Source organism: Sesamum indicum, linkage group LG3 (genome assembly GCF_026168435.1).
Source record: "Sesamum indicum cultivar Baizhima isolate 11 linkage group LG3, ASM2616843v1, whole genome shotgun sequence".
Taxonomy (NCBI): domain Eukaryota; kingdom Viridiplantae; phylum Streptophyta; class Magnoliopsida; order Lamiales; family Pedaliaceae; genus Sesamum; species Sesamum indicum.
The window spans coordinates 20120375-20192463 of NC_142659.1; the positions used below are offsets into that span (position 1 = coordinate 20120375).

Genomic DNA, 72089 nt, shown 5'->3' on the forward strand with positions numbered 1-72089 from the left:
ACTGAACTACCAAAATACTACTTTTCAAGATCTTGATTTACTTAATTAATTGTTACGTGTGAATTTTTATTTGATATATTTTTTTGTTGATTTTAGCAAATTTCGTGAATTTTATTATCAAGTGGATCTATTTATTGGATGTGAACCAATATCAGGAATATTAGGTGTAATTTTCAAATTATAAAGAATTTATATATACGTAATTGCACCAAATTTCAGAAGACAACGGTATAATTATCCTTAATTTATAAGATCTTGATGCATTGAAATTAATACTGAATTAGTTTTTTTAGATGTAGATGTATATATTGGGGAATCTAATTGATATCATTTATATAGAAAAAAAAAATACAAACAATGAAGTGTTGATGACACACTCAATAGTTGAGTACAGTTTAAAGCTTAATTATACTTATTTAATTGAATGGAAAAATTAAATAATTGATCAAAACTAATAAAACAAAGAGTTAAATACACTTTGTACCCCTAAATTATGTATAAAGTACATTTATACTCTAAAACTATAAAATATAACAAAATGACCCTTATGATATACACTAATTTTTTTATGATGAAATTGCCCTTATCATTTACATCCCTAAAAGTATCTCTATTACAATCATTCTCCTAAATATAATATGTATTATTATAAAAAAATTTATTTAAAATAAATACTACCCAAAATTTATAATTTTTATACTAAGTATAAAATTATTAGAATTTTTGCCTGTGTTGTTATATATATTGAATTTTTTTAAAAAATAAATTATTAATACAAATTTAAATATTACATTTAACATATATATATTGTAAAACATGCAAATCTATAATATAATTAATATATAATATTCTATATTTTTTTAAGTAATGATATGATATATTTTTATTATGTGGACATATAATTGAATAAAAATTTATAAATTATATAACATAGTTTTTTATAATATTATATACATTATGTATTGACACATATTTACATGTATTTTTTAACATAATTTATTTACTTTATAAAATATATTTGCATATCTTGAGCTTATAAATATTTTTGTGTTCCATAATTTTTAAAAAATTATAAATTATAAATATTATCTTTAAAATAAAATGTGAGTAAAATTTTAAATCACTAAAAATAGTTTGGGGGAGATATTTTAATAAAACATATTTTAGGTAGTAGAGTAGAAAAGTTAGGGCTAAGTGAAAAGAGCATTTCTGTTTTTCAATGCCAAATTATTTTGTAATGGATGTTTTTGTTATCTTTCATACTTTAGGGGTGAACGAGACCAAATTAAATTTAATGAAAAAGATGGTTATTTGTAAAAGAAAAATTAAATTTAAGGGCATTTTAGAAAAATTATAATTTGCAAACCTATAATAATTATGGTAGGAATCTCCCTAGATAAATAATTTATATGCATGAGAGTGATAGATATGAATCTACATAAAAGTTAGATTGAGATTGTCCAACAGACTAAACCAAGCAAACTTCATTAAATTTTTGTCATGTCCAAATCAATCTTTCTCTGCCTAACTAATCAAATAATAGACTCAAATCAAGTACAATTGTGGCACTTTTGATCCACTTTAATTTTAATTTTATAATTGAGGATAATAAGTTTAAAAAATAGCACATCCGATTCAATTTCTATGCAGAAATGCCAATTTCACGGCAAAATTAAGACACATGCTTGTCATGTGCATGACACCACCTTTTCCCGATAAAATTTAAAAAATTATTGTCCTTAATTGTAAAATTGAAATCAAAGTGGACCAAAAATACTATTTTTGTAAAATTATAAGACGAATAATATATTTTTCTTCTGGTATTAATTAATTCATCCCACCCACCCACTCACATCAAGTACTTATATGTTGTTGAAGTCCTCATTAATTTTGTTATACAGCATAACAAGGGAGCGATATGTTATTGAAGAAGACGAAGAAGCAAGTGGGGAAATTAGGACAAGCCATATGCCTTTCCATGCATCACATTAGGGCACAACCTTCTCAAATCAACATCACAATTCTCTTTCTCCTTCCTCTATGATATGGGACACAAATTAAGGAGACAAACCAATTCAACATGTATAGCCATGCCAAATGCCCTACCCCGGCATCCATGGGGCCCACCGCCCCATCGGCCTAGCTCTCTGCAACTCTAGGCTATGTCCTAGATTGAACCCTAATGATCAATTTTGCCCCATCTGTATATATTATACGAGAAATATTAGTTTATGTCGGTTGGATCTGTCTACACCTGAACCAAACGCATGCCGAGAGTATTGATAAATTACATGACGCGTATATTACACTTGTTGTGTAATAGGTCCAGTATAAAACTTTCTTTATAATAACAATGGTTTTTGTGTGTTTTTTCTTTTTTTTTCCCTTCAAATAATTCGTATGTTAAAGTATAATATCTGACTATATGGATAAACATAATTAAAACAAAATTATTATTATTATTTTTAAATAAGAGTAGTAGGAAGGTGTGAGTAAATTGATGTTTCCTCTTGTTGCAAAGCTTGTCTGAAAACACATGACACAGACACACACACACACACACACAGACATAACAAAATTGCTTCAGTTGTTTTAAATACATAATCCAGTACTAAGTGTGTGTGTGTGTGTGTGTGTGTGTGTGTGTGAATTGAGTGGGCAAATTAAAGAAAATCTGGTTTGAGGGGTCTGATCGAAGTTTGGTATTTGTCTTGTAGTATTTGTTATATATGCGTGATGTGTGTATATATATATATATACATACGTACACATAAAATACACACAGACATATGAGTGTGTGTGTGACTGTGTTGTGAAAATGACAAGGTGGAGAAGATGGAGTAAAGTAATTAATACAGGAAAAAGACAAGAGAATGGAGAATACGAATTTCTTCCACACACAATTAATAATATAGATCTTTCATGAAAGGAAGGATGTGGATCCATGATCACAGATCCCATCATCTCTCTGTTGTAAAACTACGTACCAATGGAATTAATAAGCATTTCGTTTTTTTTTTTTTTTATGTATATTCTCTTTTTAAAAATATAAATCACATTTTCTTTCTAAAAAAAACTTTCGAAATAATATTTGTACCTCCTTCAAAAATTCTTTGTTTACAACTGCACTCGTTTTGTGCAGGTTTCGATGGAAACTACTGTCATAAGCAAAAATTACAAAATTATGAATTTAGTAATTGAACATATCACATTTGGTTCTTTCCTGGGCAAATTTAGTCCTGTATTGATAATTTTGATTCTAATAACTTATAGTTATATGATTAAAAATGAAATTCATTACAGTGTAAAGGGAACTAAAATTATTAATACAGACTAAATTTATCAAAACAAAATCAAATGAGAGATGTTTAGAACTAAATTCATTGAAAAAGGACTAAAATAGATAAATTAAATAAGATGCAGGATCAAAAATACCAACAATACGGACCAAAATTATAATTTTGGCTAAACAGAATGTACCCCCATTGAACTAGAATAGTCTAATAACCCCAACCTCTACCAAGTGGCATCATGTGTGTGGTTCATAGACTGCAAAATGGAAGTCCCATCATGACATCAAAAGGAGGACACACATGCCTGAACCTAAGCACTCCTCAACTAATAAACACATTGGCTTATCTTCTGACATAAGTGAAAAATTGGTAGACCCCTTAATTCCTCGCAATAATTATTATGTGATTTCCAATGACTTCCATCACTATATATATTTATATGCCAGACGAAAAAATTAGTTGGCATTTTTGTTCATCAACTTTCTAGGTTAATATTTTGGTTTGTATTTTTTAATTATGTAATTTTGTTCATTGGAATCTACCTCCACCAGCGAGAAGGGTGTATTTCTGCAAAAAAATAATTGAAATTACAAAAATTAAACTGATGCAAAGTCAAAATGCTACCTTAAAAAGTTAAATGACAAAAAGTGCTGACAGAAATAGAACAATAGGAACAAAAGGGCCAATTTTAAAATTTCATATGAGAGGTACATGCATTTTCCCCGACAAGGGTGAACTCTTGACGGAAAAGGACTAAAATTACTAAAATTAAAAAGATGTAGGACCAAAATGCTACTTTATAAAATTAAATGATGAAAACACAAAGGAATGTTGGAAGACCATTTTTTCCTCTTTTTTCTCAGCCTCACATGACTTTTCCCGCTAAAATTGTGGGGTTGACGACCGTTAAGGTGCACATGGGCTCTGCTGTTAAGTTGGTACAAAAAATGTTCATTTTTTGGTTTTAATGGTACCAAAATCCGAACTTGCAAAATATGTGGTACCAAAAATAAAACTGATCTTTTTTAATGGTACCCCCGAATATTAAAGTATAGCAAAAACTGTACTTGCTATGTAAAAATCATTATTTATAAATTTATCCCAACTGTACGATTTTCTATAAATCATAGACATCATAATGATTCAATAATCACGATAAATCCATACAAGTTATGATTAGAATGCACTAAAGCCGGGCCATAATAATTAGAAAAATAGATCCAGAAATTATCTGAAAATCTTAAATAATTTATAAAAATGTCGAACTTCATAAGATATAACCCACATTATATATTATAATATATATATATATATATATATAGCTCTAGAAACTTGGCGTGGCACAAATTAAGTGCAGCGATGAAAAGTGAAGAGTATAGGACTGCACATATATACATAGGCATGTCACATCCAAATTATGATGCATATATATAATACATTATCATCACCAATTATAGTAATTACAAAAAAGTGGAGAAATTAATGATGTCTCTAGAAGCAAGCATGTCATGACTATTAATAGTATACAGGTCCAGACTTGTTATATATCTAACATATAATAATGTTCAGTCCGTGTCTAATACTTATCCTGCCCCCTAGAGGGTATATATAGAGAGAGAGAGTATTATAAATTAACATAAAATTAAAAATTAAATTATATCAATACTTTTTAAAATTAAATTTAAATATAAATATTTTATACTTTTTTATAAATTTACGGGTACACTCCATTAATGGAGGGGTGTTAGGATAAAAATTTGCCGTTAAATTTTATAAAGTAGGGGTGTAATTGTAATTTTATAAAAATTAGATAATATTTGTGTACTTAAACCTACCATCGTGAATTCTAAATTAAATTATTTGATACTCTATAGAGTTGAAATTAATTAGACTCATTTGTGTGTAATCCATTGAATATTACTGATTTAGTATTTAAAGTAAAATTGCAGGATATTTGTGTGGTTTGAGAGTGGGTATGCATGATTTCACATCAATGTGTATGAATATATGAAGAAAACATAGAGAAATTAATATTAAAATGTGGTGCTATGGGAGTTGCACTTTTGGTTGGGGCAAGTGGTGGAAAAATACATATCATCAATTAATTGTTCCAATAATACATATCATGAATTAAATAAATTGAATTTGTGGGATTGATTTGTCTGTTCTTTCTCTTTTGGCAAAGTTAAAAAATTGTTAGGAGCAGCATAGCCCACTCAAATCCAATTCAAGAATAGCTGCTAACTCAAATCAAGGATAAATATTCTATTCAATTTATTTATTTATGTATGTTTTGATCAATTAAATATTAATCATTTTATTCAAAAGCTCTTGGAATTAGGAGATAATAATTATTTAAAAATTGACTGATATTAATGAGTTAGATTGGGGTTTGGGTAGGTCTGGGTATGCATTTTCTTTGTCACCTTGTTCCCTAGGGGACATATATATTTAATTTAATTGTGAATTATAGTAGTTAGGAATTAAAATAGTTATATATATATCTCACATGTCATGTCTCCATGAGTATTGCCAAAATATTGGAGCAGTTTTTCCAATTTTGGCTTGCTCAACAGATTATTTAATTAACTTTTATTATTGGGTGTAAACGAGCCAAGTTTGAGTTGGACTCGACAAAAAATTCAGGGTCGATCTTGAGTTTTTTTTATTTTTTTATAACTAAAATAATTATTATTTTAATATTTATTTATTATGTTAGATTGACAAGCTCAAATTATTTTTAATAAAAATATGTTCTTAATTTTCTTAACTATGAGATACTTTAAAAAATCAATAATTAATTATGCTTGCTTTTAGATAGATATTGAAATACCATACTTTTGTGATGATATAAAATTAAAATATGAGATATTGCTTGAATATAATTCTAATATATCGTAAATATTTTATTTATAAACTTGATATGCAATTATATGTGTGGTTAAATATATAAAAATACTTAAAAATAAAAAATATTAAAAAACTAGAAAAAGGCTCCCGAACTTTTGAACAGAAATACATTGGATCGAGCTCGAAGATTAATCGAGCTAATTTGCCGAGCTCGACTCATCTGCCACCCATATTCAATTGTCCAAAATCTAATTTAATTGGATTAGCTTAATGTGCATATACATACATACATATATATATGTGAACTTTTTCTTTTAATTGTATTAAAATATCGATTAATAAATAATGTAATTCATTCTGAAACTTGTTCTTTTTTGGCAGTACATCACAGAAGAAATTATTTAATTGTGATTAAAAAATGAGCTATGTACAATAATTGTTGCAATTTGAGATGAAAGTTTCGATCGATTTAAACTAAACAGTCCCATTCAGCAAAAATCATCCCAATGTTCATAGTAAGAGAGTGACAAAAGTTTAGGATAATAAGTTTATCATAATATTCATCAATAAATTTTGTGAGAGTTCGACCAGAGAAAATGTTGTTGCAAAAATCATCACAAAGGTTGTTGCAAATTTGCGGCAACAATATATCTTTCGTTTTTATTTAAAAATCGGATAGTTTTGAATAAATTGGGGTGAATATTATCGAGAAAATTAGCTTCTCTTCTTTTCATCTGAGAGTGTTATTCGAGTATGTTGTTCCAACTTTCTACAATCAGTGCACGTATTAATTAATTAACATTTGCTATTATTTTTAATTATAATCAGAATATCTTTCATGATTTTGGTTAGCTTCTGAATAATTGATAGTAAAAGAGTTGATTTATATTTATTGATTTCTATAATATTTGATGTTGTAAAAGTTAATTTTGAAATAATTGATTTCGTAAAATTGTGGTCTGCCAAAACTCCAAATTTCAACTTTTATAGGATTTAAATAGGCAATATAGAATATCTTCCCTCCATCCAAAATAATTGAATTATTATAAAAATGTAATAAATAAAATAGAAATACTAAATACATATATATATATATATTACATCCAAATAAAAACGACCCAAACATGAGGACAAATACTAAAAAGATTCCCCAATGCATAAAAAGATCTATAGATACCCCACAGGAAAAACTAGGTACGTATGACCCGTCATGTAAGCTGCAAAACATCCATCACATCAAAACTAAAAATTAAATTAGATTAGGTTTATATTTTTTAAAATTAGATTTAATTATACAAATACTTTTTTATTTTTTATAAGATTATATGTAGATATAATACACAGATATTTCAAAAGCTTATTCGATGCAGTGTCGAACACACCTCGAACACGTACTAAATGTAGCATTCACGTGTTCAAAAATATAAAATAAAAAAGAAATAAGAAGAACATGGTGTCCAACAAGGATTCAAGGGGTGTGTGACATGTTTTGGGATTTTTTTTTTATTTTAAAAAGTTTTGGATTTTTTTTTTTTTTTTGAAGAAAAAAGGAAGAGTTTTGGACTTAATAAAAAAGAAAAAGAATTCATTTACTCCAGAAGACTAAAAGTCTTGGGATGAAATTATTAAAAAGTCTGAAAGATGGTCATAATGATTTAACTAATTTAAATTATAATTAGAAATCTTTCATTTAAATTGATTATGTATATCTTTGAACTCCACATTTGGTTAAGAATTTAGATGTAAGATATGTTTATTTTATGTTTTGTCATGAAAATTTTCGTATTGCATATTTTAATTTTATGAAAAATTGAGAAAGAAAAAAATATCTTACATAGTCGTGTCAGTGTCATGTCGTGTCCTATTTTTTTTAAAATTTTATGTGACACCATGTCCGTATCGTATCGTGTCCATGTCCATGTATCATCAACAGATAATGTATTGTATCTCAGAAAGGGTGTCTGTGTAAAATTTCGCAACTGAATACTTACAATTACAACCTTAAGACCGGGGTACTGTATTTGTATTTTACAAATAGCATATAATATTTTTATAATTAAACTTAACTTTAAAATGTGTCAATGTAATTTACCCTAAAAACAATAAGCAAGTGAGCTAGCAGGAAAAAATTCAATTGCAGACAAACTTAAAGTTGTCATATATTCATATCGTATCGTGTATGTGTCCATGTATCACAGACAGATAGGTATTGTATGTCAAGGAGGGAGTTTGCAAAAAATTTCATAACTGAGTATGCAACAACATACTTGTAATTACAATTACAACTTTAAAGTCGGGATACAGTATTTGTAATTTTGCAAATAACATATAATATTTATGTAATTAAATTTAGCCTCAAAAAGTATCAACGTAATTTACCAAAAATAAAAATAAAATTAAAGCAAGTAAGCAAGCAAGAAAAAATTCAATTGCAGAATTAACTGAAATAACGTATTATTGCCAAAAAAAAAATTAAAAATGATAACAATAAGACTGAAAATTCACTAATAAAAAAAATCATACAATATTAAATGGTAATAATATATATATTAGACATTTTTCGACTACCTACTGCCTAAGTCTTAAATCACTACAAGCATTTTTTTTTTCGGGTGGGGGTGGAGGAATTTGTTCTGCGACATTTGTGAGTCAAACGTGAGAGGAACAAAGGATCAAATAAAGATCTGTTTGGTCTGTAGATCTGAAGTCGCATTTCCATCACGCGATATCCACCTGAAATTTGATTCATATATGAGAGCCCTTTATTCACCATATTCACTGGGCATTATTAGTGTTCATCACATCAAATTCGGAGTTGGAATCTCGAGCAGCCTGCACTAGGAATTTATGCCCATCGCTTCCTGCAATTCCTTACACTCTGGAAATGTTGATATGGAAACAAACGTTACATCGTTGTAAGAGGATTCATTATGAATTTTATGGTAAATTACGTGCCATAATTATTAGTTACAAGAATTGGGTACACGGAATTTTACATATAGGGATAATTAGACGTAGATCTTTTTTAAAAATATAAAATCACACTTTTTATTAAAAAAAAGTATTGAAATTATATTTATACCCCTCCAAAAATTATCTGGTTACACCTGACCATCTCCTGTTAGGATTTGAACAGCAAATACTGACTTACAAAAAAAAATTACATAAAATTTTAATTTTGCCCCTTATTTAACATTCTCATGCATAATCTTATACTTATAAAGAGATAAATATAATATCTGTATATGGCGTAAAGTTAATATTATTACATTTCTTATCCTATAAGTATAAAATTATTATATGAAAAAATTAAATAATGGAAAAACATGAAAAAAAATTGTAATATTTTGCTAATGTAAGTATTTTTTACCAAATCATAATAAATGAGAATCAAATGTAAATAACGAACTTTCAAAGGGAATGTAAATATAATTTTAAATTTTTTTAAAAAAATATAATTTTATATTTTTAAAAAAATCTAAATATAATTAACGGTCGTCGACATGAAAAGACGAGATAGGGTGACAGGTGGGGACAGTCGCCCACCACTTGTCCTAAACATGTATAAACACATTAGGGTTGTACTTAACTCCAGCTGGAATTGACCCATTTCGAATAATCCACATAATTCATGATGTCAACTGGAATATTCATTTTAAAAACAAACAGTTATAGAAAATAGTTATTAACCAAAATCATACAATTACTATTGGTTGTAGTATCTGCGAGGGTGGCTAAAATATTTAGTTATAGTAAATATTTTTACCATAACTCTTAGCCATGTCAAATACCTTTTTTTTGGTAAAAAATTTATATTTTTGCATCGATTTTATTTAACTATGGTCAATAAAAATTATCTACCATAATTTTGGCCCATAACTATTAAAATTGTAGCCATAACAATCAAATACTTTAATTTTATTTGCAAATATTTCCAATTTTACTGCAACTAAACTTATAATTTTCGCTCCAACTTCAATTTTTCGCCCATAAAAATTTCAGCAGACATCACATGAAAATAAAAGATCATTAATTTTTATTTTTTTAAATGATTAATTAATTAATTATAAGAGAGTAATGTAGAATATATAATATTTATTAATTGAGAGAGTGAAAGAGTGGTAACCAGGTGATGGATGTTTGTAGGGCAGAAGCTGCAACAACGAATCTATATTAATGGAAGGAAAACAAGCTGTTGCTGAATGCTGACTGGTTCATAATTTTTTGTCTATGCTCCTCCACTTCCCACAACCTCTCATCTCTACTTCCCTGCAAATGATTTTTTTTTTTTTTATATATATTTGTCCTTGTTAGGCAGATAATAAATATGATATATACACTTCAAATTATCCTTTATTATTTATAATTATCCCAAAATAGAGTAAATTTCATCAACACCCTTAGATTATAAATTAAATTACACAAACACCTCCATATATCATTTGCAATATTACGTGCAAATATACGCCTGGCGGGAGTGGGGGTGTTGATGTAATTAGGTATACTTGTAAAACTTTGTTCCTGAGTAAGGGGTGTACGTACGTGTAATTATAATGATAATAGTAGGGAATTTGTTTATAATTTTGTAAAAGATAATAAGTGTTTATATAATTAAACCTGATTTTAGGGATATTGATGTAATTTACCCTTACCTGGGGAATTTGGGCTTCTTGGAAGAGGATAGAATTAGAAGCAGAATTTTGCAGGGGTGGATAGTTGTTGATGATTCCTGTTGTGGGGTTGCATTCTTGCATGCTTGGCAATGGTGATGCCAAGTTACCCAACTCCTGCATGCAAATTTAATATTTTTAATAAAAATAGAAATTCAAACACATTAAAATAAATAAATAAATTCGATGCTTAATATTATAATTATTAATTCCTAGTTTTATGAATATATAATATACCTGATCAGATCGGACCATAATCGACTGTAAGTCCACGCCAAAGTCGTAAAAAATGGGATTCAAAGAAGCGAGCTTCATAGAGAGAAACTGCAATATATTGAGAGAAATTTAATTTTAAAAAAAGAAAGGTATATTAATTAGGAAAAAGAATTAAATAATTACCTCAACTTGATTTTGGAGGGATTGAACATAGTTGATAATTTCATCCAACATCAGGGCCTTTCCAGTAACCTGTTTGTCGTTCAAGCCCCACATGAAGCTGTCAGCAAATTAGATTATTTTTTTCGAAAACAAAAACATACTATAAACAAACAACATTAACAAAAACAAGTCAAATGATTTTAAGACAAAATTGACCTTGTCACAACCAGGAACAAGGGCTTGTAGCAGCTTCAGTCTCTCACTTATCCTCTCCCGCCTCACCTGAAAATTAAATTTTTTCCAAAAATTAAATAATTTAGTACTCATCAATTTCTAAAAATGAAGTAAATTGTATTTGAATGAATGATTGGTAGGCGTAACAAAGACAAGGACAACGACAATGAGGGTGATGAGAAGGTAGGTACCCTCTCAGCAAGGCTGTGGCTATCTGTTGCCTGACCCCTCCTGGCCCTGACATGGATGTAGCCTGTTGGAGCTTCTCCTCTCCCTCCTCCTTTCTTTTCACCTTTGGATTTGCTCTTTTCTTCATCATCATCATCATCTTTCACTTTCTTCTGCTTCTTTTCTTTCACTTGTCTTTTATCCTGTCACATATATCAAACACTTGAGAGGAATTGTTGCCCTTTTTCTAAAAATTTAAGGGTTGCATGCCCTTTTTCTTTTTTGTCTCATAGTATTATTTTCACAAGGACTATATATAGGCCTAGAAAAAAATATAGGTATGTGTAGTGTTGAAACCTTAGATTGGGCAGAATTTGGAGAGGAGGGGTGCTTGCATTTCCTCTTCTTGGGCAAGGTGTGAGAGAGTTGGTGAGGAGTAGTGTTGTCATCATGAGTAAGGATTGAAGAGGAATCCACACTGTTCTTGTTTGTGATGGCAGAAGCCTCATTGGTGTGTAGGAACTGAGGGGCTGGAATGTTGGTTGGGTCCTCAAGGAGTTGAGGCATCTTAGTGATGTTGGGGGAGGGGGTGGGGAGGAAGAGTGATGAGTCTAGAAGGAAAGGCTGAAATGATGATGATGAAAAGGCTGCCATGTTTGGAGTTTGATGTCTTTGGGGATTTGGGGGAAGAGTTGATGATGATGATCAGAAGAAGAATTGTGATTGTGGGTCTGGTACAATGAGTGGAGGTGAGGTTTATATAAGCAGTGGGAGTGAGAAGAGGACATCTAAAACTTTTGCTAATGTCTATTTCTATCCTCTTTTAACTACTCTTTCATGCAGTTTAAGTTACTCCACAGTATTTGACTGCCCTATCATCTCTCACTCTCTCTCTCTCTCTCTCTCTCACACACACACACACACACTAATATCAATTTCAAATAAGGTCCAATAATTTTGTATTTTAGGTCCTTCAACTCAATTTTAGATCCATTTTTCATCCTTGAGTATATGCTTTCACAAAGGGCGATGGGAATACACTAGAAGAAAATATTATTATTTGCTGTAATAAAATCATGGTAAACAACTATTTTTAATTACGATTAAGTAAAAAACATGCAAAAGGTTAATTTTTTCATCATAAAAAAATTAGTTTGCCGTCGCTAAGAGCCATGATAAACATTTACTTAGTTTTTAGTCACTTTAACAAAAACCACAGTCAACATCGTTGCATGGTCGTAGTCTCTAACTATTTATTATTAACAATGACAATCAACTATGATTAAATGTTATATTCTTGTAGTGATACAATTATATATGCACAGCTTTCTCTCTCATACACACTGACATGAAATTTGAGTCAGTTTTAATTACTTTATGTTTAGATCCTTTCAACTCAATTTCAGATCGATTATTTTGTCCTTGTGTACCTGTATTCACAAAGAGAGCAATGAGAACTGTACCGAGTAGGGATAATTTGAAAATCTCTTATGCAAAACTTAGTGAAGTTGGCATGAGAATAGTTCGAGAATACTAGTAAATGTGATATCATTATTCAGACTACATATTTATCGTAGAACCAAATTGCACGACTCAACGTATACAACTTGTTGACCTAAGAATGACCAAATGGTACGGTATATTGGGTTTGTGTGGTACTCGTCAAGTAAAGAGTGTGTGAATTTTTCAAAATATTTAGTTATTTTAATCATTACTTGATGTTTTAATCATTTTGTGGAGTTTGAACGTGCTCTTTACATTACACAGTCCCTCGTTTAATGTATAGCCATTTAATATGAGGTTATCTTTTTCTGTTTTTCTAGAAAGAGTTGTCACTTCATTTTGTTTTTTAATACATTCAATTCAAAGTGTACTAAAACATAAATATTATTACAACATAGACTAGGTTGACTATGAAGACACGATTTTATAACATATGCAACAACGATAGTGTAAATTCTATCTTTGTTATCATTCTTAGCCGTAACTAATAGTTTGAGCTCGTCTATTGAAATAATGATTAATAATTATTATGAAATTATAATTAATTATTATTTATATATATTATATATTAAGGGAGAGCATCTTTTTAGTATTTTTCTAATTTTTTTTATTCTATTTTTTTCCCACCCACTAATTTTCACTTTTTCCCTGCTATCTACGAGTAGCAAAATTTATTTTTTTAAATAGTTATTTACTCCTAGTTCATTTTTTTTTTCCGCTCCAAATATTTTCTTTTAAAATTATTTATTTATTTAATTGTAATTATTTTTATATTATCATTTTCTATAACAAAAAAATTACTAAATAATATTTTAATTTTTTTATGCACATGCATCGAATGTGCTACGTACAACTAGTTGAATATGTTACTTGATCACAAAAAGGTCACATAGGTTGACTAGGTCTCATATGAGTAATTTTCTTTTCATAAATGAGGTGATCCATACAAGTAATTCGTGCATAGTGAAGTTATTATAGAAATTAGGGTAAATTACATTGATATTTTTTTTTTAGTTTTTTTTTCGTCCCACACCGATCACCTTTTTTTTAGATATTTAATGAAAAAAACAACATGATTGTTGAGTGTGTGGGACTGAAAGTGCTATTTTTTTAAAATTATGGAATAAAAAATAATAGTCGTGTAATCAATGGGATCAAAAGTGTAAATGTATTAATGACCACATGCTAAGCACATGGTATTTTCCTTTATAATATCTAAAGAAAAATTTATGGGACCAAAAGTACTACTTTTTAAAAATTACGAAATCAAAAGTGATATTCCCGTAACCAATAGGATAAAAAATGAAAAGACCCTATATTACGGGATGGAAAGTGTTATTCCCCCCAATTATAACTACAACCTAAACGGGTATAATTCCAATTGTGAAAATGACATGGAATGTTTGTGTATTTAGATTTAACCTGAAGCGATGTGAATATAATTTATTTGTGAAATTACCAAAGTCCTTAACCTCGATCTCTATCTCTCTCTCATAGACATTATATGTAATTTGAGAGAGAGAAAGATGTGGGAGGTGGGGGCTATTAAAGATTGTGAAGGTTAGATGTTTGAGACAAGTGCATGCCATAATTTATAGTGAACAGTTAATCCACAGTTGAATTGTCAGTTTGCTTTTTTCCTTCCCCTTTAATTCAGTGAATCAGTCCGCATACGCTTCTGCACAATTTTTCCTTCCCCTTTAATTCAGTGAATCAGTTTGCTTTTTTCCTTCCCGACAATTTTTCCTTCTTCTAACACTTAAATATTTTTATTTTTTCATTTAAAAAGAAAAACACACTAAGTTTCTTCATTTTATCACTTTTTTTTTTTTGGCCTATTTTGAACGAATGTCAGTCAAAATTAAATCACTCAATTCCTGTTTATTTTTGTTGGAAATAAGTTTTGCAATTTTTTTTAATTATTTATAGCATTAATCATTTCATGATTTCTATTGATGGTCATTTTTAATTACAATATTTTATGATATGATTTATTAGTACCATTATTTTTATATAACGGATTATATTTATAGAACTATATTAAGAGGGCATTTGATGTGTTTATTTGAGCAAGTATTTCTATAATATTTTTCATTCCCATAAATTTCTAGAGTTCTGGCACCTGGATTAAGTGTTAGTTCGTGATCTCCTCAAGGGTTGTGTACGTGGTAGGTAAACTTGTAATTTTAGTTCTATAAGTATAAGAAACGACTACTTTATCTTATATGAATTTATTTTGATAATTTGTTCTCTAATTTAAAATATTTCGCACGTTGAGGAATCAAAATTTGATAAAATTGTCAAATAAGTTCTCCCAGTTAAATGTGCACATTTTTTGTCTTTTTAGCAAATTTCAACTATTTTTGGCCTTAATTGAGAAATTTTTTAAATTATAAAACAATATATCTGAATACATTCGTACAGAATTTACAATCTATACTATTGTAAAAGAATTCTTTTTATTGTATTAATTTTTTTTAATACCCAAATTTACCCCTAAATTAATTTCTTTCCTTAAAATCAAATTTGGTCAGAATAGTAACTTTAAAATTTTTTAATAGTCTCGTCAAGTTTATAATTTTTTTCTCTCACCCACTACCCCATATTTCTCTCTCTGCAAACTTCTTTATGTTTATTTTTGTTACAACTTTTATATTTTTACTAAACTTACAATTATAATATATATATATTTTTTGGATCATACCACTCCACGTTTCTTTTCTATGACGGAATTTTTTTTTTCTTATCATAAGTTTCTTTTTTCTTCAATATTTAAATACAAATTACATTGACACTTCTCAAGGTTAAGTCTAATTGTAAAAATATCTTCCTAAAATAAAATTACAAATACATTCCTAAATAAGACGTGTATTTGTAATTGCAATTGTAACCTCATTGGACGAACTTGTAATTTTGCAAAATACAAAGGTTATTTGCATAATTAAACCTACCTCAAGCAGTGTAGATATAATTTGCCCTTTTTTCTCTCTAAATAAATCGATTATAACACTAGAAGAAATATACATTTTTCACTACAGTTAATTACTATAGTTAAAAATAAAAAATAAATAAACGTGGCAGATGCTACTTAACGACAGCACAGGATGACTATTAATCGTTGTTTCTACAAGTGACCAAAATATTTGCTACAACAAACAACTATTGAAAATATTTTGACCACAGGCAAAATCATAAGGAATATTGATTAGTTGTGGTTAAAATTTAAATTTTCGCATTGGTTTCTCTAACTATGATAAATAGTATTAAATAGAAATTCATATTTAATCTCGATTGATTTATTACTAATATATTCCAGGACAAATGATTTTTTTCAAACCAAATTACTCATACAAGGATGAAAATATACATCCTCACATACATTAACTAATGAAAATAAAATTATTTGACTTACAATAAATTAGTATAAATTAATCAACGATAAAAATGAATATTCATTTCATTCTTTTTGTTAATATTAATAAATTTAATGTATTTTAATTAATAAAAAAATTATTTATTAAATAAAATTAAATATTAAAAATATTAATATAATTTCTTAAATCATATAAAATTTACCTATAATTATAATAAACAATCATCCCACAAATATATTTAAGTTGAAAATGACATTGTTGAGGATCAAGCGGGCACCAATGGTATGGTAACGTACTCTCCAAATAAATCATTCTAAATTTGAATGGTATTTTTCAGATTATTATTATTATATTTACTATAATAAAATATACTATTAATAACAAAATATTGAATAATAATTTTACTATTATCACTTAAAATATGTAGTAAGTGACAACACTTTTGATCTTATCGTTATAATTACTAATAACAAAATTTGTAAATAAAATTGTTCCTATAAATAATGACTGATACGTCTATAATAACAACAAAATACAATAAAAATTATCCTTTATTCTCGATAGGTTGTCACTGATTGCTTTTAACAGCTTTATACGTAAATTTTTATCACTAATTTTTATAAATAACAACTTTTATAAAATAATAGTCAATATTACAATTCTGAAATTCATTATCATTGTAAATAAAAATTCTTATCACTAATTATAATTAGGAATAATATAAAATTTACCACTTTTTTTATCACCTATTTTTACTTTTTTTTTTTTAATTGTGGCTTTTATCTCATAATGTGTGAATTACATACTAATTAAAAGTCCCGTTTCAACCAAACTCATTTTATCTTCTTTTTTTTTCTCGAAATGAGATGAAATGACATGACATTACAATGCACCCTCATCTAATAATTGGACTCCTCATAATTACCATATTAGATTATTCATCAGTTCTATCCCAAATTTATTATTATTTTTTAGGTACATGTTAGTCAAAAATATCAAAATTACAAAAAAATACATAAAAATAAAAATAAATATAAGAAAAATAACCTCTCTTATTAAAACCCTTTTGCCAGTTAAAACTAAATAATGAAATTATTAATTGAAATGGGAAAATAAAAAATAGGATCATATTGAACAGTGCATTAAGATTTGTGCCGGTTGTCATGGAGACACCATCAGATAGAAAGAGACCAGTGAAAGAGAAAAGATGCCAATGCTTATGTCAAATCAATATATACACAACAATATATATATATATATATATATATATAATGAGAGAGAGAGAGAGGGTTTTCATTCGGAGCCCAGAAGAGGCTGGTGAAATGGTGGTAAAGGGAAGACATAATTCTGAGAAAAAGGGGTTGCTTGTGGCTCTCATCATGCCATTTTTACAACCACCACCAAATTCATTTATGTTGTCTTTGGTCCAAATCATGTTAAATAGCTTTATATATAAAAAAAAAAATTTATTAGTATTTTATAAATCATAGTTCATTGATAATAATGATGGACTCAAAAAATTTCAAACAAATTCAGAGGATTTGTTTCTTGTTGAGATCTTCGTATTAACACAATCAGATTAAGTCCTCAAGATCTAGCCTTGAATGACAGTTTCCTTAATAGAGACATTGTATGTTGCTATCAAAACTAATATCTACATACAACTATACTCGATACATCATCTTATAAATCAAAAGTGAACGTGAAATTAGATAATTAAATTAGCAGCAATTATTATAAGTATTGGCTCTCCCTCATTCAGGTACAACATTTACTACCCATATTATTCTATTCTCTTTTTGAGAACCTATCCTGGTCGCTAACTTGAGAGTCGGAGAGCCTTTATCGAGAACCTTCCCTACTTGGCCTTAACTCTTTGTCTCTTTTGCAGGCATTATATTGCTTTTGGGAGAATCTTTGGTTGCGGAACATTCGTGTGACCCCTCACTAAAATTTTCATAAATATACACTATTGTTTTTTGGACGAACAAACTATATTTGGATTTGAACGAAAAATTTCAAATGATTTCATATATAATATCTATTACTACTCACGAAATTTAGAATTAAAAAACTTAAAATTATTTGTCATTTAGAATTATCCAGTAAATTCAAAGTTCTGTTTGGATATATAGAATGATTCGGATTTGTAGAATGAATTTCGAGGAAGGATTTCAAAAGACTTAATATTAAATGATTTGATATCCATTACGCATTACGAAATATAATTTAAAATGGGAATTCAAGAATTGAAATTCTTTGAGCATCGGAGTATTTGAACGAGTCAAATAAATTTATTATTATAGATTTAAATCTTTAACTTTAAATTCATCGATTCAAAATAAATTTTAATAATTTGTTATTAGGGATTTAAAATTCATAACTTCAAATCTATCTATTCAAATATAGCATTGAAGTTTTAATTTTGAATTAAAAGTTTGAGCACATATTATTAATTTTGACCTAGTATAGTGCAATGTGTTATTATTATTATAGATATTTGATATATAGAAACAGGATCTCATGGCTTAGATGAATCCACTTAAGATGGGATAATTGCAAGAAAATTGTTGGAGTAGATAAGGTTGCAAGAATGCAACTTTTGTGGAAGGATCTTGAATGTGTTTCTTAATATGCTTTCTTACCATAATATTGGTGTTTTCTTCTTCTTCTTGGTTTAAGTAAATCGATTATCTTCGCCTCATGATTTCAATTCTTGATGATTATAATTAATTAATAACTATTATTATAGTTAATATATAACTATTTTAAAAATAAAACAGTAATTTTTATATTGGTGAAATTTAAATTCTTAATATTATAAATTATAATCATGCACGGAAATCAACGTCATTAAGTTATAGACGAAGCACTAAAAAAAAAGCATTTTATTGTGACGGTTAAAAATCTGTCGCAATTAGCGATTGAATTTAAGACGGCCCTGTGACGGATGACGTCATTGTGTATATAGAGAACCCAAATTTGCGATGGTCATATCTTCGCAAGAAAATGTCACAAAGTAAGTCTTGTTGATGACAGTCAGAAAAAAATGTCGCAATTGTTATGTTGTCCGCAAATTCCAACAGTGTTTTGGCGATGGAGGAGAGACGTTGCAAGTTGCAACACCTTGTGATTGGTGGAAAACTTTTCCAACAGCTTTGCGAACATTTCCTTCTTGCCGTCTCTACCCATTGGAAATCATGTCGGAAATGACAGACGCAATTTTGGGACACAAATTTGCGATTGGATCAATAAAAATATTAATGGTAGAATATCGTATATAATCATTTTTTGGTGAAAAATTCTATCGAAAAGTAGTTTGAGGTGTAACATGTAAAATTTGTGTCCTTAGTATGGCAAATTGAAACAACAACAAAAAGAAAAGAAAAAAAGATGGCAAAGTACAAAAACGACTATAATTTAAAGAGGAAAAATCTTTTTAATCCTAAAATTAATTGGATCATGCTCCAACTATACCTCTGATGTTTAAAATGTGGACGTGTTTTTTAATTAATATTTGATGTTAATTAATTCGTAGCTACTTTAAAATGAAGAATTTTTATTTGAGCATGAATTGAAATTAAATTTTGTAGAAATAAATTAGAAAATTTATCCCATTATAATAACCAAAAATAAGTACTTATAACGTTATCAATGGTGGGACGGGAAGAATTATGACACATTACCATCTCATCCCTTAATCATAATTTTGATAAAATAACAAGCCCAAAAGATAACTAAAAATTGAAAATTAACTAAAATCGACTGAAAAATAGAAAATTCAAAGAAATGCCCGAACGGTGGTCGAAACAATGGAATTTCACGACGAACAGTTTCCCCTCGCGAAATTGTTGTGTTCTCCTCGAGAACACAATCAAAATGATAGTTAGATCGTTCCATAACTCCTCCCCAATAAAAAGTTATGATCGTTTGAAATTCCACCGCCAAACCATACAATTTAAACATTTTACCTGCGATTCTACCTATCCAAAACTTTACAAAATATCTCTGCCTTGTTCTGTATCAACAAAGTATACTTTTAATATTTCATATACGATATATAATTCTCCAAGGATTAATTTATTATATCGCTTATAAAAATATTAAATTACAAAAATTCAAAACAAATACAAAAAAAAAAAAATCTTTGAACCCCATAAACTTTTAAAAAAATAAATTCAGTACCTTTCTCGTCAGACGGTTGTGTTGCCTTTTTTTAAAAAAAATAAAGAATAAAAAATAAAAATAGGTTGTAATTATTATTTTTTTCTAAAGAGATATTTTATTTATTAATATTTTAACAAGGGCCCCACTGCATTTAACCTTATTCTCTACTAGGCGACAATCTTGTAGAAGTTGACTAGTTGCAGCCTACGACAAATCACCACAGCAAATTGTAAGGTCAAGAGACTTTAAATTCATAATAATTAATTAGATTAACTAGAAACTACTTATTGATATAATTATAAATATTTTTTTATTATTTTAAAAAATATCAATATTCTTGATTTTAATAGTCTTCCGACAACTAGTCAATATATTAGAATCTGTTACATTTTCATATATTTTTGTGATAAACTGATCAAAATATCCTTATGGACTCTAAATCATGATTTTATATATTTTTTAAAAAAATGTGAAACTTTTCTATGGACTAGGTCGATATTTTTTTACAATTTTTAAAATTTTCCATCCACCTGTCTATTTTTGTCTAAAAAAATACTGTAAAAGAAAATTTAACTTGGCCTTAAAAAATTACATAATCTTATTAAATATCAGGGATAATGATAATTTTTAATAATGGAAGATATTTTATATTATATAAATTTCAATAGAGCTTATTGTAATTTATCCTAATTAATTTGTTCTGATTTTGTTTAAATAATTATAAATTATTGCACATTACAAATCATATGACAACACCCCCAATTTGAGGCTTTTATTTAATCGTTACAATTAATTTATAATCTTGAATTTCTGTGGTAGGGAAAACTGTCTGTAACCCTCTTCTCTGTCTAGAGTGGTGGATTGGATTTTTTATTTCAAATTATATTATATTGTTTATTCTTTTTAATATATGCACATTATATATATACAAATGATACTATGTATTTTGTTTAAATAAAAAAAAATTATAATATATCGTGTATATGTTTAATAAAAAAAACAATGCAATCAGATTTGAAATAAAAAATCCAATACGGATAGAGTGGTATATCATATAATCAAGAGATTATTACATTTACATTTCATAGACTATGGTCTATTTATACAAATTATCCCTACTTTTAAAAAAATTGTATATACATCCACAAAAAAACGTCAACATTATTTATACAAACCAACATTACTTTTTGAAAATATACACATATACTCCCAAAAACGTCATTAATATTACACAACTTACCCTTGTTTTTTGGCTGATGTCTTGATTTTTATAATTATATAAAAAATAAAAAATAATTTATGTAAATAGGTATATATAAAAAAATGTAAGTATATTATTCCTATAACTAATGCAAATTGAGCAATGGTGTGGCTCAAAATTAAAGAGGAGGGAATTACTAATTCGGAGGAATGGATGTAATAATCGACGTAGCAATTTTTTGTTGCTACCCAAACGACATTTCCATGATAATGAAATCTCCATGCAGGCCCGTAATCTATGGGCCCCACGCATGAAAATTTTGACATTTTTATTAATTTTTTGAAAAAAAAAATTGAACATTTTTTTTTAAGTAGCAACATGAAAATTGTAAAATATATGTATTTAAGATTCAAATTTTTTTCTTTTTGTCATTTAATCGTGATAACGATTTTCTTTCTCAAATTATTAATTTTATTTTCCAACAACTTTCATCTGCTTTTGCAATTTCTTGATTCAACTTTCAAGCTTTCATCGTATAAAATCATCATAATTAGTTCTGTCGGAAAAAAGCGAGAAAGCTCCCACATGTCATATTTTGTGAGGTGAAGAAAGCAAGAGCCCTTCACGTTAGCTCCCTCGCCCGCTCCTACCCTTCGTGTTAGCTCCCCCGCCCGCTCCTGCCCTCTGACTAGAAGGTCAGTTGCTCTCTCGTTTAAAACCAAAAATTGAATAATTCATATGTATTATTACCAACACAAAATAAGGATGCAAGAAGATTGAGACTTACCCGTGTAATTAATCATGTCCGAAGTCGTCTTCTCGTATTCATTTTGGTCCAATGAGTCTTTAAAGGAAGTTCGATTCTGCACTCACAGTATAACTTTTTCCATGTAAAAACATTCTCACTAGACGAATTGGTACTCTAATTTGAGAAAAATGGAACTTGATTTCTCCTCATTTATCTCAATTTTGGCTATTTTTCCTTCAATTCAGCTTCCTCAATCCTCTCTCCTACATGCATGTACAAGGATGCAAATTTGATCTTTTATTCTTACCTTCCGGCCACCTGTTTTTCACTCTAAAACAATTCATCTCTATTAATTTAGATGGACAACTAACAACAATGATCGATTTTGATGATATCAAGAAACGATTTGATCGGCACCAAAATTAATAAGGTCAGAGCATAGAATATCAAAATTGAGTTAATGCTTAAATTGGGATAAAAAATTGAAATTGTCTCTCAATTTTTTTGTAGTGCAGATTCTACTTGATTGAGACTCCAAATATCATAATCAAAATTATTGATTTTTCTCAATCGTTTCTCAATTTATTGATACTCTATGTAACAAGTATTTTGATTTTAAAGAAAACTCTAGATAATTATCTGAATTAATATTACAAATTAGGCTCTTCAGCTCCAAATCCTTCCAATTAATGAAGGGGTTAAGTGCATTTTATCCCACAAAATATCCTTAAACAACACAACCCTTGAACATTTAGACAAGAAGTTTACTACTTTTTCAAATCAACTCTGGTCCTTCTTCCAAACCAAAAAATGCTCTCTGCTTTCGTGTGAAAGAGCCAAGTCACCTTTTTTTTTTTTCTAAATTAAGGGAGTTTTCTTTCTATCAATAAATAAATAAATAAATAATTTAGAAAATCACGTCACTCTTGTATTTTTTTCATATGAATTATTTATCAACTAATATTTTCATTAAAAAAAAAAAAAAGGGGGTCTATTGTACTAAACCCCTTGATGAAGTAAAGCCACGCTCACACTGTTCAATATCACTTGTACTTGACACATATACATCAGTCACATCACAATTTGATTGTCATTTCCTTAGTTAATTACCTCTCAAATAAAAATTCCATTTTGCTTTCTATTTTATCGTCTACTTCGCTTATGACATTCATCTTGTCAACTTTTTTGGCTTTGCCCAAATGCGTGTTGGAGTGCTGTTCAGGAAACAGCTCTGAACTTTCTTACAACTTTCAGACAAAAACTGCCCTATCAACAAATTATATACACTAAGATTTTTGTTAGTTTCACCAGAAATCCGGGTTCATACGAACCTCCAAAAAAGACATAATAAACCAACTTTATCTTATGTTTGGACCTTAAATTCCGCGAATATAGAAATAGCAATTCTGAATTTTTAAATAAGAAGCTCACTATTTGCTGTATCAAAGAGTCATATTGTAATTCTTTCAAAAATTCAGGGATCGCCCTGTTTTTCCCCATTTTAGGAGTTTTTTAGTGTGGGAAAAATGAAAGCAACTCCCTTGTGATATAACAAGTAAGCAAATTACACCATTATAAAGAAAAAATAGCAATTTACCTCCCTTTGTTTTTAAAGATGCAGCAATTTATCCCCTATGTGTTCTTAAAAAGTCATTTTAAAAAATATAAAAAAGTTAAATTGCTATTATTTTTTCATAGGAGGTAATTTGTTCATTTACAATATCACAAGAAGGTAAATTGCGTTAGACCCTTTTTAGTGTATTACTATTTTCCAATGATCAGAACTCTGTTGCACGTACCCCTCGAATATCTAAAAGTATATATACCACGTTTCCTCATGTCCCGATTTTTGTATTAGTACTTTCTAAACATAATCGAGTATAATAAAATATTAAAAATGAATGAAATAGTATATAAATTATATTAGGAACATCTCCTTCACTTTTTTTCCCCCCTTTTATGTTTTATCCTTTTCGAAAATAAAAACTATGTAGGTACGTACATGCATGATACAGCGACTAATGTTTCTTCTTGGAAGTTGCATGAAAACGTACAATTCATACACAAATCTCATGCACCTACTTATCTTCTTACGCGTAAATCTAATCACATCACTGCGTCCGGACAATGGAGAGAGATTTGGGAAAGAAGATGAAGATGTTTCCTTTTAGGAAAGGGACAAAGGTGTCCGTGCTTCAAGTACTAAATTACGTACCTTTTCTCAAATTAATTACCAAAATACCTCTTAATTGTGCTCTCTCTCCACTCACTTTCGCCCTTCTTGTAATTACTTCTTCCCAAATATCTACAACATGTGTATGTAGGGAAATAAGTGTTCCAAGCTTGCGCACCATCAAACTTACAGGCTACTATATATGGTCCGATGGTTTTATTATTGATTATTAGGTAATTATAATGGGCTATTATGAAATTTATTATAATTATAAATATATTTGATGTAGGTCGCTTAAAATTAGGATTTATGGATCGGGGTCGCAAGGTCGGATCGCCTGGTCGTGATCGCTAAATCCTTTTCTTTAGCTACCTGGAGTGGATCCTGAGAGCACAGCAAACGTTAGACTAGTCGAGAGGCCCTCGGCGATGGCCCTCCGATGCTTAAGTTAGAAAAAGTGGGGTCGAAAATGAGATTGAATTAGAGCTTTAAATATGGCGGTAAAAAGAAGTGCTGAAAACGTATTTGAAATATCATAAATGAGGGTATTTATACTTGTACGGTACACTCTGTATGTGCGACACGTGGCCCCAATGAAAGCAGGCCACGTCACCCGCTATCAGACCTGCTACCACCGCTGCTGCACCTGTGCCATGGGGCCCACCTGCACAGTCTTAGGGTGCAGTCATAGGATGTCAGTAATTTGCCAAAAATGGGGGGTATTTATGTAATTATGTAATTTTCCTCATCAATATTTTATCGTTTGAGAATTATAAATATATTTTATCATTTGAGAATTATAAATATCCTTTTTGAGATTAACAGTAGTATATCTCCATATCTTCACACGATTCATTACCACATTTTAATTTTAGAGGATAAAATCGCCAAATCAATTACCAAATTAAGTCCGTACAACCCAAAAGAATTCAGCACAATTTTAGCAAGAAATTAAGAAAAGCCCATTGTTCTGGCCCAATAATACATTGGGCCTATTGGGCCAGTCAAAGTTTCAGAACCCAAGAAGATCGTCGGATCCAACTCTGGAATTCACAGTCTGACAGGTTGGGTCCGACCCGTGATCCAAATATCAGCCAAAAGTGTTGGAAGATAAGCGCGACATCTGAAACCCGTTTATTATCGTTGTGATATTCTTGGTGAAGCATTTGTGTGGGGTTTAAGGGAGTGAAAGACCTCTGTTTCTGTTGATAAACCCTACATCCGGATGTGAATTCCCATGGCCATTTCAAGTGGCCTCGGATACTCTCGACTTCCATGTTTGCATCTCCGCCCTCCCCTCCGCCGCTACTTTCTCCAGGTCAATCTTTGTCTTTACTTTTTCTTCTTTTTTTCTTGTAGAAGAAATTAAGTTCATTGTGTTTGTGTAAATGAATTTGTGTTTTTCCTGCTTCAGGTAAGGCTGGGATATGCTGCTGCAGTTGAAGCATTTGATGGTACCGAGAGTGAGAAGGGCAAGTGAAAATCAACCCCCCTTTTTTCCTTTTTTTTTTTTTGGGGGGGGGGGGGGGGGGAGGGTTTGTTTTCATGTTTTTTTAGTTAAGCGGAGACAAAGCAAGTGCAAAGATTTACTTTTTCTTTGTCCTTCTGATCTGTTTTTTGTTAATTCTTTTTTCTTTTAACGTGCAGTGGTTGATAGTGTGAGTGGTGCTGATGTATATGGAAGGGTGCCGGAGTGGAAGAAGTTGAACTCCAAGGACCTTGGAATTAGTACTTCAAAAATTTCAAGACCTACAAGAGTGGTTCTTAATTGTCTTAAAAGAAGAGGTATGTAAGACACATGCGCGCATGATGTGTTGTTTTTAACGTTGCTTCCAGTTTATTTATCTTCCTTATGTTGGATGCAAAATTACTACTTGAATAGCTAAAAGTGTAGTTTCTGATACTGGAGTACTAATGAAGGAGAATTAATTGACATTTTCCTTTAGTGTGTGTGTCTGAGACATTTTTTTCATTTGCATTGCTTTTTGCTGCAGCATTGTGCTATTTGTTACCTTAGCAATACTGTGTCTAAATCATTTCGTATTATTCTTTTATGATGCTTGGTAAATTTTGGCATCATAAATTTTGTAGAAAGGAGGATTGGTGTAGTGAAATGGTACTTGCTTTTGGCACTCTGAAGTTTAAGTCAATGAAATTAGAGAAAATAATAACTTTCTATAATTTTGTGTGTCTCAAGTTGCGTAGGTGGAGAAACTTCTGTTTGTATTTGAGTTATTCCTGTTGCTTTCAGGTTTTCTTTTGATCATCAAAATTCTGTAGTAGTCTAGTTTAAAGAATCTGTCATCTCTAGAGTTTAACTTATTAATGAATCCAAGCATATTTCCAGTTCTTTTCAGTTAATGGTCCAATTGGCCCATACGAATTTTGCTCATCAATTGTTTTGTAGGCTTTGAAGTTTACCTTGTTGGGGGATGTGTAAGGGATCTCATCTTGAAGCGAATACCTAAGGATTTTGATATAATAACCTCTGCGGAACTAAAAGAGGTAATTCTACATTGTTGCTGCCCTATCATTTTGACATAGATACGATCATTTCTTTAAATATATTGAAGCCCACAATATTACAGAATACTTTTTGATGTAACTGATGGCAAATCTGCCTGTCAGAAAAATTTCAACAAAGGCGTAGCATGTGTTTTTAATCTTGAAGTTATTCGAATCTAGTTTTGCACAGTGTAACATATGTCCTCACTCCTCAGCTTGTTTAAAATGTTCTCATAATGCAAAATGATGCATTGTACTACCTCATATTTCTTTCCAATTTTTTCTTGATTGATAATTGAATCTGTTGGGAAGTTGAGATGTCAGCCACTGCAGAGACTGAACCTTGTCAGAAGAAAGTCATAGCTCCAATATTGAAGTATTTTTAATTATATTTCAGCCCTGTTCCCCCCAAAACAACCGCACCCACCCACCCCAAGAAAAAGTAGGGGGAAAATGCAAAAACAAAAGCGACAGAAATGAAAAGAGAAACCAAAAACAACACATTCTGACTATCTTAACTTGCAGGTGATGAGGACGTTTTCTCGATGTGAGATGATCGGCAAACGTTTCCCAATCTGTCATGTGCACATTGATGATACTATTGTGGAGGTTTGTCCTCCTAACAGAAATTTTTTAAGTCTATAGCTTTCTTGTTTTCTAATCTTGGACTTTAGCCCATTTTGGCCTCTCTCGCTAAAGTTAGTTTTAGTTCATCTATATGCTACATTTCTCTTCTGCACTCTTCTTCATTTCTTCTATCCCTTTCTCCAAGCGATGAATTATTGACTAGTTCTTAGTTTACTAATGTTGAGACAATAACTATTCCTCAATTTTTTCCCACCTTGATCTCCTTTGTCAAATCCACCCATGCTTCATATTTGTCATTGCAGCATCAGGTTAGTTCGCATCATTTGCCAAAATCCAGTTGGACTGCTAGATTTACAAACTTATAGTGACCTTCACAAATGTAACAGGTCTCAAGCTTTAGCACTCGTGCAACAAGGTTTGGCAGGGATTTGACTTTGGATCCTGAGAAGCCTGCTGACTGTGACGAGAAGGATTATGTTCGCTGGAGAAACTGCTTACAGCGGGACTTTACAATAAATGGGTCACTAGTTTATCCTTATTAATTTGATAACTGTTCATTTTAAAACTTGTTCTAGATTTTTCTTTTATCTTGTTTTCATTTTTACTTCTTTTATTTTGTCATCTTTACTATTTAGTCGTTCAACGATTAAATTCATCTTCTCATGGGTTGATGGACGAGAAATTTGCTTGGAAGCATAAAGGGATGCTTTTAACTTCAAATTCATTGTATTATACTACTGAATCTCATTTCTTTTTCTTGTTAATGCAGTTTGATGTTTGACCCTTATGCAAAGTTGGTGTACGACTATACGGGTGGTGTTAAAGATATTAGGAAAGCTAAAGTGTGCATGTATCTCTAAGCTATTGTAAACTTTGAATTTTCTTGAATCTTTCTATTCTGTATGACTTATTTACAGGTCTACTTTTTTATATGAAGGTGCGGACCATAAAACCTGCGAATCTTTCCTTGACTGAGGATTGTGGTAAGTCCTATCTCTTCGTTCTTTGAAAAAACTACTTCAGAATGAATAGATTTTTTGGTCACACTCCGGTGCTTGTATGTATGTCATGTTTCATTAGAAGTGTCAATTATTTATGGCTAAGCTTACTCATGCTGCCCTACTGGTTAATTAATCACCTTGCTTTCTAATTGTGATTCAATTGCGCATTAACTTTGCAGCTCGTATTCTTCGTGCTGTGCGAATTGCTGCTCGTTTGGGCTTTCGTTTTTCAAGAGAGACAGCCCTTGCAGTAAAAAGGTTATCTGCTTCAGTACTACGGCTTGATAGGGTACACCTGGAAGGCATTTCTCCCTCTTTTATGGTCTTTTCAACTGATCAGTATGATATACTGATACTTGTAATTATGGCTTGGTTGATCATGCTTGCAGGGGAGGCTTCTCATGGAAGTCAATTACATGATGGCATATGGTTCTGCAGAGGCCTCCTTGAGATTATTATGGAAGCTTGGTCTTCTGGAAATACTTCTGCCTATTCAGGTAGATTTAGATATTAATATCCCAAGGTTTGACTTGCTAGTCAAAGAATATAATTGGACTAGCTTCATTTTACCATGTTTACATGCTTCAGATTTCCGTCGGTCAAATTATGGAAATTGAGTAGAATAACATTGCTTGCAGGCATCATACTTTGTCCGTCATGGTTTTAGGAGACGTGACAAGCGGTATAACATGCTTTTGGTAAGAGTTTCGGTGCCTGCACAAAATAGAAATAATTTACTAGTTGGATCTTGTTTTCTTTTCCAAGATTCCTTACAAATCTGAGGTGCATATATAATGAAGCTTGTATCTATCAGAGTTAGTTATTTCCATGTGTGTGCTTGTTATGGTTTTGTTACACGGGGAGGTTAAATGTGTCCAGAATGAAAATGTGTTGCTTTGTCTTGCAGTCTTTATTCTTCAACCTTGATAAACTCCTGGCACCTGATAGGCCGTGTCACAATAGCTTATGGTAATATTCTCAGTACTTGTCTAGTTCATCTGGAAATTCAAGTTCCATCAACTTGCTTAAATCTTAAGGTGATCGAGAAGTATGTGATTTTCAGGTTTGCAATCTTAGCATTTCATGAAGCTCTGTCAGAACAGCCAAGGGATCCCCTAGTGATCGCTGCATTTAGCCTTGCTGTCCACAATGGCGGAGATTTACCTGAAGCTTTAAGTATCGCAAGACGCATCAATAAGCAACATGACATAAGTTTTCATGAATTGTTGGAACCTAGGAATCTGGATTCTGATGCCCTATTGGAAGAGGTCATGAGTTTGGCAGCTTCCGTTCGAGCTGCACTTACTCATATGACAGATGAGTATTTTGTCTCCCAGGCAATGGCTAAATATCCCAAGGCACCATACTCGGATCTTGTAAGCACTCACCTGCCTTTTACTCCTCCACAGGTTTTGAACCTTCTTTTTTCCTCCCCCCCCCCCCCCCCCCCGAATGCTTAGAGCAACTGAAGACTCTAAAATCTAAATGTTCTGCAACTTTCTACAAATCTCTGATTTGGTGTCAAGCGAATAATGGAAATTATATTGGGTTTACCTAAGGTAAAGCCAAGCCAAATTTATTTTTTGTTAATCTATAGGAATAAAAGACGTGCATATTGATCTTGTCACTCATTTAATGCGTGTTTTCTTCATTTTGGTCCATTGCGTCAAGTGTCTGGAAAATGGTGAAAATTGTTATACTCTATTTTCATGTCTTGCAGGTATTTTTTCCACTGGCACTTTACTTGAGGGTTTGCAAGATATTTGAATGTGTTGGAGGCGGGAAGGAAAAAGGATTTGTACCAAAGCATGGTAGTAAGATTGATTATGAGTTGTTAGCTATGGGACGTTTAAAGGAAGTCCGCCATGTATTTGCAAGAGTTGTTTTTGACACAATATACCCAATTGACAACAGACTTCAAAAGTGATAGTAAATTCATATTAGGAGAGGAGAAACCCGATAGTAACACATCAAGCTCAGCTGGAAACTATACGCAACACGCCAACACCAAAGGCAGATTGAGGGCTTGGCTTCAAAGGATAGACTATCGGAATGTATACTGTATCATTATCTAAGGCATTATCCTTAGATGTATTACGGCTACTTGTTTTTCTTTTTATTAAGAAAATAAAAAAAAAATAGGATCTCTAATGTTTATAATTGCAATTGGAAGGTTATTTTCATAGGCATCATAGTCATTTAATTCAATTTTACGTCAAGGATAGGATTTCTTTTTGGCTTTCCACTCAACTAGTCCTTGCAAGTAACAGGAAGCTAAACAAAACTGAACCTTGAATAATCATCAAAGTACTGCTTTACAAAAATGTGCATTGCTTAATGAACAAGGCAAACTTATTGGACCTGTATGTACTAAGCTCTCATCTATCAACAACTGCAAAACTGCAGTATACAAACTATCATCTGTCATCAACTGCAAAACTGCAAAAATGTGCTTATGAGAATCACAATGCTACTATTCTGTGTGATTTTGGGTATTAACCCCCATCATCCTAGAAGGCAGTCCACCTTTATTGCTTAAAATTTGAGAGGAGGGACAAAGAAAATTTGTTCTCGTCTACCATCTCTCTCTTCTCACTTTTTTGCAGGAGCAGGACTTCCACCAGTGGTAGGCCTGAAAGAACAAAGGGTTTATCATAATGTCATGGGAAAAACACTTTGATTTCTACAGATTTCTTGTATGCGACAGATTAGGATTATCAAACATGAAAGCTTTGAGTATGTATCAAAATGGAAACTTACAGCCCAACAAAAACTTTGAATGAGTCGTAGATGCCCCATTGTGCTCCGGTAAGAGTACCAATCATGAAAATACGAAGAGGGAGGCCCCGTGTGCACAGACCCAACAAGCCTAGCTTTTTTACAGCCTGGAATGCACACGTACAATCAACAGAAATTTGAAGAAAATTAGCAGTCGTCAACAGATAATGTCATATATTAAGTAACCATTGATACTCACATCACCGGCTGTTGCTCCTTTGGAATTGTTGAGGAAAGATACCAAGTTATCAGCAGGATGCGATACGATAGCACAGAACACCCCAGCCACATAGCCACCAGCAAAACTAACTCCAAGCTGCAAGCCTTTGCTGCACTTGTCTTTTGGGGTTGGAATGGCGTATTTGTAAATGGCCTCAACAATATTCTCAAATGTAGCAAACTTCATCATCGTATCTGCAGTTAATCCATTTGATCATAATTTGTTCTTTAATGTAAGTTCCACTGGTAATGAAGTGTCTCCAAAAATCTAAGTAGCTTGCATATGATTACAGAAATCAGGATAAGTGAAACCACTTTACTTGCAATAAGTTGACACATCAAAACCTAGAAGTTATCAAGCTTTGTTTAGCAAAACTTTGGTGAAGGAAAGCTCATCATTCCAGCTCTAGACAGTATTACATGCATCAATTAAGTATGATTCTCCACTGCAATCCTCAATAGTATGAAGATGACAAGAAAACAAATATGACAGACGTGATGGCAACTTCTCTACAGATAAACATGCACTAAATGCACAGACCAACAATTCACATCAGTTAAGGTTGGGAGAAATCTGAAAATGTAACTATCAGAAGGCTTACATGGAATCTGTCGTCCCCAAAGTGGAACAATCCCCTTGTAAAGCCTGTTGAAAAATATACGTCAACAGAGACTCTATTAAGCAGGACTTTTAGATGGCAAACGACAAACAAATAGTATAACTTAATAAATGCATACGCTGCAGCTCCTTCAGCCTTGACAAACTTAGGAAATCCATCAGCCAAACCTCTGGCAAAGCCAGGTTGAGTTTGGACTCGAACCTTAACGGCTTCAAATGGGCAGAGGCAAATATCAGCAATAACTTCAGCAGATGCAGATCCTGCAAGGTATATTATTGTCTTGTATTTGGCTGCATTCTCAGGACCAGCAATGTCGGAGTAGTACTTCTTGAAGAACTCATAGAATCCAAACTTGCATGCTCCTTGTGCACTGTATCCAAGCAGGGTTGGCACCCAACCTCTGAAGAAACCCTTGACTCCCTGCTCCTTAAGCAGAACACCGAAACCAGAGCTAATGTTCTTGTACTTTGCAGGATTAATCTGAAAAAACAGAGGAGATATAATTTGATGTACGAGCAATAGGTATGCACCGACTCTTGGAAAAACTCCTTTTATGCCTTTTTATGACAAAAGATATGACATTTTGGTTGTTATTTTGCACAACTTCAGCTAATGGTAAGCCGTGCAACATTCAACAACATTAAACTTATTAACATCATTGTACCTAGACCTTATTATTCATCTTGCATATCATCATTCTATAATTGTATGGTCAATCTTGATGTCAAATAGTGCAACTTGTTATCATGTATTGGTTCTTCAATTACCATTGTATGACAAGGCACACATATGTACAAGTAGAACTACTTATATGTTGAGAAATTTCCACATATTTGCTGTTTGTTTCTGAACATCTCTTGCAATTGCTTTGGCTTCCGGGTTGATGGTCACGAATTTCTTCCATAAACTCAGCACATTCTCAATAGAAACAAGATACAGGCCAATGGAAACAAGACAATCTCTAATATACTTTCATTCAAGATACAATGCTTAGAAAATGGACATCTAGGTAAACTAACATTCGTATAAATCTATGTGAATTTGATATACATATATATCATACTGTCAAAATATATCTACCACTTATATTTTAAAGAATCAATAAGATCGTAATAAAGAACGACCATATATTGTCATAGATGCTGAAAAATGATGAAGCTTGTGCACTTGACACAGTTAGTCGTTAGTATATAATCTCTTCAAATCAATCTAAATCATATATCATTGAATGTTAACCAAACAGATGAGCAGAAAAAAACACATGTTTTTACATTTCAATTACCAACAATGGTACAGGATTGTCGTTTTTCACAGAAAATACAACACATCTTATTCCTGACGATCCAAACAAATTACCAAAGCATCATGAATTTCCAATACAACACATCACTAACAAGAAAAGTGTCTTCTTTAGCTTTACATGATGAGTTTCATTTCTCCTTTTATTTGATGAAAAATGAAAAACAGAACAGTGCAAATAGTCACCCTGTCAAAAGTTTCAACTATAACAATCCCAAATACAACATCTTTCGTAAAGATCATACAATCAGTACTATCCCAAACTGTAAAGATGAAACACATACAATTGCCAGTACTAAAAATGCTAAAACTATATAAACTAACAAATTGAAATTTCACTTAACCTGCATGTTGCACTTGACAAGATCAAGTGGAGTGACGGCCATGTGAGTGAGCCCACAGCTCAATATTCCCCCGGCTGTACACGCCGCGTAGAACGCCGGCGAGAACATCTTTATCCCGCTCTCGTTCGGCGCCGGAATCATGAAATTCCGCCCGATCCCCTCCGCCGAGTGCTGCGGCGCTGCAGTTGAATCCGACCACCCGGATGGATTATTCACTCTCGGCATCAAATTCTGCTCCAAATTCACCATCCTTACAGAGGAAGAGTAAAGAAAAGTTGGGATCAAAGATTGTCGTGATGGGGTCTCCGGGATTGCCATTTTCTTGAATTTTTGTTTCTTCTTTTTCGCCGAAAGTGCTTCACAGCAATAATGTGTGTGATGAAGAAGAAGGATCGAAGTTCCTTCAATTTATGTGACAAAAAAGAAAGATGAGAGAGAGAGTAAAAGAGAAAAGACGGGAGTCCGAGGAAATGGGAATGGTCGGAAATGGGTGCGGTTTCAAAGGGCAGCAACAGTGTGTCAGCATCTCCTTCCTTTTCGCGCTCTTTTCGAACGTTACCCTGTCTGTTTATTTAGTCTTGTTTGGCTAATACTTTCATTTCCGTTTCCTATTTTTGCCATTTATTTCTTCTTTTTTTTTTTTGTATAAATTACATTTGACATTCGAACTATATTATTTTCACACTTTATCAACTAAATTTTTTTTAAGTTAACTTACCATTTTAACTTTACAAAATTTGCACTTTGTCATTCTGACTATTTCTTGATTGATTCTGTTGAAAAAATATTATATGCACTACATATATAATATTTAAAAACAATATATGGTTAAAATATTACATGTGCCGTGCATGTGATATTTTTTCCAGCAAAAAAGAATTGACTATAAAATGGTGATATGTGACAAAGAGCAAATTTCACAAAATTGAGATGATAAATTGAAAAAAAAATATTAAATGTCAAAATATAAAATATATGTTGAAGTGGAAATATGTAATTTATACTTTTTTTAATAGATAACCTCATTTCCTATTTTTAAACATTAAAGATCAAATTGAATTTTTATTTTTAAATATTATTGCATCTTCTATTCTATTTAGGATATACACGTTACTTGTATAAATCTTTCTCTATATAAAATAGATGTTGTGATTTTTTGTACACTTTGTGTTTATATATAATTATAGTTAGACCTCTTCTAAAAATGCTAAATTATATTTTCTTCCAAAAAACTTTTAAAAATACAGTTCCACTCCCTGCAAAAGAATCTCGATTTACACTTGACCCCCTTTCGTTTGGTTTGAATGGAAAATACTAACGTACAGAAAGAAAAATATATAGATTTTTAATTTTATCACTCATTTAACATCATATGTATATTTTTTTTGCTAATGTGGGGTTAACATCATTATATTTTTCCTTCATAAGTACAAAATTAGCACATAAAAATATTAAATGAGAGGTAAAATTAAAATTTTAGGCAATTCTTTCTGCTAACATCAACATTTTTTGTCAAAATCCAAATAAAACAGGATCAGGTGTAAATAATGAATACTTGTAGAGGTGTAAGTGTAATTTTAAAATTTTTTTGGGAAAGTGTAATTCGCATTTTTAGAGGGAGTCTAAACATATAACCTTAAATTAAATATATAGTAAATGCTATATTTGGTCCCTTAAGTTTTCGTTTAAAATTACTTAGTCCCTTAAATTTTCGTTTAAAATTACTTAGTCCCTCAAGTTCATTTCTTGACTTTAGCATCCCTAAACTTTAATTTTTGTCTCAATTTGGTCCCTCTAACCATTTCTCGACGAAAATGTTGCTAGAATTTGACTTTTTGGTGGATAAAATAGTTAGTTTGATTTTGTCACTTTAGTTCCTTAAGTTTATGAAATTATCAAATTAGTCCTTTTTTAGAAAGAATTTTTTTTTATATATTTTTATATGGTATGATGTTATTATCTTGTATGAAAAATGAAAATTTTGAACTCTTTGTGAACATAACATTAAATATTGCTTAACTTATAATAAAATAGCCTCTTTTTTTTTTCAAAAGTGACAAAAAAATATCAAAATTATAAATAAATTTATTAAACTTATCTAATCCAAAAAATATTTTTTAAAAAAAATCTAAGTTGGTTCTTTAATCTTAGGAGTTAGAGATATGTCATATAAAATTATATTTTAACAAAGTTATCAAATATTAACAGCTACGATTTTGAAAAAAAAGAAGTTGGTGGAATGCACTTTTAATTAGATTATTTAGTGGATGTTAAATATATATATAACTCACATTAAGAGGTTTTCTAAATATATAGTCTCATTTTATAGAAAACCTCCTAAAATAAATTTTATACATATGAAATTCATCAAAAAATCTATTTAAAAAGCATAATCTACCAATTTTTTATTCGAAAATCCAAATATTTAATAAATATTGTTGAGGTTTAATATTTTTAGACTTATCTTTAACTTTTGAAATAAAAAATTACTGACTTAGGTTTTTTTTATTACATTTTCATATTAGATAAATTTATAAAATTTATTCATAATTTTGTTTTTGTCTAACCACTAAAAAGAGAGACTATTTATTTTAAGTTAAGCAATATTCACAAGAGTTCGAAATTTTTATTATTTACATAAGATAATTACAATATATTAACATAAAAAAGTTATTTTTTCGTGTAAAAAAAGATTAATTTGATAATTTTATGAGCCTAAGGGACTAAAGTGATAAAATAAAACTTATTCACCATTTTATCCCTCCAAAAGATTCAAAATATGGCCACATTTTAGTCAGAAAATGGCAAGAGAAATCAAATTGAAACAAAAACTAAAGTTTAAATGCTAAAAAGCCAAGAAATAAACTTAGGGAACTAAAGTGATTCTAAACAAAAACATAAAGGACAAAATATAGTATTTACCCTTAAATAAAAAATACAACAAACTTTAGAATAAAATTTAAAATATACAGAACACATCTTGAGGGTTCAATAATCTGTTTTTTGTTGGTTATCGACTAGATAGTCACCGATTTACAACGAGTTTGTTGGAGATATTTTAGCATGATGTGTCCCAATGTATTGGCAACGTGTACGACGTGCCCACCTAGTTGTTTGATAACGTGACTAATAATGGATTTGCTTCTTGAACCTACCAGTTTATTAAATATAAAGAAAATGATTTTATGGGTTTTACATACCTGTTCATAGGTCAGCTTATTTTGGGACCAATTGGACTGACGGGCATCCCTTGGATCAATACAAGAAATGTAAAGAGGTTACCACTTTTAATTAAATTTTGGGTAAAATTATTAGTACACTATCTAATTAGTATAAATTTTATACAAACACCGCTTCAAGAGTCCTATAAGCTCTTTTTGTCTATATAAATAAAATTAGGTGTTTGTTGTTCAGAAGAAAAAACAAACATTTAAAGAGCAATCTTCTACTTTCCAAACAAAAGCACGAAAAAAAAAAAAACTCCAAAAAACTTTGCTAGTCTTTTTCGATCTTCTCCAATAAGTTTCAGATTCAAATGTAAGAGAGTATATTATTTAGTTCTGACCTCATCTCTAGCTGCATGATTATGAAACTTATTGTGTTTTGATTCCTGCAATAAAATAAGATCTTTTTATTTTATTTTTCAAGATTATAGCAACATATATATATATATATATCAATCTATTTCAAATTCATTAAGTACAAAAATTTAAAATTACCTCTACAATCAAGTCCATAACTCAAATTGGTCAATGATTAGGCTCATTGGTCTCTACACTTTGCATATTGACAAACTTTTCCAATCTAATTTATAGGCAAGTGATAGTAACTATTGGGGGGGGGGGGGGAGGGGGGTTGGGGGGCATTCTTTTAAGTCTCACCTACCCAATTAAATTTGGTTCTCCTAGCTAGATATATAGACTCTAGCCCATAATTATGATTTAAAAAAAATAGTAATATATGTCTTCAAATTATGTCTATGTGGTATAACTAATCTAAAGTTTCTTTAGTAATTGATGGGCAACATTTTGGTTGAAATCTATCAAAATTCTTTTTAATTTAAAGCAATATCATACCATTCTTATTGTACATATGAGACTAATATATTTAATTGCGCCAAAAAATATTTCATTTTGATTTGTTAAATTTTTTTAAATAGTTCTGTTTTATTTTGTGTTTCTTATTATTATTATTTTTTTCTAAAGTGAAAGCGATGGAACTAAGCGAAAAAAATATTTTATTTTGATGTTAAGTCTTTTAAGTAGTTTTGTTTTGTTTTGTGTATTTTATTTTTTTGAAAGTAAAAGCGATTGACTATTATTTCTTTTTATATAAGTCGATTATCAATATTAAGTATATATACTATTAAAGAGATGAATGACACGTACTATTAAAGTAGAATAACGTTCCACACATCAGTGGAGTTCAAACCCATGACATTAGAATCATAGTGCATCAACTTCGCCAATTGAACTAAGCCTCATCGGCTTAAGGTAATTTCATTTTGTTGTTTGGACAACATCGACGTAATATGTTTGTCTAACTAAACAATACAAGAATATTACTAATATTTTTATCAACAGTAACAATGACCAGAAAAATAGTAGTTAAAAATATATTTTTAAGGCATTTTAAATCTTACAAATACTGATAAAACATTAATTAGTCAAATGACATATTCTATTTTTCAAAAATTAAAAGTACTGACAATTATTCATTCATTTAGTGAGCATAAAATTTAACTGACATTTTAGGGAGCATAGTTTGAGTCTCCGGTCATGTAAGAATTTTACTTTGATACTAAAATTGAAAATTTCTAAAAATTTTATCACAATCGAAACAGACATAAATTATAAAAATCTCGTAACTCTCTGAACTTATAATTATATTATCACATTAAAATATAAATTATAAAAAAGTATTTATCAAGTTCATACTTATAAAATCACAAATTTTCAATTTTAATTAGAGTAAATTATATTTTGCCATTTGAACTATGCTTGTCTTTATATTTAGGTATCTATTTTTTTTTGTGTCAACTTAACATTTTAATTTTGTGAAATTTGCACTTTGCTACATATGATCATATTTTTGTTGATTTTTTCTGCTAGAAAAACATCACATTCTGTGCATATATGAAAAATATGACATCACATAACCCTTAAATATCATATGTGCGGTGCATGTGATGTTTTTCGACAAAAAACTTGGTGACAAAATAGTTATAAATGACAAAGTGTATATTTTTGTGTAGTTTAGATGGTAAGTTGATTAAAAAAAATTAGATACAAATGCGTAAAAACGATCATAGTTCAAATGATAAAACGTAATTAACACTCTTAATTATTAGTCCAAAAATTCAAAATTCTTATATATCTCAAACATCTAAGTTATAAAAAGCGATAATTACTCCTGAAGTTTGATATAATTACACATAGACCCTTTATAATTTAGAAAATTAGATCTAATACCCGTAGGTTTACTTTCGTATAATAAATAGGTCAAATCCTTAGTGAAATTTTACTGAATTTATTGATATTAATAAAAATATTGAATGAAAATTGATATTTGCACTCAATTGACTTATTATTGATTTAGTGCAGGCCAAACAATTTTTTCCAACTAAACAACTCCCATAACAATGAAAATATACCTTATGTGCATGCAATAACGTGAGAAGATATATGAGAATAATTTGATCATTAATATATTTACTTAACCTGTAATAAATCAGTAATAAGTCAACAGAGACTAAATATATATATTTTTATTAATATTAATAAATTTGATAAATTTTAACCAACGAAAAGACTTAATTATTATCCAAGCAAACTTAAGAGTGTCAAATCTCAAATTATAAAAAATTTATGTACAATTGTACCAAATGTGATGGGATTCTTGCATATAATAATAGCAGTGACAATAAATACAATTTTGACATTATTCATATTTCATGTTTGGCACCCAAAATTATATGTGTTGAGGTCACACGCATGGTTTCGACCAATGAGATGCGTACACGTCATCAATAGTTCCCTAAAGTGCTAAAAAGAGCACTATTTTTTCCAACTAATTACCCCAATTACATGAATTTTTGCTTCGGTATTTCAGAAAATTCACTTCTTTCGCCGTGACGTTTTCTTCCCTCCCCAGTCCACTGCTTCAATCCATAAATATCAATCAATTCTAAACCCCTTCAGCCAAAGGTACAATCTTTGCAGTGCGGAATTCGGGTATAACCAATTGTCTTTTCACTGTTGTTAATGTGCAAGATACCGGCGAATTCGTTTTATGTTTTTATTTTTGGTTGGATTTTTGGATCCGATTGTTCAGTGCAATCATAGTTCCTTGTTTTTGCAGATCAGTATCTGGCCGGAAAGCGGTCTGTTGTGACGGACCGGGATTTCGGCTGCCATTACAGGTTTTGTCATGTTCATGATCCGCTTTACGTTTTTCTTGTTGTGAAGTTTGTGTCATGGTGGAGGGATTGTTTCCTGATTTGTCGTCTTAGTTGGGTCGTTTTTGGTGTGCAGATTTGGTTGGATTGAACTGAGGGTGAAGTGTACAGAAAGTGTGGTATTGTTAAAGATCCGGGGTTTTGAATATTAGAGATTTCTGACTAGCTGAATTGATGGCTACTCCGGGAGGACCTAGACCGGGGAATGCTCCCCCAAATTATAACCCTAATGCACTTGCTAATAATATGCAAAATCTTCAGATTAATCAGCCTAATCAGCAGCAATCGAGTAATGTTGGTGGTACTGCCACTAGACCTCCTAATACCTCACTGCTCGGCCAACAGCCTCCGCCTTTTACTGGTAGCAGACCAGGCCCACCTCCGCCTGGTGTGTTTGCAAGAGGTCCTATGCCTCCCAGTAATCCTGCCCAAACTACATTGCCTCCAAATATGGTGCCCGCTAGACCCACTGGCCCACCACCCGGGTCTCGGCCTCCTCCCTTTGCATCTAGATCTCCGCCTCCTGGGGCATTACCATCTCCCATAACTGGAACTGCTGCTCCCCCTAATTCTGGAGCTGGCCCTCATCCAGGACCTTTTGCATCTTCTCCTCTGACATCAGGTCCTACTGCTCCACCGCAAATGAGTTCCCATGGTCCAGTTAGTAATGGACCACCTGCATTTGCCCCAGGGATGGTGCAAAGTGGGCCACGGTTCCCCCCTGCCATGGGTGGTATGCCAAGGCCGTTTGTCGGACCTCAGCAATCTCCACCAATGTTATCTTCTAGGCCATCTTCTCAGCCTCTACAAGTGCGTCCTAGCTTTGGTAGTCCACCTGCTGGTGTATCATCTTCCATTGGGCAACCGGCTTCCCCATTTTCAGCCCCGTCCCAAGCTCCACCATTTTCAGCATCACCACAAAACATGCCACCCCCACCGGCTTCATTGCCATTCTCACCACCAGTTCCGGGTGTCCTTCAATCTTCAGGTTCTCCTTTTGTGATGCAGGCGTGGCCACCACAGCAGCAACAGCAGGTGAATTTTCGATTGGATATTTCTCATCTTGTGAATACTATTGTCTCTTGAAGGATTCTTTGTTTCTCATTGTTTAATAATTTTCAATTTGATGTTTGCTAGCCTGAAGACTCACATATGTTATTCAGAATGAGCAATGACTAATTAAGTGTGTTAAATATGCGTCTGGAGTAAGTGCCAGACTGTAGCTATTGGAAAGACTTTGGTTCCAGACGTTAATGAACCGAGTTTTTGCTATTTTCAATTATTATGAGGTGAAGCCTGAGTCTGGTTTACTTATATAACTTGGTTGGTATCTTGCTAGTATCGAACCAAATGTCGCACTCTGACTTACCAAAATTAAACTATCTACACCATATAGATACTGCAAAACATTTTTGTGTAGACACATGCTAGTGTAACTTGAAATAACTGGGTACTCAGCACAACAATCTGTAATCACAAATGATATCACATTTGTTGATCTAGAGATGGAAAATATCTTCTTAAACTCTTTCAAATGTAGTGCAATCGCCTTCTTGTGTATCTCGGTGCAAAGCTGTTATATTTTGAAATCAGTAGTAAAAAATTTGGCCTTTATCCTTTGAAAGGGCTCTGTTTAATGAGAATTGGAGATCTGTCAAGGTAGTGGTGGATGAGTGGCTGACAATATGACTTACAAGCTAAAGACCATATGTTCAGAAAGGTAAATGACCTTTACTGTTTGACATACTTCACTTTTTGAAGATTTGACCTTTCATGGACTTCGTTGATTAGAGGATCTGAGCTGAAGTTGTTTAGAGTTCCTGCAAAGACTTCCCTAGTTTTTCTGCTAGCCTAACTAGGCTTTCATTTTCATATCCAGTACAGTGATACTATTCCAAAAAATTAAACTAAGTAGTAAGTACCAACCAAAGTTTCGGTTATATTATATAATTTCTTTTATAAATGGTGCCATTTGCAAAAAAATGAATATTACAAATAATTATGCGGTCGTTTTTAAGTATTTATCTTCATTATCATTAATTGAATATTTACCATGAGTTACTCCATAAGAAAATTGAGATGGGCCTTTGGCTATGTAATATGATTCTAGTTGGAAATAATCTTCTTGGCTGCTGACCGGTCTTCTTAACTGTTTGCATCGAGTTTTACATTTAAGTTAGCAAAATATATTTATGGGTATGTCTTACTATGATTCTTGGATAAGAATTTCAGAAATTAAAGGGTTAGGAATTTGCAGGCAACATGTCCACTCATAGCCAAAAAACAAAAGTTGACAATGGATGTATCCTTTTTCTTTTCCACCTACTTTACTTGTTCTCTATTTCTAAGCAGCCCACTAATTGCCTCTGTTTCATAGTTGCAATTTCGACATTCCACACCTATAATTCCCCACTACTCCAGGACCATCTGCGTCCATTGGTGATGCACTTTCTCCCACCAGTTTCAACACTCCTACCAATACTATATCCCAAACATAAAAATTGATCTGTTATACCCAACCTACTTTTTAATCACCAATTTACGCCCACCACTCAACATCTTAAACACAAAAAATTACAGAATCACTTAAAAAGCTCTTTTAATTGTCCCAGAAGCTTATAAAGGATATAATAATTAAGAATTGTATTTACTCTAAGAAAGCATCTTATGTAGTCATTGTGGATCTAAAAGTGGTGTCTGGTAGATGATGGATGGCTAAGGGGAGGAGAAAATGACTAGTTGAAGAAAACAAGACAAAAAGAAAAAATGTACTGAGGGTTGTAGTAGAGTTTTGATGCCTGTGGGAAGAGAAAGAAGAAAAAACAAGAAGATAATCTGCAAATATGAGGGGATGCCCACTCGTTAAGTCATCCTTTGTTGGCATAGCCAAAAAGTATGTATTGGATAAAAGAAATTAGTGAGTTTCATCCAAGATAATCATATGAATCTGTAAATAAAGTTTCTTACTACAGCAGTCTCCCCTTGTACTCGTGCCTGTTGGCGCACTCAACTAGTTTGAGGCATACGAAAGAGTCCATAAGACTGGCTGTTTTCCTGAAGTTGAGATGGATGGATTGCTTTTGGCTTTTGTAACTAATTAGGCATGAATGTTATATGTGTACTTGGAGAGGATTGTAACTCAGAACCTAATGAAAGTGAAAGGACATTTCCTGTTTTGGAGGTTTTGTACCTCTTTCCAGTTTGGAAACTTGGTTGTGAGTCATTGTGAAAGAGTGAGGCGACCTGAAGGAACTAGTCAATTTAACTGTTCTATGTTTACTTATTCAATAACTAAAAGAGGGAAGGCGGACAGAAATAATTGCTTCTGTAGTTGTCTTATATTTGTTTGATCGCTTACAAGTTAAGTAAAAACATGACTGCGCCAGAATTGAATATATTTTCTGATATTAATTAATGCCAGCAAAAATCAGGATACCTCCTTTGTGACATGATTGAAGGTATCTTGAATTTTAACTATTTTCAGGCATTTACTCATTGCAAAAAGTTACAATGTCGAATGCTTTTGGTTCCAGATTTTTCATTGCTCATATATCTTCTCAAAATACTTATTGTTATTTGGGTTTTGGTAAGATTTTTAGTTTAACATCTTTCAAGAAATGTGCTTTGCTGATAAAAGGCTAATGATGCGAATTTCATCTGTAAATATCCCATCAATCTTCCATCATGATAGGAGAAAGTATAGATTTTCCTCACCATTGAAAATACTCATGAAGTAAAAGTTGTTTGAAAAGATAGTAACTGGTTTGTGTGCATTACTTGAAGGAACCTACTAATTTATTTTTATGCAAATGTTTGCTCAAGTATTTGTTCCTGAATAAAATACATGCATACCACGTGCATGCAGCTATTGTTTCATTAATAATTGGTGTTTCATTAATAATTGGCTATTGTTTTCTAGATGTACCTGTGCTTTCAGGAGGAATTTGACTTTCTCTTGGATTCCAATAGATAATCAACATTGACCTGAATAACCTTGTTTGATTTCAGGAGTATACCTAATCTGACCTAGATGGTTTCGCATTTAACGTACCATTAGTGGGATCATATGAACTTATCAAGTTCAATGTAGCATGTTTTGTCTTTGGCGTTGCACTTTAAGATTATGTTGATTGAGTTGCATTCTAAATCAAGTGTTTGGTTTAGGTGGCTCCACCTCCCCCAATCCCTGGTGCTATGCAGAAGCAGCAGATGTTTGGGATGCCACCAGGGCAACCACCACTTCCAAATCAATCTATGTCTTTGGGTCAAACAGGGCAATCAAAAATTGATCCTAACCAGATTCCCCGCCTTTCCACAAGTTCTAGTGTAATTTTGCATGAGACCCGTCATGACAATCAGGCCAACCCTCCTCCGGTATGTAGCAGTATTGTTATATCTGCATATCCATCATATTTATTTATTGAAATGTTCTGTGACTTTTTCATATTTGTTTAGTATTATGGCCCCTAGTTCACATTACCTGATCTAATTGTGAACTGAGTGATATATTTGCCTATGACATACCATGTTAACATGTTTAGGGTGTGTCTCTTTCCTGATTCTTAATTTTATCTTTTATTCTTAAGCCTGCAACAAGTGATTATATAGTCAAAGACACTGGGAATTGCAGTCCACGTTACATAAGGTGTACCATAAACCAGGTCAGATATCTAATTGCATCAATATTTATTTAAAGTTATTTTTTAGCCATTGGTGTTTATTTTCTGTTATAATTTTGATCTTTTTATCAGTTTCCTCATGACAAATTTTAGTTGGGACTTTTCCCTTGAGTTTTAGATTGCAATTAACAATAGATGCTTTTGTTTATTTTATTAGATTCCATGTACTGTAGATCTTCTGTCGACATCTGCAATGCAGTTGGCGTTATTGGTCCAGCCTTTAGCTCTTCCACATCCGTCTGAGGAGCCCATCCAAGTAATGTCAAATATCAATTTTTTTCTTAATAATTTCCACTTCATTTTTGGCTTTTCATTCTTTACCTATGTATTTTATGTTGTGGCCTGATATTTCATGAAGACATTTGCTTTCTCTAATGATGTCCATGTTAGGATCATTATATCACCAGCTAAAAAACTATTATGCACACCATGTGTTCTTTCCATTCCTAAATTCATGCTCAAGTCTGTGTTAAGGCAATATAAGATGGTCACTATATTTGATGTTTGCCCATTGTTTTATGCTTGAATTCTACTTTATCCAGTGTGTTTTTATCTCTCTCTTGAAACACATTTCTTATGGTTGAATGTTTTCCTGAGGAGGTAAGCTATGCTTTTAATAGATCCAACCGTCCAAGGAGATTGAATGTTTTGGTTTACCTTTAAGCAGTGTTTCTAGAGAAGCATTGACCAAATTGGATATGATGTTTAGGAATTAGAGATGTGCAAAGCTAATTCGGGAACATTGGTTGATAACAGGAATTACTGGAAGCTCTTCCGACAATAGTTTAACAGTTGTATGTCTGATTGATAAATCATGATGCTTCCTGTCCAATTCCTATTAATAATACAAGATGTTAGTGTCTTTTACCTAGCCCCACACATGTTTTTGATCCTTGTATTGGGGCCTCTTTGTACTTACGTCGGCCTGAAATTTGACTAGCGTGATATTCCTAATGATGAACGTCCCAAAGTGGGTTAGACTGGCTGTTTAACATGGTCATAAACCTCTTTCTGGGTCAATTGGTAGGAAATGATTGTTTTTTGGTCAGACCTGGTCAAAAGCAGTGCTAAGCGGGTAACAACTAGTAAAACGGTTGATCAGTGATCGCCGAGAACCATTTCAGCATGCTGACTCTTTGTTTGCTGCAGTACTTATGGGTTTCGTAGTTGGTCAATATCTAGCTCCGTAATGCTTATTAGAGCTCAGTATTGTTTTACAAATGGACACCTCAACTTGTTATTGCGAAAGCTGGGTGTTTGATAAATGCAAGTTTTGGTTGCAGATCTACTTAATTGAAATTAAAGGAGTTGAAATGATGGGAATTACAGAAGCAAACTAAGCAATTTCAAATGGGTTCTCTGAACAATAATGCAGAGAGATGGCAGTGAGATTTATGGGTTGTCTCAAAGCAATTTGAACTCCAATTTATTAATTTGAGGCCTTCAATTTTCATGTATCAGCTTCATGAAGTAGAGGACTTGTATAGTAAAGATTATTGCTAAAAATAGCCGGTGCCGGATAAAAAACTGGTAAAATGGTTAATTAGTGATCATCGGAAACTTTTTTTTGTCTTCTAGTATACCTCTGGGTTTCTTTTACGGCAAGTTAAAAGAGGGTTGTCTTTCGTCCTTCCTCATTCCCTTTACTCTCCCTCGTACTTTTTTGGCTATTCTTACTTAGTTAATATTTCAATAATGCTTATTAAAGCAGGGTATTGTTTTAGAAATGAATAGCTGAACTTTGTTCTTTTTCAAAGTGGGGTCTATGATAAATGCAAGTTTTGTTGCAGAGCTACTCAATATAAATTAAAGGAGTTGAAATGATTTATTACACAAGCAAATTAAGCAATTTCAAATGGGTTTTCTGAACATTAATGCAAAGAGATGGCAATGAGATTTATGGGTGGTCTTCCAAGCAATTGCAACTGCATTTTCTTAACTTGAAGCCTTCACTTACATGGTATATTAACTGAATCAGCTTTCATGAAGTGGAATGACTATATTACAAAAATTTCGCCTGAAGAGAAATTGTCATCTCAAAGGCTGGGTGGATTAGTCTTTCAAGTTTGTTGAATTGGTTAATGGATTATGGATGTTTTCGTATACTTGTTGGTTAGTTAGCGGACTAAAGTTCTTATTGCGTTATGTTTATCATTTATATTCTGATGAACACTTGGAAAAAGTGATGAGAAAATGGCCTATATTCTCTTAATTTTACTATTAGTTGCAATGTTATAGATATAAATTAATTATTTTTACATATGGTGATCTTACCAGTTTAACCAATGGTTAGATAAATTTAATCAATCGAACTAGTAAACCAGTAAGCATTCCCATTACTTAGCCATCCGATTTCAAAAGAGGTTATTCTGATTGTATAATGCAATGTGTTGACTTTGCTGAAAGTTCTTCCATTACTGCTAACTTCCACCTAATGCAGTCATTGGACCATTGCCACATCTGATACTCAGTGTCAGCCAGATCAAGTTCTTTTAAGTAAGAGTACCTTTTATACAGTAATTTGTCAGTTGAGGAAATGGAATATTGTTTGTGCTCTTCAGGAAAAGGAAATAGGAGCATTTTGATCTTGGGAAGAGAGAGCAACTAGGATTAGGTGATATTTGGTGAACTTATAGACTTTTTACAATTATCACCTAAACTAATGGTTGTTAGTTTGTTTATGATACGACTTCATGTTTAACTGTGAGATCATCCAGATTTATTTCATGGGCACTTGACTATTTATTAGGGTAATATAGTGATTGACTCTTTTGATGTGAATTGTTACTACGCCTGTTAGGTTGTCGATTTTGGGGAAAGCGGTCCTGTTCGGTGTTCTCGTTGCAAAGGTTACATTAATCCTTTCATGAAGTTTATTGATCAAGGCCGACGCTTCATTTGTAACTTTTGTGGTAAGGTTAACTTTTTCGCTGAATGTCTGTGTAATAATTAGTTAGTTATCATTGTGCTGTCTTGTTGGAATAAGGAAATAGTTGATTATGGCTGCTATTTAATATCCATTAGATGCTGTTAATGCATTTGCATAGTTAGAAACACTTGAAAAAGAGATCTGAATATCAAAACCAGTCTGTCAGTCCGAACTAAGCCTCAAATCCATGACCATCGAATTCGATGCTGTCTGTTCGTCATTATAGGATCACATGTGATCAATTACTGCATTTATTTTTGTATCATATCTTCCGTGAATTTGTTGCCCTATTTTAACTGTTGGTCTCATATAGCATATGAAGTTATCAAACTATTGGTCCACACTTCTTAAATTGTCATTCGCAGGGTTTACGGATGAAACTCCACGTGATTATCACTGCAACTTAGGTCCGGATGGTCGACGCAGAGATGCTGATGAAAGGCCTGAACTATGCAGGGGAACTGTTGAATTTATTGCTTCTAAGGAATACATGGTTAGTACCACATGGTGATGAAAGTTAATGTTACAAGGAAATGGGGGGTTTAACATTTTAGTTTGGTTTAATGTTTGGAGAATAGTTTGTATTTTAAATCAAAGTGACCTGGAAGATTCATTTGATAGAAGGCCTTTTTGGATGTAAGATTTATATTATTGGTATCCGACAGCATCTAAAGGTTCTTCATGATAGGTAATGCTACTTAATTTAACATATATTTGGATGCCTTTCTGGAAAAACAATGCCGAAAAGCTTCATCCAGTCTTGGGGCTGAGCTACTAAACAAATCCTTCTGAAATATTTGTTTTGGACTAGAGATATGAGTTGACATATTTTGTTAATAATATATGTGAATATGTGATATTATATACTCTGTATGGGTTTTAAGTTGAACGGAATTATGATGAATATGAGGTAGATCAATCAACATGATAAATTTTCATTGGTACCCATCTTTGTCTTTGCAAATCTGAATTCTGGTATTTCTCAATTACATAGCTAGTTATTTGTATGAATGTTGTAAGCGTGTGGGTACTCAGGATAGCTTGGCCTTCCTGTTGTGGTTTCATCTGGTGCTGGATATAATATATTTACTTTAGTCTCGCATTTAAACTTTGCTGAGATCCTCCAAGGCCCTTTTTTCTGTATCTGGGTGATCAAGTGTTATTAATCATTCTTAAGGTGTTTGTCATTTGCATCCATGTGCCCTATGTGTCAGGTGCGAGATCCAATGCCCGCAGTATTTTTCTTCCTTATTGATGTATCAATGAATGCCATACAAACTGGCGCGACTGCAGCAGCATGCAGTGCAATCAGCCAAGTAATATCGGATCTTCCTGTAAGTTCATGGATGTATTCTTCATGCATTAACATTTATCTTGAGCACTCTCTATAAAGTTTCTGATGATTGATGAGTCTAATTGCTGTAGTATTTTTTCCTTAAAGTTGATGTTAAGATTGAATTCTCGTCTAAGCTTTTGAAATTAATAGTTGCAATTCTTGAAAGGAAAAATTTCGCGCTTTTAGCATATGATAGTTATGGGTTGAGTTGTCCTTGTGGTAGGCCTCAACATGCTTTTCTTGAATTTCTTTATACTGTTGCCGTTTTCCAATCAACAGAGCAGATGCCAAGTATTTTCTCATATAGAATTTTCGAGGACATCTATAAGATTTATGGATTTGCAAGAGCTATAGAACCATTGATTAATCTTTAAGGCATGTGACATCATTACTTCAGTAACCATTTCAAGATAACTCTCTGGCTGCATAAACCTTTGTTTTCCACTCAGGAAGGAGGACAAGAATGATCTTTTGAATATCGGTTCCTAGAGAAAGAGCAAGCTTACATGGTTGGTTTTTTTCTGCAGGAGGGTCCTCGAACTATGGTGGGCATTGCTACATTTGACTCTACCATTCACTTCTACAACTTAAAACGTGCACTACAGCAGGTTGGTGGAGAGTCGCCCTTTTGGTCATCAATTGACATATTACGTGTCCTTGAAACATTTAGGTTCTTTTACCTTGGGCCAATATGTTATAACAATTATACTCATTGTTATTTCATTTCTGAGATGGTCTTTAACTTTCCTGATGTGGAAGTCCTTAGACTGATCATGTTGATCACCTCATCCCTGGAGCCAGATAATGGCTTCCATCAGTATAGAACGAATGTTGCTGCAATATTTGCTAAACTTTATTTTGTTTGGTTTGTTGCAGCCATTGATGCTTATAGTTCCTGACGTACAAGATGTCTACACTCCTCTTGAAAGTGATGTTATAGTACAACTTGCTGAGGTGAGGTGTTATTCTGTTAATTGTAGGTTTTACCTGTGTGCAAAATAATTTAGTTATATGTTTGCTGTATCTCAAGCCCCCTTATGTTATAATTTTGCCAAGTGGTTGAGAATAACTTTGGTAAATGCAGTGCCGTCAACATTTGGAGATATTGCTGGAAAGCATTCCTACAATGTTTCAGAATAATAGAATTGCTGATTCAGCTTTTGGTGCCGCAGTAAAGGTTCGGTACCATGATACTTAACACTTGCTTATATCATGTGAACAACTCTAAGCACTCAGTTAGTGGAGTTTCACTTGGGTAGGGGAAGTATTTAGTGAATCTTATTAAAAAAATTATCCATAATTAGGGTATATACTCTTTCTAGGACTGTGAAACGTTCATAATATCTTCTTCAGCCCAAAGATTTCAGGACTAGTCATGGTAAGACAAGTAGCAGTTAAGGAGAAATCTTGGAACTTCTGGCATAGCATATTTCTCTAGGAATCCGTCAGGAGGAAGAATCAATTTTAAGCCACTACTTCTGAGAACTTATGGCGATACATGCCGTTTCATTATAATTTTGGCATGACTTAAGCATGTGAATTGTATTAATTCTTAGTTGTGCCTTGTTCTTCTTTCTCTCCTTAGGCTGCTTTCTTGGCGATGAAAAATACTGGTGGCAAACTTCTTGTTTTCCAATCCGGTAAGCAAGCAAGTTTTCTTTCATATGTAACATACTCATACATGTTTTCGAGCATATTTAAACTGTAAAAATCATCTTGTTGAACTTGTTTGTGTTCTATTTAACAATTATTATTTTCATGCATCGATCAAATTCTGTTAGATTGTTCTACATATGAGACTAGTTGGATAAACAATCCTGTATCTTCTGACCGTGTGTGTGTTTCTCTCTCTCTCTCTCTATATATATATATATGTATAGGTATTACAAATTTTCTCTTGAATTTCTTAGTGCCTTGTTTCCATATTAGGCTTTCCATGCTGTATATTGCTCCTCTGTGACACTTGGTTTTTGATGTTATAGTATTGCCTTCAACTGGCATTGGATCCCTTTCTGCAAGAGAAGCAGAAGGCAGAAGTAATATATCAGCAGGTGAAAAGGTATACATGCCCTATATAGATTTGTTTTTATTTCACGCTGTGCTTATCTATCGAGAATTTTCCATATGAATTTATACATGAACCTACATGTATGTATATCGATATATGTGCATGTGTGTGTTGAGGCGGGAGGGGGAAAAGACCCTCACACTACCAGGATTGAGACAGACAGAGAGGGGGGGGGGGGGGGGGAGGAGTGGGGATTAATGTGATTTCAAATTTTTGTGCTCCGAAGAAAGAAAGTTCTTTGAAAAGTTGGCTAGCTAATCTCTTTAAATTCTAGTTGAACCACACTGTTGTCTAAGTCTCTCTGAGTTCTGTGAATCGTATTAATGCACTATTATTTGCCATGTAATGAGGATTCTGGTGAGCATATATTTTGTTTTGTCATCCTTTCTGGACAGTCACTAAGAGGAGTTGTTCCATCAAATTTAGATATATGTTCTTTCTTTTAGATTTGAAAAAACTACTTCAAGTTTTTTCTTTCATATACTTCAGAAAGTATATGGGTAATTGAAAATTAACAAGAACAAAAGTTTCTAGGAATACTTGAAAAGTTAGTGTTACCTCATCCAAGCTTGCTTTCTTTACGTCTCTTTATCGAAGTCAAAACTCTTTTTTCATTTTTGACACATACATATTGCGCAAGCATATATGTATGTAATATATAATTATATGAATGCTTCTAGAACATGAAAAAATCTATATATATACACATATATATATTTATATAATGTTTCGGAGAGTTGTCTACGAGCTGTGCCCCAAATTTTTAAGAAATGACATGCCAAGTTTGTTGTGTCCCTGCTGCCATCTTTAAGTTCATGAACCATAGAAACCACCAGATACTAAATGTTCAATTAATTGCATTAAACTTGGATTTCAGGAAGCTCACAAACTACTCCAACCTGTGGACAAAACGCTAAAAACCATGGCCATTGAATTTGCAGAGTACCAGGTGAACTTTATATTCACTCCGAACTACATGATGCTTGTTCATTGCTTTTGTTTCAACTTTGGATCAATTCAATTTATGTTCTTGCCATTTATTAATTATTTCTAAACACTTTCAGGTCTGTGTTGACTTGTTCATTACCACTCAAACATATGTGGATATTGCTTCTCTCTCTGTTGTACCAAAGACTACTGGGGGCCAGGTATACTAAATATTTGGATTCTTTAGGCGTATAGTATTGTGAGTGATTATATCATATTTTGTGATCGTATCATCTATAATCCAATATGAATTTTTTACGCCCTCTCAAACCATTTATTTAGTTTTCTACAAGCCTGAGATGCATATAGAATAGTTTTTCATAATTTTAAAAGCTCTGCATATTAAAGGCTTTCTTTTCTCTCCAGGTGTACTATTATTATCCCTTTTCAGCTCTTTCTGATGCTGCTAAGCTTTACAATGATCTTCGATGGAATGTCATGAGGCCACAAGGATTTGAGGCCGTGATGCGTGTTAGATGCAGCCAGGTGACTTCTAGTTGTTTGGATTTCTTTGCTTGTTATTTGTGTGAAGATCACAAAATTTCTTCAGGGCATAACTGAGTGTTTGGCCAGTGAAGATGAACATTTTGTATTATCTTACCAGGGTATTCAAGTTCAGGAATATTCTGGGAACTTCTGTAAGCGCATTCCAACAGATGTGGATCTACCTGCAGTATGCCCCTCTTTCGCTTCCTCATACACAAACATAATATATATATATATATATGTATATGCATCTCCATTTATAAAATTATTTTTCTAATTACTAATCTTGTATTTATTAACAAGATAGATCAAGATATTAGAAACAGAACTTTTTGGATCCCTGAACTCGCCGATTGGCACGTCTTGCCTATACAGCAACTTTTTGATGTCTCACATATCTGTCCATCTGATCGCTGAAAATAATTTTGAAATTTCTGTATCTCCTACTTTGCATTTGTTCACTGCTTTGTATTCAATAAAGAAAATGATTTATTTCCTTGTTACCTTCTATCTATTGTTTATGCCACATATTGGATACGATTATTAGCCATACGGAGTTTAGTCCTGTATATTATTATTGTTGTAGTTACAACCACACTGGGATTTTCTAAAATTTTTCTCATTCTGACTTCTGTCTGCCTCTCTCTCTATAATGTTCTCATTGCACAAGAGCTGCATATAACCTTGTTCCTTGTAAATTCTTCTCTTGCTTTATTTAATAAGATTTATCCACTTACAAATAGGGAACTTTTAATGCATTTACATGTGTATCTTTTCCAATTCATGTTTACTTGTGGCACTGACTTTTCGTCTTCAATGAATCTTCCTTTTTCTAGATTGACTGTGACAAGACAATAATGGTGTCCCTAAAACATGATGATAAGTTGCAGGAAGGATCAGAATGTGCTTTTCAGGTATAATTATAATTGGCTGCAGTAATATCATCTGTTCGGAAAATTATATTTGTATCATCTATGGAAATTTTCTTGTTATTTTCACAGGGAAAACGAGATTTTTTCTATTGATTTTTCTTCTTTCTGTATGTTGGAGAAGTTGTTGGTCATCTAATCACTTAACATGTTTATGTTCTCTAGTGTGCTCTTCTTTACACCACTGTATATGGCCAAAGGAGAATCCGAGTTTCAACCTTGTCTTTACCCTGCACCAACATGTTGAGTAATCTATTCCGATCTGCTGACTTAGATACCCAATTTGCTTGTATCTTGAAGCAAGGTACTTCGCTGTTATAATTTTGTTGGACTTCTGCCTTTTCAATTTGTCCCTTGCTGGTGTCTCTCTGTGCTTGTTTGTACCTATAGCAAATAGAATTTGGTCTCTGCTATATCCTTCCTTCCTCCTGAATCTTCTCTGTTTTTTCAGTTGTATTGCATCTGGTTATTGCATTGAGCTGCTCTACAATGGAAACTTTTGTTTGGCTCATATGTTATATGTGGCAGTATTAGTGTACTCACTCTGATACTCTGATTTTCTTGCAACAGCGGCTAATGAAATTCCATCAGGTCCTCTTGCTCAAGTCAGAGATCAAGCTACGAATGCTTGCATCAACGTTTTATATTCATACAGGAAGTTCTGCGCTACAGTATCATCTTCTGGTCAACTTATTCTGCCTGAAGCACTTAAATTGTTGCCTTTATATACACTCGGTACGGTTCATATACTTAGAATGATTTCATTGTTTTTTCTCTTTTAACTCGAGCTGCTTCTTCCAAATAACTGATTCTTTTGAGTTTGTAGGAGAAACCATGGATAGCTTGATTCTGTTTATGGTAACTCAAACAGTGTATTTTATCCTAAAATTTTGAAAACAAATACGGGTTGTTTCTATCTCATTAGTTGTTTGACGCCCTTTATATGCGACCACGAAATAGGTTAAAAGAAAAGACATTCTACTAATTGAGAACAGAGGATAATGAGTGTGGATGATCAAATGCCACATCACAATGACATGAACCACTTTCCATATTTACTAGCATACAGCAGTAGGATTTCATATGAAGATTCTATTGATTTCTGATGGATATCTTCATACGTGTCAGAGAGCCTACTTTATTTTCATGTCGCTGTACTTGTATTGACCTGAATTATGTACTGAGAGAGCCTTATCTTATTTTCATGTTGCTGTACTTGTATTAATCTGACTTATTTATTGTTGTAGTCCTCCTTTTGGGTTCTTTTCTCATATCATATGTAGCATTTTGCTTTGTGACCGTTCCGTTTTTCATTTGTCAGCTTTACTCAAGAGCAATGGACTGCGTACTGATGGGAGAATTGATGATAGGTCCTTTTGGATGAATTATGTTTCCCCTTTACCTACTCCTTTGGTAATCCCATTGGTTTACCCTAGGATGATAGCCATTCATGAACTTGATGAGAAGGTATGAAGTTTTTCCGATAGATGGTGTCATTATTGTTTTAAGGGTATGCTTATCTCATAGTTTAATGTTGAAATGTCAGGAGTTGGAATTGGATGATTCCATTATCCCTACTTCTATTCCCCTTTCCAGCGAGCACGTTTCTGATGATGGAATATATCTACTTGAGAATGGACAAGACTGTTTGATTTATGTTGGTACCTCTGTTCAGCAAAATGTTCTGCAACAGTTATTTGGCATTTCATCAGTTGAAGAAATTTCGAATCAGGTATTTTTTGACATGCTTGACAGTTAGATATTCTCATTTTAAAATGTTAAAACTCATTTATTATCATAGTGCACTATGGGAGCACATGAATTGGATTATCGCCCGGCCAAGAGTCTAAATCTAGGATTTCTACTTTTGGAAAAGGTTAAACTGATATCTTATACATCTTGCATGCAGTAATTCATGCGGAATAAATTTAATTTTCAGTGTTTCAATCTTAATAGCATTCTCCATGTTTTCTAATTTTTTGATTTTATCTTTGCAGCTCTTTGTTTGTTTTGTATATTTAATTTCCTGGACCAAAAGAACATGTTACTTGCAACAGTAAATTCATTGGCAGTATAGATTTTCAGAAATCTATTGTTGCAAAGAAATAACATTTTATGGCTTTTTTTTCACATTTCAGTTTATTTTGGAGCAATATGACAATCCGTTGTCGGAGAAGTTGAATGCTATTGTAAATGAAATAAGGCGCCAACGATGTTCCTACCTACGGTAACCATCATTCTTTATTCTTTCTTGTGGCATGATAACAAAAACTTCTTGAGTGACATGCCAAACTATCTTCGTGCACTTTTTCACTTCTCTTTCTTATTTGCAGCTTGAAATTGTGCAAGAAGGGAGATTCATCAGGTTAGTGAATGCGAGATTCTTTTTAGTGAATCTTACTTGTTGTTTTGGAAAATTGTTATTGTTATACTTATTCATCAGCAGCTGCCGTGTAATAAGAGGGGTGGTTCTCAACATCTTGTTGCTATTGCTGTTGTTATCAATGACTATTATTTGGCCTTTACAATTTGCTCTTTACAGATTCTTTTCCTTTTTGTTTCCTTACTATCTACATCATTAATTTCAGGGATGATGTTTTTCTCTTACATGGTAGAAGACAAGACACCTAGTGGGCTCTCTTACGTCGAGTACCTAATACATATTCATAGGCAGATTCAAAGTAAAATGACTTGAAGATACACACACAAATTTTGTTAGAAGTTGTGATTACCTTAGAGGAACAACTCATGACATGAAGCTGGCAGGATGGAGATTTGTGCTATATGTCCACTTTTATGAAGGTCTTAATGGATATGTTGAGTTTTTACTTTACCTTTTCTTGTTTCTTTCCCTTACTTTTGGGGCTTTAATTTTTTCAGAAGGAAGGGGATTGATGGGCTACCATATAGAGGGTGAATGATAGTAATAATCTTACAAGGTTTTGCATTTGTGTAGTTCACATCTATTTTTAGCACAATCTTTTTCAATGTAAACTTGAAATGTACAAACAAGGTTGTCTTAGAGATGGACCTGACCATACATTGTACTTATTGCAATGAAGACATCAAATTTAATTAGGATTCTGTACCGTTCTCATTGATCTATTCTCTCCTTTTTCCATATATATTATATTTATCAGAGCAATGATTCTCTTGACTAACAGAAAAAAATAAAAATTTGCAATTGAAACACATTTCAATACGTTAATCTTAGATATTTAAGGGCAACTATTAATATGATTAATCTATATTATTTATATTGTTCGACCCTATAGTGAAGAAATGAACATTTCTCTGAATTTTAAGGTTTGATACAATTGCAAAGTTTTGTCTCATTTGATAAATTATTCATGCCCTCTAATAATTACATTCGTCCAACCGTTTCATTATGTTAGTTTTCTTTAGAGTTTATTCAAATTTTGTATTGAATTGTCCAAAATATCATTTTGAGCCTTGAATTATAATGCTACATATTTTTTAGAATTTGTACATTTTTTTATTTATAATAACATTCGTTTGACCTAGAATTTTACATTTTTTTAGGGATCATTATACCGTCTTTTCTTAAAGTTTGGTATAATTACAAGTAGACCCCTTACAATTTGAAAAATTACATCTAGAATTTTGATATTTATTTTTGTCTAACAAATAGATTCATGTATTTGTCAAAATTCACCGAATAGGCTGATATTAGAAAAAAAAAAAAAGAATTGAATGAAAATTCGTATTTACCCCTGTTCGACTTATTATTGATTTATTTCAAATCAAATAATTTTGTTTCTAACTAAACTACCCTTAGAGGGCTGAAAATACATATCCTGACATGCATTAGCGTGTGAAGTGTATAAGGATAGTTTGGTTAAAAAATATTAATGTTTGACTTGTAATAAATCAGTTATAAGTCAATTGGGAGTAAATATGCATTGTTATTCAATTTTTTTTGTTAATATCAGCAAATTCGATGAATCTTTATTAAATAGAGAGATCTATTTATTAAATAGAGATAAACGTCAAGGGTTTAGATGTAATTTCTTAAACTGCAGGAGGCTTATGTATAATTATACCAAATCTCAGAAAGGTGGTGTAATTTACCCCCCCCCCCCCTTTATAACATTCATCCAACATTAGATATTTTTTTAAAATTAAAATTTCAGCAAGGTAGAGTTGATATTTTCACCATACTATACAAAGGTTACGTAACTCCACCACATAGTAGGGTATTAATAATTTCTCAAACTAATTAGAGCACTAACGCAGTCTAGGGATTCTAATTATACTCATGCATCATGAGCTTCCATAAGGCAATTTCTGTGAGTCAGTTCAATGAACTTGACAACTCCTTGTCAAACATCTACTAAGATGTTTACGTCTGTCATTAATAATATGACACTCATCGTATGAGTGTCGCATTTAGGATAAGTCTCTATAGAATCTTTTAATGCCCTTTCTGAAGGGTTTTCGAATTAGATCAATCATTTGAAGTTGATTTTATGATTGTCATCAAATGCACAACCTAACTTTATTGATTTGTGTGATATAAGGGTTTTATTCATAGCATACAATAATATAAGAGTTTCTAATGAGGCCTCGACTTCCATACTTGCATAATAGTCTCGTTGTTATCAAGATATAACCAGGAAGCCGACAGTGTTAGGTGCTACACCCAACCTTTTTGATGTGGTTTCCATCCAAACAACCTCTTTGCAGCTTCAAAGAATTGCAATAATTTCGACTTGTATCATGATGACGATGTCATATCTCATTAAGAACTCTTTCTAAGAGTGCAGTGACCATCACTTGCTAACGCCTTATAATGCCTCTTAATCATATTAAAACATCAATGAGAATATATTTTAATAAGATTTATTTTATATTATATTGTGATGTGAGATTACTATATTTTCAATAAAACTATGTATAAATAAATATATTTTCACCCTCGAAAACTCAAAACGGAAAATGAAAACATAAACAAAGAGATAAAGTCTTGTCTTTTTCAGAATAGTGTGGTGCATGGTAGATAAATTTGATTCCATTAATTTCCACTGAAAATAGATGGAGCATTTAATACCTAAATATTAAAACAATTAGGCTGCGTGACAAAGTGGGAAGAGATAAATGCAGGAAAAAAAATTAAAAAAAAAATACTAATTTATATCTAATTTGGCCAATTCCATAAATTACATACATCTGATTAAGTCATATTTTTTTTATACTACTGATATAAATATATTTATATATATATAGAATAATCAAATTGAATTTGGTTAAAAGAAATAAAAATTAATTACACTGACCCCTCTAAAATTCAAAATTACACTTTCTCTAAGAAAAGTTCCAAAATTACTACATCTCTTTTGAAAATTTATTGTTTACGCATGATTTCATTTTGTTAGGATTTGAAGGAAAAATATCGACGAAAGCAAAAAATTATGTATTTTTTTTTTATTTTAACCCTTATTTAATATTCCCATGTAATAATTTTGTGGTTATAAAGAAAAATTATAATGGTGTTAACCTCAATCCACATATATATTACATTTATCTCTTTCTATGTACAAAAGTATACATAGAAATATTAAGTGAGGTTATGTACATTTTTTTTTGTTAGCCTTAGTATTTCTTCGTTTAGACCTTAATGCAAAGGTGTTAAATGTAAAGAAAAAAATTTCAAAGGGAGTGTAGTGTAAATTTAAAACTTCTTTAAATAAAAGTGTAATTTCTCATTTTTATGGGGTTTAAGTGTAATTAACCCAAAAAATAAAGAGAATTAGATAAGAAAAAAAAGCCCAAAATGCTCAGTCCAAGATCAGATCACATGCCGGTATTATAATTTAGTAGTTAAGATTGAGGTCTCATAAATCAATACAATGATATCGAGTTCCACCAGACATGTGGATGTTTATCCACATTATGTGAGTTTATTATAATTTTTAATTATATTAATGTATTAATTTAACTGATGTGTTATAAAATTACACTCAATTTATTAAAATATCGATGAAATCATATAAGTGGCATTCCTATCTTATCTAAAAATAAATAAAGATCAGATCACATGTGGGGTATTCCAGTAATTTTCATTATACTACTACTCTATGGTTCCCGGCTGTCCCAACTGAAACGGTAAGCCATGTGATGTTGTTAATTGAAGTCGCCATCACTACATAGGCTATAGAATGTGCCTAGGAACCCACGCTTTTGATAATGCCACGCTAATTTCTATAATTCCAGAACAATTTTAGTTAAATGGACAAGACTATCCCCTTTAGTATCAACTGCTATTAGCTTTCGTTCTCCAATTGTTTAGTTGTTTGTGGCATGCTATTCTTGCGTCGTATAATAAATAATTTTTTACGTTTTAAAATATATTATAAATAAGTGTAATATATATAAAACAACATATTACATTAAAAAAAGAAAAGAAATAAATAAAATAACCAACTTAAAGGTATTATCGACACAACCAATAAACCAGTACAATAATATCGCAAACAGTCATTTGTGAGTATAAACAGGTATATAAACTAGCCTCGACCTTCCATTGTTATAGTTTCTTCAGTTGAAATTATTTTTTTATAAATATATTAATTATTCATTATATCCATTATCGAAATCCAATCACCATTCAACCACATACTAAAAACAAATATTCTACATTTTCTTTTTTACAAAAAATAATATTTAAAATTATAACATTACTCGAGAAAAATTGAGATATACCCTTTCAAAGATCTTATTTATTTATTTTTTTAAATAATAAATAATTTCTTATGATTATCACACAAATTTAAATCATTTCTTCGATTAAAAATCAATAATTAAAATATTCGATACGATGCTACTTTGTATCTCATTTAACATTCTTATGTATGTTTCTCTACTTATATAGTGATGGTAAATTATTTTTTTTATAAATACAAAATTATTATATGAAAATATTAAATAATGAGTAATATTAAAAATTTATGTAATTCTTTTATAAATATCAGTATTTTTTATCCGAACTATAAACAAAAGAGAATTATGTGTAAAAGATGAATTTTTTGAAGAATATAAGTGTAATAAAGAGTGTCATTTGATATTTTAAGAGGGTTCTAATAATTAGTCCTTTTTAATTTGGAATGCAGGGCAAATTAGGTAGTTCGCGGAATTCGCTGTGGCAACAGTAATTGCTGCTCTGGCGACACTGACACACTTAGAGATTTGACAAAATTCTCCGGCCGTCCAAACAAATTCAAAAACCCCCAAAATTCTGCGTATGAAAATCACTTTCACACTGGTGAAGGTTAGGGAGATGGCAGTGGCATGCATGCACATATAGATACAACACCTGTCAGAACCGTACGCACACATCTATATATGTACATACATCTACCCTCTTTCTCTCTCTAGCGTTCTGTTCCCCCTTCGTTTGGTCCGTCTTGAATTCCCTACAAGACTCTAATGTTGGACGATACCGTGTATGCATCTGTTGCGGGAGTGGGTAGAAGCTTCTTCCCTTCTAGGCTGTAGCTTTAGTTCCGTGTATACATTTGTTGCGGGATCAAGAAGAGTTGGGTGGTTGTCCAAAGGACCAAAGCTATCTCCGCCTTTCTTGGCTTGTGCTTAATCTTACCAAGATTTCTTATTTTCTTGTATAGTATGATCTATGGATGCTTTATCCATCAGTTCTCTGCCCATTTCCTATGATTTTCGAGTAAGTTCACTGAACCCTTTTCTCGTCTGGCTTCTTTCCTTTGCCTTTCTGGTATTAGCTTGTCTTGTTCAAAATTTGCTTTGTGCTTGGTTCTTGTTTTCTCTTGTTGGGTGTTTTCTTTACTGATTTCGAGACGCCAATTTCTGTGTTCATTTGTGAGAAATTACTGTGATATGAAGAAGAACAAGGGAGTAAGTTCAATCGCTTTTATCTTTTTGTCAGTTTGTTGATAACTAGAATTTATGGGTTCTTATCTTTTTGTTGAAGTGCATTTATTTCTCTGATATGGCTCAGGAATACTGCTGATATGGAGGATTATTTTCTAGCTTATTCAATAAAGGATGACACAAAGCAATAATCATTAATACATAATTATCAGCATTCTTGAGAAATCTGGTCAGGGATCCTGGTAAATTGATTTGGTTCAAGCCTCCTTTGTTCTGTAAGCTAGATTTAGGGGTTGTTTAGTGTTGAATTTTCAGCAACAGATAGCAGGATAACCCGAAAACTTTCCGGTGGAGTTTATCCCGAGTCGATCTGTTCGCCATATGAACCGATTTCTGGTTGGGGTTCGCACCTTTTTTGTCTTTTGTTTTCTGTTTTGTAAATTACTAGCAAAGTCTAATAGCTGAAAATTTGTATTTCTGCTGTGGGACTTAGCTTAAGTTGCGGAGGCTAAGGTCTGTTCTGATTTTGAGTTTATCTGCCAAGGTGTTAGTATAACACTCCTATTGGTTATTTATTTATGATGCATTACATGGTTTGTATATTCATCGGTTGTGGTGATACTAAAATGCCTTGTTTGTTTATTCTTACCATCTTTCAGGCAGGTGAGGTTGGATTTGGGATATCATATTCCTTTTATCAGATTTGATATATTAAGAAATTAAGTTTTATATGATTAAGGTACAATATGCGAGGGATATGATTTGAAAATACATTATGATATTGGGTTCAGAGTGATTTTCTCCACTGATCAGATTTGTAGTAATCTTTCACTTACCTATATATATAATACACACACACACACATATATATAGGTGATTATTGTAGTTCAAACTCAAGAGAGAATAATCACGGCAGTTGTTTGCAGATGTAGGATGAATGGCCACCACGTAATTCTTATCTGTTCTTATAAAGTGAGTAGACCACCTTGCTAAATGGAAATTGTCTTTATAAATTTTGTTATATGACTATCAATGAGCAAATCCGATGGCCGAGGTTTCTCATATTCTCTCTTACTAATTAGGAATATCATCAGCTCCAGGTATAATCCATACTTTATGGGATTTCTCTGTGTGCAGAGGTCCATCTATTGTCTTGGGGGACACGACATGAAGTCCTCCCTTCTTCTTCGCAATTAATTTTACCATTTATCTTGGTTAGAAGAAGTGAGCTATGAATGGGGCTTGTTTGTGGTGGCCTAATAATTCTGAAGAAACTAGACTTCTGGATCAAAAGTTTGAGTATAAAAGAATTTGCTCAATCTTCCAGTACTAAGTAATCGTTCAAGACTCAATGCAACATGGTCTTGGCCCTTGGGGAGCAATTTGTGCATTGTGGTCTTATCATAAGATAAGGAAAAAGAAGAAACTCCATGTCTTGTCTTTTTGAGGAAAAATGCTATTCATGCAGGCAGCAAGTATACACTTAAGTATTAAAATTCTTGAGTAATTGCTCTGTCTCTTCATCAGAGAATACTGGTTCTTCACACCAATTACTGAGTGTGCTCTGTCTTTATCTAATCCTTTGAATTGTAAAAATTTGAGAGTCTAGATCTGAATGTATTATGGTTAAGCTGTTTCAGATTTTCGCTTGAAAGCTGTTATAGCATTGCATATTTAGATTGCTACTACACTTGTAGAACACTTACTGACATCAAATTTCTCTTGACCATGGAATGTGCAGAAAGAGACATGGAGGCATACCCTCCTTTTGTCATTTCAAAGCCTTGGAGTGATATATGGTCGCTTGAGCACAGCTCCCTTGTATGTACTTGAATCAATTGATCCAGAGGACATTAGATCTCCCAATGAGATACATGAACTCTTCTCATTTGTTTTCTGGACTTTAACCATCATTCCCTTGCTGAAGTATGCTTGTATTGTACTGAGAGCGGATGATGATGGAGAGGGTAATCATCTTGGTCACTTTTGGGTTAAAGAATATACTAAATTAAAGTTAATCTTGAAAATTGAATCTCATGTGTCCTTGCAGGTGGTCCATTTTCATTATATTCGTTACTATGTAGGCATGCCAGGGTGGGGCTGCTTCCAAGCAATAGAGGTTCAGACAAGATTTTGCATCATGAGAAAGACAGCCCTTCCAAAGGCAAACTGGAAAATAAAGCTAGAAGGGCTATTGAAAAACATAAAAGCTGTCACTATTTACTGTTGTTCCTGGCTTTGCTTGGCGCTTGCATGATATTAAGTGATGCAATTCTTACTCCGGCTATTTCTGGTTTGTTAATACACTTTCTTATCTTCTTGATTGAATAGATTGAGCAATTTAGTCATTGAAATCATTCTAATTTACAAGAGTAGATAGCTAACCTTAATTCTTGTCAAATCCAGTGTTGTCGGCAACATCAGGTCTTGGACGATCATTGGCAACCATCTCAGTTAAATGTAAGAGTTTGTTTCCAGCATATCGAAGGAAAAGTCAGAACTGTTATTTTTCTGAATCATCTTACTGTACAGAAACTAAACGTTGGTTGGCTATGTTTACCAGTTTTCTCTTCAGAAAAAACGAAAGACCATGTGGCAAATGGCTTGAAGAAATGTAAGTTGTAAAATGGATTATACATTACTTTTTAATTAAAAGGTTTCTGGTTCCGCACTTGTTTGTTTCTTAGTACCTTTGTGAATCTATCATGTAATGCCCTTGTGCTTGTTAAACAAGCCTTGCACTAATTTACTTAACTTGATAGGTGTTTTTTTCCAGAGTCTAGTTTAAAAGTTCCGAGATAGTAGACTAAGAGGAGAATACATTTTAATATTGATATTGAAAAAATAATTATACAGTCTTATATTGTTGTCAAAATAAACTGATACATGGAAAGCCACACATGCGGGTGCAAGGTTCAATTCTTAGATCGCGGTGTATCTAATTTGGGCATCACAATTTGCATGTATTCATGTTTCAGTAAGTTTTCCATCTGCATAAATGAATTTGTGCCCTCACTGTTCAGCTTGTTCCATCAATTTTGTAGGCAACAGTTGTAGCAGATCAGTTATTTTTATCTTCAGTAAATTACTGCTATGAGTTATCTCTCAAAGAACTTCCAAGTTTCTACTTTATTGCAGGACGATATATATATATATATATATTCTTAGCATAATTCATCAGTTGTGGGATTCTGATATAAAACTAATTATCATAAAGCCTGCGCCATATAATCTATACACCTCTCAAAATATCAAGTTAATATTTGCAGATGTGCCAACTCCTGCAGCATGTGCGGTATTAGTTTGCCTTTTCACTTTGCAGCATCACGGGACCAAGAGAATCGGGTTCATATTTGCTCCGATTGTCATCATATGGCTTTTCTTCATCAGCGGCTTTGGTCTATACAACATTATTCATTGTGATCCTCAAATCCTCCGTGCAGTCTCCCCTGTATACTTGCTGAGGTTCATGAAGAAAATTAATCTTCGTCACTGGAAACTACTTAGCAGCGTAGTCTTATGCATTGCAGGTTGGTTCAGTCCACTGAAATGAGTGCACTGGTACCTGTTTAAATGTTTTTGCAGTCTTTACCTATCTTTCTCAAAAAGCACTCACAGAATGATGATTTCCTAACTTGTGTGTAACCAGGGTCGGAGGCAATGTTTGCTGATCTCGGTCATTTTTCCAAGAAATCTATTAAGGTAGGAGAGGGTAGGTACCCATATTTAGTCTCTTACAGAATTAGAGTCAGGTATTGCTAGTATCGTTGGCATACTCCATAAATAAATTCTCAAGATATAATATTATGAGTATCTATTAGACTTTTTTCTTTATGGAATTAAGTCTTCTTTAATGATCCAATGTATGTACTGAAATTTCAATATTAAAAGAAAAACTAGATTTGGATAAATTTAATTAGTATGACAGGAGCGGAGAAATCAAATAGAGAGGACAAGAGATAACACTTCAGATAAGGGGAGAGGTGAGAAGAGAGCCAGGGTAGGGCATATCAGATAAAGAGAGAGATGAAGGAGAGAGAATGGAAACAAAATGGATAGAAGAGCTTGATATGTCTTTTCTGCTGGGTTGATTTTTCAACATATTAACAAAAAGGTCGTGGTAGTTTCTTTAAAACCGTCATACTTCAGAAATGATATATAGATATAAATTATTTAGGGGTAAAATGGGGCTGGTTGGGAAATTAAGAAGTGAAATGTTTATGAAGTGATAATATCAATATATAATTCAAACAGAAAGGAAAATCCTAATATTAAAGCAATCAAGGCATCTGGCAAAGGAAAGATATTTAGGTATATCTACGTCCATTACACTTCTGATCACTAATATCAGCAGAAACTGATACTGTTTAAAACTAATTGATACGTCCATTACACTTCTGATCACCAATACTGCAAACAGGAAAACTAAGTTCTTATTTTGACTACTGACTGCTGAAGTATGTGTAGATGAATTTCAGTAAGTGGAAATTACTGAAGATAAAACTCAATAATATATCAAAGTAAGAAACCAAAAAATGCTGGAAAAGACCTACACTTGAGTTGCTATATTTATGCAGACAAGAAATCTCCTTCTTAGTTTGAGATGGTGAAAGATAATATAGCTGATGTATGAACTGTTTCTTTGATGCAGATTACATTTATCTGCTTCATATATCCTGTTCTTCTGTTAACTTATGCTGGACAAGCTGCATTCATGTCAAAATATTTCAGTGCCGCAGATGCTTTCCATCTTAGCGAATCTATACCTAATAGTAAGATCTGTTTTCCTTCACATTTCCTTATATAATGGTAACTGACCTGTGGAGCAAGAGTCCTTACCATAATTTAATTGATTTTCAGAGAATCTTCAGCATGTATTTGCTGTGTTATCACTGTTTGCGTCAGCCGTAGGAAGTCAAGCTACCATTACGGCTGGCTTCTCCATCATAAACCAGTGTCAGGCCCTTGACTGTTTCCCAAGAGTAAAAGTTGTCCATACATCTGAGCAAATACTCGGGCAAGTCTATGTTCCCGATGTGAACTGGCTGTTTATGACTTTGAGCTTAGCAATCACCATTGGTTTGCATGATGTATCACAACTTGCCAAAGCAACAGGTATCATTTTACTACAAATAATCTCCTGATTTGTTGTCGTAATTCTTGAATAAATCACGCTCTCAAAATACAATTACATTCTCAAAGATATCAAATGCGACTTATCTCGCCAGCAGCTATTACTGAGTCATTTGTTAAGAAAACGTCACTTTGGTCTGTCTGATAATTTTAACCTTCTATATGGCAGGTCTAGCTGTAACTTCTGCTATGCTAGTAACAACTTGTTTAATGTCACTTGTAATTGCACTGTACTGGGAGAAGAGCTGGTTTGCATCAGTATGTTTCTTGCTGTTCTTTGGATCGATCGAGGCCATATATCTGTCAACAAGTTTGGTGAGCTTCTTCCGAGGCGCCTGGTGCTTAATCATATTATTTTTGCTCTTCATGACAACCATGGGTGCCTGGCACTACGGCACCCTGAAAAAATATGAATTTGATGTAGAGAACAAGGTTTCAGTAGAGTGGCTGACGGATTACAGCCCAGGTCTCGGGGTCTCCCGGGTGCCAGGCATTGGCTTTGTCTACTCTGATGTTGACACGGGAATTCCTGCATTCTTTTCCCATTTCATCACAAACCTCCCGGCTTTTCATCAAGTGCTGATTTTCGTGTCTTTCAAGTCCTCACCAGTGCCATACATTCCTGAAAATCGTCGATACCTTATTGGCCGGGTCGGCCCCAAAGAGTACAAAATATACCGATGCATAGTTCGTTATGGATACTGTGACAATGTCAGGGACACGGATGACTTTGAGGATCAGATAATAAGCTTGATCGGAGAATTTATCACCAGGGAGGAATACGATTGTGAAGCATTGAGTTCACCAGAAGGAAAGATGATCATCTTGGGAAGCCCAATGGAGGATGGAAACGCTTTGGTCACTGTGGCTGAGACGAGCTCAAGTACATGTACTCCAACCATTAGAGAAAGTGAATCTCAGAGGCATTTGTTAGACATTCCATCAGACAGCGCTAATCCTCCCATCACTAGGAAAAGAGTTCGGTTTACGCTGCCTCCAAAGAGCCCCCAGATGCGGGCATCTGTAAGGGAGGAGCTTCTAGAAATCATCGAGGCAAGGGAAAGTGGAACGGCTTATTTCTTGGGGCAGTCCCATCTGTTAGCAAGGAAGGGATCAAATTTCTTCAAGAAATTCCTGATAATGGCATATGTTTTTCTTGACAAAAACAGCCGGGAGCCTCCGGTGGCGCTGAACATTCCTAATGCTGCTCTGTTAGAAGTTGGGACACTTTATACACTATGAGCTGGTTGTGTACATAGGATGAGATTGTTTCTGCAATCGCCCCATAGTGTTTGGTCAGTTTTTATGGCTTTGTGATAAAATGTAACCAAGTTGAGGTGTCCTATTCAGGGCCCTGAAAAAGTTAATATGACTACATTTAAAGAAACACTTATAAAATCCAAAATTATGATGTCCGGAGTTTACAAGATCTTTGTAAAAAAGTACGGAGTTTCACCTTATTTTTAGAAATTAGACGAACCCCTTCAATGTTGGTAATATTAGTTATAAAATAATAATTGATAACATATTATAAAATTTATGTACTTTAAGAGCTTATTTAGACTTTAAAAATATGTTATAAGATGGATGAGTTTATGAAATGTTTTAAATAAATTTAGCCAAACATGCTACGTTTGTTTATTTCAAGGGATGGGATAAAATTGATATGTGTTCAATTTTTGAATAAATTACAGCCATCTCCCCTGAGGTTTGACATATACAAATATGTTCTCAGTTGGTTCAAAAATTACAAATATTTCCTAATTTTAATATCCGTTTAACAACGAGCTCATTGTATTAATTTTCGTAAGGTTTTTATCCAATTTTTTGTGGTGAACTAAATAATACCCTTTTAGATTAAATTTTAAAATTTTAAATAAGTTTTATAATTTTTCAAAATATTTCTACGGACTAATATTTGCCATGGATTATTTATTTTATCCACCCTCAAATTTTTTTTATATTTTAAGAAAATTCAGCAAGGTAAGATAATAATGTCCACTTTATCATCTAGGGGTTATATAATTATTCCTCATTTGAATGGGATATTAATAATTTTTCAAAGAATAAGAAAGTAATTATAATTATCTCAAATCTCAGGAAAGTTAGCTATAATTTATAAAATGAAGGACATCTCCCATTCTAATCATTCTTATCTAACACACAAGATGATTGTACCATCAAGCTTTCACCTTACGGTAGTTTAGAATCTTAATGGTTACATGAAACAATATAGGCTAACATAGTGACAAAAGTGGTGACATATTCAGTCACTTCTCATATAGGAAGTTGTCTCAAATTACACGTGTTATTAATACATGCCAAGATAAAGTTTATATTCAATTTGGGCATGTCATGCTCTTAACATTATATATACTTGATGCGACCTGTGACTCGATCAATATCTTGTTGGCTTTATAGAAAACTTATGGGATTGTCCTCAAAAGGCACCTGTTTAGGGAGTGGAAGAAAGCATTGGGAGTTACAAGTCACTCAAGTTTTTTGTTTGCAACCAATGCAGGACACTTGCCTACATCATCAACCTCCTAGAAGAGGGGTTTGGGAGGGCCACAAAGTCTCATTCTCACGGACGTCGTCAAAAGATCATGCGACTGCCACACGATCTATGCATCATTGCATGAGGTATTGTCTACTCTAGTTTCGTAAAAATCTTACGGGTTTGTTCTGAAAACATACCTTACTAGAAAAATGAGACATTAGGACATATAAGCCACTCAAACTTTTCATCTACAAATAATATGGGATGCTTACCTACATTAATTCAAGTCTAATTGCCATGCAAGCGAACGACTTGCTCATCACCGGACAATCACCTCAAAATTTATAAACTCACCTCCTGTGAAGTTTGGACATATTTCATATTGAATTAAATATGATTTTTATTTTAGCTTCTTAGTTAAGCAGAACGTAGATTACATATTGACAATCATCACTTTTCAGGTGACTAAATTCGTACCACTCATTTGTACCATGCAATATTTTAATCATTCAGCCCGTTACTGCTTGAACACACATATTTTGCATCAATGGAAGAACATGAAAAGATCAATGTAATGAAAAAGAAACTATTAATTAGATAGGTTTTTATGATCGAAAATTAGTACATTATGATCGATTCGCTTTATTAGATAATAGTGTTATACCCTATTTATGTGAGTATAGTCTAGTCCTATAAAAAAGGAATTCTAATCCCAAAATAATTAAATATGAGAGATTACAAATTTTCTTTCAAGTATAATTATTTAACTTAGAGGAGTAATATTTATCCTAATATACATAAAATATGAAAACTCTATTTAAATATGAACATTAATTAGGTCATGATTGGTCTGGAATCTGTCACACTATCCAATAATTTATTTTTCCAATTATAGAAAAATATAGGTAATAAAACCTGATATTTAGCTAAAGTAAATTTATAAAACGGATCTTGCAATTTTCAATCCACCATTTAATCATAAACATATTATTATAATAATTAGGTACAGATCCACATAGAACAGAACAACACGTAACTACAATTGGGGCAATTATTTTTCAAATCATGAGCGATATAAATGACAAGTCAACTCCCTCGTTAACGGGTCGGGTCGAACCACTGAATTTATTTAAAATCTCTTATTATAATTTCTTATATTTTATTTCAACTTTTAAGAGTTAAAAGATGTTAAAATTTGATTTTAAAAATAAAATTTTAGAATATTTAAATAAATAAATTGTAAGAGCTTATAAAATGGTAGAGTGTTTAGATAATAAACTCTTTATATTTTTAATAATAATAATAATAAAAAAGTATCTAATTGTTAAAATTTAGAGTTATATTAATAAATATATTTACCATAAAAGATACAAATAAAATTAACAAAATTATGATAGTATTTCTCTTTATCCAATATTGAGATTAAAAAGATTAAAAAAAATTATTAAAAATTCTTTTTCTTCAAAAACTTATAAAATTCTAAATATCTTTTTTTTTTTGAAAATTTTATAAGCACTTTTATTAAGAATTTATCCACTAGTGATGAGCCTTAAAACTATGAACCCTTACTCAATTATATATTATAAAGAATTGTGGGTTATGAAAACTCCAATATATTACAAACCAATATAACAACAAATATGAACAAGATAATTGACAAATCTTATAAATACAATAACTAAATAATATCGGTAATAAATTCAAGGACAGAAAATAGAGATAATGGCTTAAGGAGTCAGATCCAGGGAGAAGTCCACAGCCATTTAGACTAGTAACCCCACATGATTGCTATACTCAAAATAGCCACCAAGGCGATCACATAGACCCAAAACAACCACTAAGAAACTTCGTCCAGGAAAGACTACATAGATCGACTCAAATTTTTTCACTCAGAAAACTCAGTTCACAAAGAACCTTTAAATCAAAAGAAGAGAGAAAAAGATAGAGGAGATTTTTTTGTTCTGTTTTTTAACCAAAAAAACGCCAAGGGAATTTATAAGGAACGACCATTGATTATAGTGAGAGAAAGAGAACGACAAAGGGAAAAAACTAGGAGAAATGGGTCGGTGGGGAAGATATCAGAGAGGAGAAGGGAGATGGAGACAAGGAAGCGAGAGTGAGGAAGACTTAGATTAGGGTTACAATCTGCAGAAGCGGAAGAGAAAATATAGCAGTATTTGGGTCGGGTCTAGTAGGGCTGAGCCAATAAATGGGCCATAAATGTGGATGGACAAAGCCTTCCACAGGGTTTGGATGCTATGGGCTTGAGCCTACCAAAATGGTCCTGTTTCATATTTTTTTTCAACAACTTTCAAAAAAATAATTTTAGATTATTTTATAAAACATAAATTTTTAAATATCTTATAACATATCTCGATCGTCTTAAATTTTTGTCAAAGTCTACTATTATTTTTAATTTTTAATTTTTAAAACAATAATTACAGTAAAAAATATATTATTTATACGTACTTTTATTAAAAATATATTAATCTCATTAACTAATTCACATATATTTTTATTTTATACAAAAAAATTGATACAAAATTAAAAATACATGTTTGGCGAAATAAAAACATGAACGAACTAAACAGCTAAGTCCAACCAAA

The 72089-nt window shown here is 32.2% G+C and overlaps 6 protein-coding genes across 12 annotated transcripts in view; 4 read left to right on the forward strand and 2 right to left on the reverse strand.

Annotated features, from left to right (window-relative positions):
- Positions 1-8580: 8580 nt before the first annotated feature.
- On the reverse strand, positions 8581-12453 carry LOC105158180 (basic helix-loop-helix (bHLH) DNA-binding superfamily protein). 2 transcript variants are annotated; one of them, XM_011074831.3, is made up of 8 exons: positions 11951-12440; positions 11617-11796; positions 11408-11473; positions 11213-11281; positions 11051-11137; positions 10796-10930; positions 10270-10412; positions 8581-9021 (listed from the first exon to the last, which is right to left on the reverse strand). In XM_011074831.3, exons 1-7 carry the CDS (start codon positions 12245-12247, stop codon positions 10317-10319), a joined length of 930 nt encoding a protein of 309 aa, XP_011073133.1. In that variant the 5' UTR covers positions 12248-12440; the 3' UTR covers positions 8581-9021; positions 10270-10316. The 2 variants fall into 2 exon arrangements, with proteins under 2 accessions (XP_011073133.1, XP_088734304.1); XM_088878178.1 differs by lacking the exon at positions 10270-10412 and having other exon boundaries at positions 11951-12453.
- A 13457-nt stretch (positions 12454-25910) lies between these two features.
- Positions 25911-31042, forward strand: LOC105158182 (tRNA nucleotidyltransferase/polyA polymerase family protein). Of its 2 annotated transcripts, none has more exons than XM_020693025.2 (14): positions 25911-26077; positions 26174-26231; positions 26407-26544; positions 27167-27264; positions 27790-27873; positions 28239-28372; positions 28622-28694; positions 28790-28835; positions 29033-29142; positions 29243-29350; positions 29492-29551; positions 29761-29822; positions 29917-30262; positions 30574-31042. In XM_020693025.2, the coding sequence occupies exons 1-14, from the start codon at positions 25997-25999 to the stop codon at positions 30778-30780; spliced, it is 1605 nt and encodes a 534-aa protein (XP_020548684.1). In that variant the 5' UTR covers positions 25911-25996; the 3' UTR covers positions 30781-31042. The 2 variants fall into 2 exon arrangements, with proteins under 2 accessions (XP_020548684.1, XP_011073135.1); XM_011074833.3 differs by having other exon boundaries at positions 25912-26077; positions 29917-30229.
- A 117-nt stretch (positions 31043-31159) lies between these two features.
- Positions 31160-34667, reverse strand: LOC105158183 (mitochondrial phosphate carrier protein 3, mitochondrial). Its single transcript, XM_011074834.3, has 6 exons — positions 34114-34667; positions 32589-32950; positions 32453-32496; positions 31831-32045; positions 31614-31738; positions 31160-31485 (listed from the first exon to the last, which is right to left on the reverse strand). The coding sequence occupies exons 1-6, from the start codon at positions 34429-34431 to the stop codon at positions 31446-31448; spliced, it is 1104 nt and encodes a 367-aa protein (XP_011073136.1). The 5' UTR covers positions 34432-34667; the 3' UTR covers positions 31160-31445.
- Positions 34668-40187: 5520 nt separating this feature from the next.
- LOC105158184 (protein transport protein SEC24 C) lies at positions 40188-57068 on the forward strand. The gene is made up of 26 exons (XM_011074835.3): positions 40188-40346; positions 40474-40534; positions 40647-41605; positions 44735-44944; positions 45157-45231; positions 45407-45505; positions 48050-48161; positions 48544-48671; positions 49393-49512; positions 50042-50122; positions 50391-50468; positions 50599-50691; positions 51100-51154; positions 51497-51573; positions 52460-52531; positions 52647-52730; positions 52936-53055; positions 53174-53242; positions 53892-53969; positions 54150-54288; positions 54555-54719; positions 55306-55451; positions 55531-55716; positions 56123-56211; positions 56318-56349; positions 56573-57068. Exons 3-26 carry the CDS (start codon positions 40745-40747, stop codon positions 56677-56679), a joined length of 3276 nt encoding a protein of 1091 aa, XP_011073137.1. The 5' UTR covers positions 40188-40346; positions 40474-40534; positions 40647-40744; the 3' UTR covers positions 56680-57068.
- Positions 57069-61215: 4147 nt separating this feature from the next.
- On the forward strand, positions 61216-68394 carry LOC105158185 (potassium transporter 25). 3 transcript variants are annotated; one of them, XM_088878957.1, is made up of 11 exons: positions 61216-61683; positions 61978-62252; positions 63592-63817; positions 63901-64143; positions 64257-64310; positions 64414-64464; positions 65120-65380; positions 65500-65552; positions 66502-66622; positions 66711-66965; positions 67153-68394. In XM_088878957.1, the coding sequence occupies exons 2-11, from the start codon at positions 62232-62234 to the stop codon at positions 68223-68225; spliced, it is 2358 nt and encodes a 785-aa protein (XP_088735083.1). In that variant the 5' UTR covers positions 61216-61683; positions 61978-62231; the 3' UTR covers positions 68226-68394. The 3 variants fall into 3 exon arrangements, with proteins under 3 accessions (XP_088735083.1, XP_011073141.1, XP_088735082.1); XM_088878956.1 differs by lacking the exon at positions 61216-61683 and adding an exon at positions 61713-61874; XM_011074839.3 differs by lacking the exon at positions 61978-62252.
- A 3684-nt stretch (positions 68395-72078) lies between these two features.
- The window catches only part of LOC105158186 (dihydropyrimidine dehydrogenase (NADP(+)), chloroplastic), a 4431-nt gene continuing 4420 nt past the window's right edge, over positions 72079-72089 (forward strand). For 2 of the 3 annotated variants that reach the window (XM_088879290.1, XM_011074844.3), the window contains exon 1: positions 72079-72089. This exon is cut by the window's right edge and continues 436 nt beyond it. The gene's annotated coding sequence lies outside the window, so the exon portion shown is untranslated. The other variant, XM_011074843.3, reaches the window with a different exon arrangement.

Coding starts and splice junctions, on each gene's coding strand:
- LOC105158185 (XM_011074839.3), top strand. CDS start 61,636: ATGGATGCTTTATCCATCAGTTCTCTGCCCATTTCCTATGATTTTCGA. Junction 65,381..65,499: donor CGTAGTCTTATGCATTGCAG/GTTGGTTCAGTC, acceptor GTGTGTAACCAG/GGTCGGAGGCAATGTTTGCT. Junction 65,553..66,501: donor TTTCCAAGAAATCTATTAAG/GTAGGAGAGGGT, acceptor TCTTTGATGCAG/ATTACATTTATCTGCTTCAT.
- LOC105158184 (XM_011074835.3), top strand. CDS start 40,745: ATGGCTACTCCGGGAGGACCTAGACCGGGGAATGCTCCCCCAAATTAT. Junction 50,123..50,390: donor TAAAACGTGCACTACAGCAG/GTTGGTGGAGAG, acceptor GGTTTGTTGCAG/CCATTGATGCTTATAGTTCC. Junction 54,289..54,554: donor TGCTTGTATCTTGAAGCAAG/GTACTTCGCTGT, acceptor TTCTTGCAACAG/CGGCTAATGAAATTCCATCA.
- LOC105158183 (XM_011074834.3), bottom strand. CDS start 34,431: ATGGCAATCCCGGAGACCCCATCACGACAATCTTTGATCCCAACTTTT. Junction 32,497..32,588: donor AAGGCTGAAGGAGCTGCAGC/GTATGCATTTAT, acceptor ATTTTTCAACAG/GCTTTACAAGGGGATTGTTC. Junction 31,739..31,830: donor AAGGAGCAACAGCCGGTGAT/GTGAGTATCAAT, acceptor TGTGCATTCCAG/GCTGTAAAAAAGCTAGGCTT.
- LOC105158182 (XM_020693025.2), top strand. CDS start 25,997: ATGGCCATTTCAAGTGGCCTCGGATACTCTCGACTTCCATGTTTGCAT. Junction 26,078..26,173: donor TCCGCCGCTACTTTCTCCAG/GTCAATCTTTGT, acceptor TTCCTGCTTCAG/GTAAGGCTGGGATATGCTGC. Junction 28,373..28,621: donor CGGGACTTTACAATAAATGG/GTCACTAGTTTA, acceptor TTGTTAATGCAG/TTTGATGTTTGACCCTTATG.
- LOC105158180 (XM_011074831.3), bottom strand. CDS start 12,247: ATGGCAGCCTTTTCATCATCATCATTTCAGCCTTTCCTTCTAGACTCA. Junction 11,282..11,407: donor TTGTTCCTGGTTGTGACAAG/GTCAATTTTGTC, acceptor AACGACAAACAG/GTTACTGGAAAGGCCCTGAT. Junction 10,413..10,795: donor AAGAAGCCCAAATTCCCCAG/GTAAGGGTAAAT, acceptor AATCATTTGCAG/GGAAGTAGAGATGAGAGGTT.